Genomic DNA, 72,089 nt, shown 5'->3' with positions numbered 1-72,089 from the left:
AATGTCAGTGAGCGCTCCAATTTCAGTTCCAGAGCGATTCGCCCAATGAGTCCTTGATATTTATTCGTTTTCAGCTAATTTTCTGGATTTTTGAAAATTTCACTTTTTTGTGAAAATATCCACTAAATGAGGGAATAATATGTGTGAGGGTACCCCAGGAGAGTTCCAAATGTGTGTGGGTAGAATATATATCCGACGGTGGTAAAATTGAAAAAAGTACAAAAAAATTTTTTTTTTTTGACTTAGTCATTTTTCCGGCATTTATCAGACTTTCAGATAGGGCAAATGTCAGTGAGCGCTCCAATTTCAGTTCCAGAGCGATTCGCCCAATGAGTCCTTGATATTTATTCGTTTTCAGCCAATTTTCTGGATTTTTGAAAATTTCACTTTTTTGTGAAAATATCCACTAAATGAGGGAATAATATGTGTGAGGGTACCCCAGGAGAGTTCCAAATGTGTGTGGGTAGAATATATATCCCACGCGGGTAAAATTGAAAAAAGTTGACAAAATTTTTTTTTTTGACTTAGTCATTTTTCCGGCATTTATCAGACTTTCAGATAGGGCAAATGTCAGTGAGCGCTCCGATTTCAGTTCCAGAGCGATTCGCCCAATGAGTCCTTAATATTTATTCGTTTTCAGCCAATTTTCTGGATTTTTGAAAATGTCACTTTTTTGTGAAAATATCCACTAAATGAGGGAATAATATGTGTGAGGGTACCCCAGGAGAGTTCCAAATGTGTGTGGGTAGAATATATATCCCACGGGGGTAAAATTGAAAAAAGTTGAAAAAATTTTTTTTTTGGACTTAGTCATTTTTCCGGCGTTTATCAGACTTTCAGATAGGGCAAAGGTCAGTGAGCGTTCCGATTTCAGTTCCAGAGCGATTCGCCCATTGAGTCCTTGATATTTAGTCGTTTTCAGCCAATATTTTGGATTTTTGAAAATTTCACTTTTTTGTGAAAATATCCACTAAATGAGGGAATAATATGTGTGAGGGTACCCCAGGAGAGTTCCAAATGTGTGTGGGTAGAATATATATCCCACGGTGGTAAAATTGAAAAAAGTTGAAAAAAAAATTTTTTTTGACTTAGTCATTTTTCCGGCATTGATCAGACTTTCAGATAGGGCAAATGTCAGTGAGCGCTCCAATTTCAGTTCCAGAGCGATTCGCCCAATGAGTCCTTGATATTTATTCGTTTTCAGCCAATTTTCTGGATTTTTGAAAATTTCACTTTTTTGTGAAAATATCCACTAAATGAGGGAATAATATGTGTGAGGGTACCCCAGGAGAGTTCCAAATGTATGTGGGAAGAATATATATCCCACGGAGATAAAATTTAAAAAAGTTGAAAAAAATTTTTTTTGGGACTTAGTCATTTTTCCGGCGTTTATCAGACTTTCAGATAGGGCAAATGTCAGTGAGCGTTCCGATTTCAGTTCCAGAGCGATTCGCCCAATGAGTCCTTGATATTTAGTCATTTTCAGCCAATATTTTGGATTTTTGAAAATTTCACTTTTTTGTGAAAATATCCAATAAATGAGGGAATAATATGTGTGAGGGTACCCCAGGAGAGTTCCAAATGTGTGTGGGTAGAATATATATCCCACGGTGGTAAAATTGAAAAAAGTTGAAAAAAATTTTTTTTTTGACTTAGTCATTTTTCCGGCATTTATCAGACTTTCAGATAGGGCAAATGTCAGTGAGCGCTCCAATTTCAGTTCCAGAGCGATTCGCCCAATGAGTCCTTGATATTTATTCATTTTCAGCCAATTTTCTGGATTTTTGAAAATTTCACTTTTTTGTGAAAATATCCACTAAATGAGGGAATAATATGTGTGAGGGTACCCCAGGAGAGTTCCAAATGTATGTGGGAAGAATATATATCCCACGGAGATAAAATTGAAAAAAGTTGAAAAAAATTTTTTTGGGGACTTAGTCATTTTTCCGGCGTTTATCAGACTTTCAGATAGGGCAAATGTCAGTGAGCATTCCGATTTCAGTTCCAGAGCGATTCGCCCAATGAGTCCTTGATATTTATTCGTTTTCAGCCAATTTTCTGGATTTTTGAAAATTTCACTTTTTTGTGAAAATATCCACTAAATGAGGGAATAATATGTGTGAGGGTACCCCAGGAGAGTTCCAAATGTGTGTGGGTAGAATACATATCCCACGGGGGTAAAATTGAAAAAAGTTGAAAAAAATTTTTTTTTGGACTTAGTCATTTTTCCGGCGTTTATCAAACTTTCAGATAGGGCAAATGTCAGTGAGCGTTCCGATTTCAGTTCCAGAGCGATTCGCCCAATGAGTCCTTGATATTTAGTCATTTTCAGCCAATTTTCTGGATTTTTGAAAAATTCACTTTTTTGTGAAAATATCCACTAATTGAGGGAATAATATGTGTGAGGGTACCCCAAGAGAGTTCCAAATGTGTGTGGGTAGAATATATATCCCACGGGGGTAAAATTGAAAAAAGTTGAAAAAAATTTTTTGGGACTTAGTCATTTTTCCGGCGTTTATCAGACTTTCAGATAGGGCAAAGGTCAGTGAGCGTTCCGATTCCAGTTCCAGAGCGATTCGCCCAATGAGTCCTTGATATTTATTCGTTTTCAGCCAATTTTCTGGATTTTTGAAAATTTCACTTTTTTGTGAAAATATCCACTAAATGAGGGAATAATATGTGTGAGGGTACCCCAGGAGAGTTCCAAATGTGTGTGGGTAGAATACATATCCCACGGGGGTAAAATTGAAAAAAGTTGAAAAAAATTTTTTTTTGGACTTAGTCATTTTTCCGGCGTTTATCAAACTTTCAGATAGGGCAAATGTCAGTGAGCGTTCCGATTTCAGTTCCAGAGCGATTCGCCCAATGAGTCCTTGATATTTAGTCATTTTCAGCCAATTTTCTGGATTTTTGAAAAATTCACTTTTTTGTGAAAATATCCACTAATTGAGGGAATAATATGTGTGAGGGTACCCCAAGAGAGTTCCAAATGTGTGTGGGTAGAATATATATCCCACGGGGGTAAAATTGAAAAAAGTTGAAAAAAATTTTTTGGGACTTAGTCATTTTTCCGGCGTTTATCAGACTTTCAGATAGGGCAAAGGTCAGTGAGCGTTCCGATTTCAGTTCCAGAGCGATTCGCCCATTGAGTCCTTGATATTTAGTCGTTTTCAGCCAATATTTTGGATTTTTGAAAATTTCACTTTTTTGTGAAAATATCCACTAAATGAGGGAATAATATGTGTGAGGGTACCCCAGGAGAGTTCCAAATGTGTGTGGGTAGAATATATATCCCACGGTGGTAAAATTGAAAAAAGTTGAAAAAAAATTTTTTTTTGACTTAGTCATTTTTCCGGCATTGATCAGACTTTCAGATAGGGCAAATGTCAGTGAGCGCTCCAATTTCAGTTCCAGAGCGATTCGCCCAATGAGTCCTTGATATTTATTCGTTTTCAGCCAATTTTCTGGATTTTTGAAAATTTCACTTTTTTGTGAAAATATCCACTAAATGAGGGAATAATATGTGTGAGGGTACCCCAGGAGAGTTCCAAATGTATGTGGGAAGAATATATATCCCACGGAGATAAAATTTAAAAAAGTTGAAAAAAATTTTTTTTGGGACTTAGTCATTTTTCCGGCGTTTATCAGACTTTCAGATAGGGCAAATGTCAGTGAGCGTTCCGATTTCAGTTCCAGAGCGATTCGCCCAATGAGTCCTTGATATTTAGTCGTTTTCAGCCAATATTTTGGATTTTTGAAAATTTCACTTTTTTGTGAAAATATCCAATAAATGAGGGAATAATATGTGTGAGGGTACCCCAGGAGAGTTCCAAATGTGTGTGGGTAGAATATATATCCCACGGTGGTAAAATTGAAAAAAGTTGAAAAAAAATTTTTTTTTGACTTAGTCATTTTTCAGGCATTTATCAGACTTTCAGATAGGGCAAATGTTAGTGAGCGCTCCAATTTCAGTTCCAGAGCGATTCGCCCAATGAGTGCTTGATATTTATTCGTTTTCAGCCAATTTTCTGGATTTTTGAAAATTTCACTTTTTTGTGAAAATATCCACTAAATGAGGGAATAATATGTGTGAGGGTACCCCAGGAGAGTTCCAAATGTATGTGGGAAGAATATATATCCCACGGAGATAAAATTGAAAAAAGTTGAAAAAATTTTTTTGGGGGACTTAGTCATTTTTCCGGCGTTTATCAGACTTTCAGATAGGGCAAATGTCAGTGAGCATTCCGATTTCAGTTCCAGAGCGATTCGCCCAATGAGTACTTGATATTTAGTCGTTTTCAGCCAACTTTCTGGATTTTTGAAAATTTCACTTGTTTGTGAAAATATCCACTAAATGAGGAAATAATTTGTGTGAGGGTACCCCAGGAGAGTTCCAAATGTGTGTGGGTAGAATATATATCCCACGGGGGTAAAATTGAAAAAAGTTGAAAAAAATTTTTTTTTGGACTTAGTCATTTTTCTGGCGTTTATCAGACTTTCAGATAGGGCAAATGTCAGTGAGCATTCCGATTTCAGTTCCAGAGCGATTCGCCCAATGAGTCCTTGATATTTAGTCGTTTTCAGCCAATATTTTGGATTTTTGAAAATTTCACTTTTTTGTGAAAATATCCACTAAATGATGGAATAATATGTGTGAGGGTACCCCAGGAGAGTTCCAAATGTGTGTGGGTAGAATATATATCCCACGCGGGTAAAATTGAAAAAAGTTGAAAAAAAATTTTTGGGACTTAGTCATTTTTCCGGCATTTATCAGACTTTCAGATAGGGCAAATGTCAATGAGCGCTCCGATTTCAGTTCCAGAGCGATTCGCCCAATGAGTCCTTGATATTTATTCGTTTTCAGCCAATTTTCTGGATTTTTGAAAATTTCACTTTTTTGTGAAAATATCCACTAAATGAGGGAATAATATGTGTGAGGGTACCCCAGGAGAGTTCCAAATGTGTGTGGGTAGAATATATATCCCACGGGGGTAAAATTGAAAAAAGTTGAAAAAAATTTTTTTTTGGACTTAGTCATTTTTCCGGCGTTTATCAGACTTTCAGATAGGGCAAATTTCAGTGAGCGTTCCGTTTTCAGTTCCAGAGCGATTCGCCCAATGAGTCCTTGATATGTAGTCGTTTTCAGCCAATATTCTGGATTTTTGAAAAATCCACTTTTTTGTGAAAATATCCACTAAATGAGGGAATAATATGTGTGAGGGTACCCCAAGAGAGTTCAAAATGTGTGTGGGTAGAATATATATCCCACGCGGGTAAAATAGAAAAAAGTTGAAAAAAAATTTTTTGGACTTAGTCATTTTTCCGGCGTTTATCAGACTTTCAGATAGGGCAAAGGTCAGTGAGCGTTCCGATTTCAGTTCCAGAGCGATTCGCCTATTGAGTCCTTGATTTTTAGTCATTTTCAGCCAATATTTTGGATTTTTGCAAATTTCACTTTTTTGAGAAAATATCCACTAAATGAGGGAATAATATGTGTGAGGGTACCCCAGGAGAGTTCCAAATGTGCGTGGGTAGAATATATATCCCACGGTGGTAAAATTGAAAAAAGTTGAAAAAAATTTTTTTTTGGACTTAGTCATTTTTCCGGCATTTATCAGACTTTCAGATAGGGCAAATGTCAGTGAGCATTCCGATTTCAGTTCCAGAGCGATTCGCCCAATGAGTACTTGATATTTAGTCATTTTCAGCCAATTTTCTGGATTTTTGAAAAATTCACTTTTTTGTGAAAATATCCACTAAATGAGGGAATAATATGTGTGAGGGTACCCCAGGAGAGTTCCAAATGTGTGTGGGTAGAATATATATCCCACGGGGGTAAAATTGAAAAAAGTTGAAAAAATTTTTTTTTTCGACTTAGTCATTTTTCCGGCGTTTATCAGACTTTCAGATAGGGCAAATGTCAGTGAGCGTTCCGATTTCAGTTCCAGAGCAATTCGCCCAATGAGTCCTTGATATTTAGTCGCTTTCAGCCAATTTTCTGGATTTTTGAAAAATTCACTTTTTTGTGAAAATATCCACTAAATGATGGAATAATATGTGTGAGGGTACCCCAGGAGAGTTCCAAATGTGTGTGGGTAGAATATATATCCCACGGTGGTAAAATTGAAAAAAGTTGAAAAATTTTTTTTTTTTGACTTAGTCATTTTTCATGCATTTATCAGACTTTCAGATAGGGCAAATGTCAGTGAGCGCTCCAATTTCAGTTCCAGAGCGATTCGCCCAATGAGTCCTTGATATTTATTCGTTTTCAGCCAATTTTCTGGATTTTTGAAAATTTCACTTTTTTGTGAAAATATCCACTAAATGAGGGAATAATATGTGTGAGGGTACCCCAGGAGAGTTCCAAATGTATGTGGGAAGAATATATATCCCACGGAGATAAAATTGAAAAAAGTTGAAAAAAATTTTTTTGGGGACTTAGTCATTTTTCCGGCGTTTATCAGACTTTCAGATAGGGCAAATGTCAGTGAGCATTCCGATTTCAGTTCCAGAGCGATTCACCCAATGAGTCCTTGATATTTAGTCGTTTTCAGCCAATATTTTGGATTTTTGAAAATTTCACTTTTTTGTGAAAATATCCACTAAATGATGGAATAATATGTGTGAGGGTACCCCAGGAGAGTTCCAAATGTGTGTGGGTAGAATATATATCCCACGCGGGTAAAATTGAAAAAAGTTGAAAAAAATTTTTTGGGACTTAGTCATTTTTCCGGCATTTATCAGACTTTCAGATAGGGCAAATGTCAATGAGCGCTCCGATTTCAGTTCCAGAGCGATTCGCCCAATGAGTCCTTGATATTTATTCGTTTTCAGCCAATTTTCTGTATTTTTGAAAATTTCACTTTTTTGTGAAAATATCCACTAAATGAGGGAATAATATGTGTGAGGGTACCCCAGGACAGTTCCAAATGTGTGTGGGTAGAATATATATCCCACGGGGGTAAAATCGAAAAAAGTTGAAAAAATTTTTTTTTTGGACTTAGTCATTTTTCCGGCGTTTATCAGACTTTCAGATAGGGCAAATGTCAGTGAGCATTCCGATTTCAGTTCCAGAGTAATTCGCCCAATGAGTCCTTGATATTTAGTCGTTTTCAGCCAATTTTCTGAATTTTTGAAAATTTCACTTTTTTGTGAAAATATCCAATAAATGAGGGAATAATATGTGTGAGGGTACCCCAGGAGAGATCCAAATGTGTGTGGGTAGAATATATATCTCACGGGGGTAAAATTGAAAAAAGTTGAAAAAAATTTTTCTTTGGACTTAGTCATTTTTCCGGCGTTTATCAGACTTTAAGATAGGGCAAATGTCAGTGAGCGTTCCGATTTCAGTTCCAGAGCGATTCGCCCAATGAGTCCTTGATATTTATTCGTTTTCAGCCAATTATCTGTATTTTTGAAAATTTCACTTTTTTGTGAAAATATCCACTAAATGAGGGAATAATATGTGTGAGGGTACCCCAGGACAGTTCCAAATGTGTGTGGGTAGAATATATATCCCACGGGGGTAAAATCGAAAAAAGTTGAAAAAATTTTTTTTTTGGACTTAGTCATTTTTCCGGCGTTTATCAGACTTTCAGATAGGGCAAATTTCAGTGAGCGTTCCGTTTTCAGTTCCAGAGCGATTCGCCCAATGAGTCCTTGATATGTAGTCGTTTTCAGCCAATATTCTGGATTTTTGAAAAATCCACTTTTTTGTGAAAATATCCACTAAATGAGGGAATAATATGTGTGAGGGTACCCCAGGAGAGTTCCAAATGTGTGTGGGTAGAATATATATCCCACGCGGGTAAAATTGAAAAAAGTTTAAAAAAAATTTTTTGGACTTAGTCATTTTTCCGGCGTTTATCAGACTTTCAGATAGGGCAAATGTCAGTGAGCGTTCCGATTTCAGTTCCAGAGCGATTCGCCCATTGAGTCCTTGATATTTAGTCGTTTTCAGCCAATATTTTGGATTTTTGAAAATTTCACTTTTTTGTGAAAATATCCACTAAATGAGGGAATAATATGTGTGAGGGTACCCCAGGAGAGTTCCAAATGTGTGTGGGTAGAATATATATCCCACGGTGGTAAAATTGAAAAAAGTTGAAAAAAAATTTTTTTTTGACTTAGTCATTTTTCCGGCATTGATCAGACTTTCAGATAGGGCAAATGTCAGTGAGCGCTCCAATTTCAGTTCCAGAGCGATTCGCCCAATGAGTCCTTGATATTTATTCGTTTTCAGCCAATTTTCTGGATTTTTGAAAATTTCACTTTTTTGTGAAAATATCCACTAAATGAGGGAATAATATGTGTGAGGGTACCCCAGGAGAGTTCCAAATGTATGTGGGAAGAATATATATCCCACGGAGATAAAATTTAAAAAAGTTGAAAAAAATTTTTTTTGGGACTTAGTCATTTTTCCGGCGTTTATCAGACTTTCAGATAGGGCAAATGTCAGTGAGCGTTCCGATTTCAGTTCCAGAGCGATTCGCCCAATGAGTCCTTGATATTTAGTCGTTTTCAGCCAATATTTTGGATTTTTGAAAATGTCACTTTTTTGTGAAAATATCCAATAAATGAGGGAATAATATGTGTGAGGGTACCCCAGGAGAGTTCCAAATGTGTGTGGGTAGAATATATATCCCACGGTGGTAAAATTGAAAAAAGTTGAAAAAAAATTTTTTTTTGACTTAGTCATTTTTCAGGCATTTATCAGACTTTCAGATAGGGCAAATGTCAGTGAGCGCTCCAATTTCAGTTCCAGAGCGATTCGCCCAATGAGTGCTTGATATTTATTCGTTTTCAGCCAATTTTCTGGATTTTTGAAAATTTCACTTTTTTGTGAAAATATCCACTAAATGAGGGAATAATATGTGTGAGGGTACCCCAGGAGAGTTCCAAATGTATGTGGGAAGAATATATATCCCACGGAGATAAAATTGAAAAAAGTTGAAAAAATTTTTTTGGGGGACTTAGTCATTTTTCCGGCGTTTATCAGACTTTCAGATAGGGCAAATGTCAGTGAGCATTCCGATTTCAGTTCCAGAGCGATTCGCCCAATGAGTCCTTGATATTTAGTCGTTTTCAGCCAATATTTTGGATTTTTGAAAATTTCACTTTTTTGTGAAAATATCCACTAAATGATGGAATAATATGTGTGAGGGTACCCCAGGAGAGTTCCAAATGTGTGTGGGTAGAATATATATCCCACGCGGGTAAAATTGAAAAAAGTTGAAAAAAATTTTTTTTTGGACTTAGTCATTTTTCCGGCGTTTATCAGACTTTCAGATAGGGCAAATTTCAGTGAGCGTTCCGTTTTCAGTTCCAGAGCGATTCGCCCAATGAGTCCTTGATATGTAGTCGTTTTCAGCCAATATTCTGGATTTTTGAAAAATCCACTTTTTTGTGAAAATATCCACTAAATGAGGGAATAATATGTGTGAGGGTACCCCAGGAGAGTTCAAAATGTGTGTGGGTAGAATATATATCCCACGGTGGTAAAATTGAAAAAAGTTGAAAAAAATTTTTTTTTGGACTTAGTCATTTTTCCGGCATTTATCAGACTTTCAGATAGGGCAAATGTCAGTGAGCATTCCGATTTCAGTTCCAGAGCGATTCGCCCAATGAGTACTTGATATTTAGTCATTTTCAGCCAATTTTCTGGATTTTTGAAAAATTCACTTTTTTGTGAAAATATCCACTAAATGAGGGAATAATATGTGTGAGGGTACCCCAGGAGAGTTCCAAATGTGTGTGGGTAGAATATATATCCCACGGGGGTAAAATTGAAAAAAGTTGAAAAAATTTTTTTTTTCGACTTAGTCATTTTTCCGGCGTTTATCAGACTTTCAGATAGGGCAAATGTCAGTGAGCGTTCCGATTTCAGTTCCAGAGCAATTCGCCCAATGAGTCCTTGATATTTAGTCGTTTTCAGCCAATTTTCTGGATTTTTGAAAAATTCACTTTTTTGTGAAAATATCCACTAAATGATGGAATAATATGTGTGAGGGTACCCCAGGAGAGTTCCAAATGTGTGTGGGTAGAATATATATCCCACGGTGGTAAAATTGAAAAAAGTTGAAAAATTTTTTTTTTTTGACTTAGTCATTTTTCATGCATTTATCAGACTTTCAGATAGGGCAAATGTCAGTGAGCGCTCCAATTTCAGTTCCAGAGCGATTCGCCCAATGAGTCCTTGATATTTATTCGTTTTCAGCCAATTTTCTGGATTTTTGAAAATTTCACTTTTTTGTGAAAATATCCACTAAATGAGGGAATAATATGTGTGAGGGTACCCCAGGAGAGTTCCAAATGTATGTGGGAAGAATATATATCCCACAGAGATAAAATTGAAAAAAGTTGAAAAAAATTTTTTTGGGGACTTAGTCATTTTTCCGGCGTTTATCAGACTTTCAGATAGGGCAAATGTCAGTGAGCATTCCGATTTCAGTTCCAGAGCGATTCGCCCAATGAGTCCTTGATATTTAGTCGTTTTCAGCCAATATTTTGGATTTTTGAAAATTTCACTTTTTTGTGAAAATATCCACTAAATGATGGAATAATATGTGTGAGGGTACCCCAGGAGAGTTCCAAATGTGTGTGGGTAGAATATATATCCCACGCGGGTAAAATTGAAAAAAGTTGAAAAAAATTTTTTGGGACTTAGTCATTTTTCCGGCATTTATCAGACTTTCAGTTAGGGCAAATGTCAATGAGCGCTCCGATTTCAGTTAAAGAGCGATTCGCCCAATGAGTCCTTGATATTTATTCGTTTTCAGCCAATTTTCTGTATTTTTGAAAATTTCACTTTTTTGTGAAAATATCCACTAAATGAGGGAATAATATGTGTGAGGGTACCCCAGGACAGTTCCAAATGTGTGTGGGTAGAATATATATCCCACGGGGGTAAAATCGAAAAAAGTTGAAAAAATTTTTTTTTTGGACTTAGTCATTTTTCCGGCGTTTATCAGACTTTCAGATAGGGCAAATGTCAGTGAGCATTCCGATTTCAGTTCCAGAGTAATTCGCCCAATGAGTCCTTGATATTTAGTCGTTTTCAGCCAATTTTCTGAATTTTTGAAAATTTCACTTTTTTGTGAAAATATCCAATAAATGAGGGAATAATATGTGTGAGGGTACCCCAGGAGAGATCCAAATGTGTGTGGGTAGAATATATATCTCACGGGGGTAAAATTGAAAAAAGTTGAAAAAAATTTTTCTTTGGACTTAGTCATTTTTCCGGCGTTTATCAGACTTTAAGATAGGGCAAATGTCAGTGAGCGTTCCGATTTCAGTTCCAGAGCGATTCGCCCAATGAGTCCTTGATATTTATTCGTTTTCAGCCAATTTTCTGTATTTTTGAAAATTTCACTTTTTTGTGAAAATATCCACTAAATGAGGGAATAATATGTGTGAGGGTACCCCAGGACAGTTCCAAATGTGTGTGGGTAGAATATATATCCCACGGGGGTAAAATCGAAAAAAGTTGAAAAATTTTTTTTTTGGACTTAGTCATTTTTCCGGCGTTTATCAGACTTTCAGATAGGGCAAATTTCAGTGAGCGTTCCGTTTTCAGTTCCAGAGCGATTCGCCCAATGAGTCCTTGATATGTAGTCGTTTTCAGCCAATTTTCTGAATTTTTGAAAATTTCACTTTTTTGTGAAAATATCCAATAAATGAGGGAATAATATGTGTGAGGGTACCCCAGTAGAGTTCCAAATGTGTGTGGGTAGAATATATATCGCACACGGGTAAAATAGAAAAAAGTTGAAAACAATTTTTTTGGACTTAGTCATTTTTCCGGCGTTTATCAGACTTTCAGATAGGGCAAAGGTCAGTGAGCGTTCCGATTTCAGTTCCAGAGCGATTCGCCTATTGAGTCCTTGATTTTTAGTCATTTTCAGCCAATATTTTGGATTTTTGCAAATTTCACTTTTTTGTGAAAATATCCACTAAATGAGGGAATAATATGTGTGAGGGTACCCCAGGAGAGTTCCAAATGTGCGTGGGTAGAATATATATCCCACGGTGGTAAAATTGAAAAAAGTTGAAAAAAATTTTTTTTTGGACTTAGTCATTTTTCCGGCATTTATCAGACTTTCAGATAGGGCAAATGTCAGTGAGCGTTCCGATTTCAGTTACAGAGTGATTCGCCCATTGAGTCCTTGATATTTAGTCGTTTTCAGCCAATATTTTGGATTTTTGAAAATTTCACTTTTTTGTGAAAATATCCACTAAATGAGGGAATAATATGTGTGAGGGTACCCCAAGAGAGTTCCAAATGTGTGTGGGTAGAAATGTGTGTGGGTATGAGTCCTTGATATTTAGTCGTTTTCAGCCAATTTTCTGAATTTTTGAAAATTTCACTTTTTTGTGAAAATATCCAATAAATGAGGGAATAATATGTGTGAGGGTACCCCAGTAGAGTTCCAAATGTGTGTGGGTAGAATATATATCGCACACGGGTAAAATAGAAAAAAGTTGAAAACAATTTTTTTGGACTTAGTCATTTTTCCGGCGTTTATCAGACTTTCAGATAGGGCAAAGGTCAGTGAGCGTTCCGATTTCAGTTCCAGAGCGATTCGCCTATTGAGTCCTTGATTTTTAGTCATTTTCAGCCAATATTTTGGATTTTTGCAAATTTCACTTTTTTGTGAAAATATCCACTAAATGAGGGAATAATATGTGTGAGGGTACCCCAGGAGAGTTCCAAATGTGCGTGGGTAGAATATATATCCCACGGTGGTAAAATTGAAAAAAGTTGAAAAAAATTTTTTTTTGGACTTAGTCATTTTTCCGGCATTTATCAGACTTTCAGATAAGGCAAATGTCAGTGAGCATTCCGATTTCAGTTCCAGAGCGATTCGCCCAATGAGTCCTTGATATTTATTCGTTTTCAGCCAATTTTCTGAATTTTTGAAAATTTCACTTTTTTGTGAAAATATCCACTAAATGAGGAAATAATTTGTGTGAGGGTGCCCCAGGAGAGTTCCAAATGTGTGTGGGTAGAATATATATCCCACGGGGGTAAAATCGAAAAAAGTTGAAAAATTTTTTTTTTTGGACTTAGTCATTTTTCCGGCGTTTATCAGACTTTCAGATAGGGGAAATGTCAGTGAGCGTTCCAATTTCAGTTCCAGAGCGATTCGCCCAATGAGTCCTTAATATTTAGTCGTTTTCAGCCAATTTTCTGAATTTTTGAAAATTTCACTTTTTTGTGAAAATATCCAATAAATGAGGGAATAATATGTGTGAGGGTACCCCAGGAGAGTTCCAAATGTGTGTGGGTAGAATATATATCTCACGGGGGTAAAATTGAAAAAAGTTGAAAAAAATTTTTTTTTGGACTTAGTCATTTTTCCGGCGTTTATCAGACTTTCAGATAGGGCAAATGTCAGTGAGCGTTCCGATTTCAGTTCCAGAGCGATTTGCCCAATGAGTCCTTGATATTTATTCGTTTTCAGCCAATATTTTGTAATTTTGAAAATTTCACTTTTTTGAAAATATCCACTAAATGAGGGAATAATATGTGTGAGGGTACCCCAGGAGAGTTCCAAATGTGTGTGGGTAGAATATATATCGCACGCGGGTAAAATTGAAAAAAGTTGAAAAAAAAATTTGGGGGACTTAGTCATTTTTCCGGCGTTTATCAGACTTTCAGATAGGGCAAAGGTCAGTGAGCGTTCCGATTTCAGTTACAGAGCGATTCGCCCATTGAGTCCTTGATATTTAGTCGTTTTCAGCCAATATTTTGGATTTTTGAAAATTTCACTTTTTTGTGAAAATATCCACTAAATGAGGGAATAATATGTGTGAGGGTACCCCAGGAGAGTTCCAAATGTGTGTGGGAAGAATATATATCCCACGGAGATAAAATTGAAAAAAGTTTAAAACAATTTTTTTTGGGACTTAGTCATTTTTCCGGCGTTCATCAGACTTTCAGATAGGGCAAATGTCAGTCAGCATTCCGATTTCAGTTCCAGAGCGATTCGCCCAATGAGTACTTGATATTTAGTCATTTTCAGCCAATTTTCTGGATTTTTTAAAAATTCACTTTTTTGTGAAAATATCCACTAAATGAGGGAATAATATGTGTGAGGGTACCCCAGGAGAGTTCCAAATGTGTGTGGGTAGAATATATATCCCACGGGGGTAAAATTGAAAAAAGTTGAAAAAAATTTTTTTTTGGACATAGTCATTTTTCCGGCGTTTATCAGACTTTCAGATAGGGCAAATGTCAGTGAGCGTTCCGATTTCAGTTCCAGAGCGATTCACCCAATGAGTCCTTGATATTTAGTCGTTTTCAGCCAATTTTCTGGATTTTTGAAAAATTCACTTTTTTGTGAAAATATCCACTAAATGAGGGAATAATATGTGTGAGGGTACCCCAGGAGAGTTCCAAATGTGTGTGGGTAGAATATATATCTCACGGGGGTAAAATTGAAAAAAGTTGAAAAAAATTTTTTTTTGGACTTAGTCATTTTTCCGGCGTTTATCAGACTTTCAGATAGGGCAAATGTCAGTGAGCATTCCGATTTCAGTTCCAGAGCGATTTGCCCAATGAGTCCTTGATATTTATTCGTTTTCAGCCATTTTTCTGGATTTTTGAAAATTTCACTTTTTTGTGAAAATATCCACTAAATGAGGGAATAATATGTGTGAGGGTACCTCAGGAGAGTTCCAAATGTGTGTGGGTAGAATATATATCCCACGGTCGTAAAATTGAAAAAAGTTGAAAAAAAAATTTTTCTTGACTTAGTCATTTTTCCGGCATTTATCAGACTTTCAGATAGGGCAAATGTCAGTGAGCGTTCCGATTTCAGTTCCAGAGCGATTCACCGAATGAGTCCTTGATATTTAGTCGTTTTCAGCCAATTTTCTGGATTTTTGAAAAATTCACTTTTTTGTGAAAATATCCACTAAATGAGGGAATAATATGTGTGAGGGTACCCCAGGAGAGTTCCAAATGTGTGTGGGTAGAATATATATCCCACGGGGGTAAAATTGAAATAAGTTGAAAAAAAATTTTTTTGGACTTAGTCATTTTTCCGGCGTTTATCAGACTTTCAGATAGGGGAAATATCAGTGAGCGTTCCGATTTCAGTTCCAGAGCGATTCGCCCAATGAGTCCTTGATATTTATTCGTTTTCAGCCATTTTTCTGGATTTTTGAAAATTTCACTTTTTTGTGAAAATATCCACTAAATGAGGGAATAATATGTGTGAGGGTACCTCAGGAGAGTTCCAAATGTGTGTGGGTAGAATATATATCCCACGGGGGTAAAATTGAAAAAAGTTGAAAAAATTTTTTTGGGGACTTAGTCATTTTTCCGGCGTTTATCAGACTTTCAGATAGGGCAAATGTCAGTGAGCGTTCCGATTTCAGTTCCAGAGCGATTCACCCAATGAGTCCTTGATATTTAGTCGTTTTCAGCCAATTTTCTGGATTTTGGAAAAATTCACTTTTTTGTGAAAATATCCACTAAATGAGGGAATAATATGTGTGAGGGTACCCCAGGAGAGTTCCAAATGTGTGTGGGTAGAATATATATCCCACGGGGGTAAAATTGAAATAAGTTTAAAAAAAATTTTTTTGGACTTAGTCATTCTTCCGACGTTTATCAGACTTTCAGATAGGGGAAATATCAGTGAGCGTTCCGATTTCAGTTCCAGAGTGATTCGCCTATTGAGTCCTTGATATTTAGTCATTTTCAGCCAATATTTTGGATTTTTGCAAATTTCACTTTTTTGTGAAAATATCCACTAAATGAGGGAATAATATGTGTGAGGGTACCCCAGGAGAGTTCCAAATGTGTGTGGGTAGAATATATATCCCACGGTGGTAAAATTGAAAAAAGTTGAAAAAAATTTTTTTTTTGACTTAGTCATTTTTCCGGCATTTATCAGACTTTCAGATAGGGCAAATGTCAGTGAGCATTCCGATTTCAGTTCCAGAGCGATTCGCCCAATGAGTCCTTGATATTTAGTCGTTTTCAGCCAATTTTCTGAATTTTTGAAAATTTCACTTTTTTGTGAAAATATCCAATAAATGAGGGAATAATATGTGTGAGGGTACCCCAGGAGAGTTCCAAATGTGTGTGGGTAGAATATATATCTCACGGGGGTAAAATTGAAAAAAGTTTAAAAAAAATTTTTTTTGGACTTAGTCATTTTTCCAGCGTTTATCAGACTTTCAGATAGGGCAAATGTCAGTGAGCGTTCCGATTTCAGTTCCAGAGCGATTTGCCCAATGAGTCCTTGATATTTATTCGTTTTCAGCCAATATTTTGTATTTTTGAAAATTTCACTTTTTTGAAAATATCCACTAAATGAGGGAATAATATGTGTGAGGGTACCCCAGGAGAGTTCCAAATGTGTGTGGGTAGAATATATATCGCACGCGGGTAAAATTGAAAAAAGTTGAAAAAAATTTTTTGGGACTTAGTCATTTTTCCGGCGTTTATCAGACTTTCAGATAGGGCAAAGGTCAATGAGCGTTCCGATTTCAGTTCCAGAGCGATTCGCCCATTGAGTCCTTGATATTTAGTCGTTTTCAGCCAATATTTCGGATTTTTGAAAATTTCACTTTTTTGTGAAAATATCCACTAAATGAGGGAATAATATGTGTGAGGGTACCCCAGGAGAGTTCCAAATGTATGTGGGAAGAATACATATCCCACGGAGATAAAATTGAAAAAAGTTGAAAAAAATTTTTTTTGGGACTTAGTCATTTTTCCGGCGTTTATCAGACTTTCAGATAGGGGAAATATCAGTGAGCGTTCCGATTTCAGTTCCAGAGCGATTCGCCCAATGAGTCCTTGATATTTATTCGTTTTCAGCCATTTTTCTGGATTTTTGAAAATTTCACTTTTTTGTGAAAATATCCACTAAATGAGGGAATAATATGTGTGAGGGTACCTCAGGAGAGTTCCAAATGTGTGTGGGTAGAATATATATCCCACGGGGGTAAAATTGAAAAAAGTTGAAAAAAATTTTTTGGGGACATAGTCATTTTTCCGGCGTTTATCAGACTTTCAGATAGGGGAAATATCAGTGAGCGTTCCGATTTCAGTTCCAGAGCGATTCGCCCAATGAGTCCTTGATATTTATTCGCTTTCAGCCATTTTTCTGGATTTTTGAAAATTTCACTTTTTTGTGAAAATATCCACTAAATGAGGGAATAATATGTGTGAGGGTACCTCAGGAGAGTTCCAAATGTGTGTGGGTAGAATATATATCCCACGGTCGTAAAATTGAAAAAAGTTGAAAAAAAAATTTTTTTTGACTTAGTCATTTTTCCGGCATTTATCAGACTTTCAGATAGGGCAAATGTCAGTGAGCGTTCCGATTTCAGTTCCAGAGCGATTCACCGAATGAGTCCTTGATATTTAGTCGTTTTCAGCCAATTTTCTGGATTTTTGAAAAATTCACTTTTTTGTGAAAATATCCACTAAATGAGGGAATAATATGTGTGAGGGTACCCCAGGAGAGTTCCAAATGTGTGTGGGTAGAATATATATCCCACGGGGGTAAAATTGAAATAAGTTGAAAAAAAATTTTTTTGGACTTAGTCATTCTTCCGACGTTTATCAGACTTTCAGATAGGGGAAATATCAGTGAGCGTTCCGATTTCAGTTCCAGAGTGATTCGCCTATTGAGTCCTTGATATTTAGTCATTTTCAGCCAATATTTTGGATTTTTGCAAATTTCACTTTTTTGTGAAAATATCCACTAAATGAGGGAATAATATGTGTGAGGGTACCCCAGGAGAGTTCCAAATGTGTGTGGGTAGAATATATATCCCACGGTGGTAAAATTGAAAAAAGTTGAAAAAAATTTTTTTTTTGACTTAGTCATTTTTCCGGCATTTATCAGACTTTCAGATAGGGCAAATGTCAGTGAGCATTCCGATTTCAGTTCCAGAGCGATTCGCCCAATGAGTCCTTGATATTTAGTCGTTTTCAGCCAATTTTCTGAATGTTTGAAAATTTCACTTTTTTGTGAAAATATCCAATAAATGAGGGAATAATATGTGTGAGGGTACCCCAGGAGAGTTCCAAATGTGTGTGGGTAGAATATATATCTCACGGGGGTAAAATTGAAAAAAGTTTAAAAAAAATTTTTTTTGGACTTAGTCATTTTTCCAGCGTTTATCAGACTTTCAGATAGGGCAAATGTCAGTGAGCGTTCCGATTTCAGTTCCAGAGCGATTTGCCCAATGAGTCCTTGATATTTATTCGTTTTCAGCCAATATTTTGTATTTTTGAAAATTTCACTTTTTTGAAAATATCCACTAAATGAGGGAATAATATGTGTGAGGGTACCCCAGGAGAGTTCCAAATGTGTGTGGGTAGAATATATATCGCACGCGGGTAAAATTGAAAAAAGTTGAAAAAAAATTTTTGGGACTTAGTCATTTTTCCGGCGTTTATCAGACTTTCAGATAGGGCAAAGGTCAATGAGCGTTCCGATTTCAGTTCCAGAGCGATTCGCCCATTGAGTCCTTGATATTTAGTCGTTTTCAGCCAATATTTCGGATTTTTGAAAATTTCACTTTTTTGTGAAAATATCCACTAAATGAGGGAATAATATGTGTGAGGGTACCCCAGGAGAGTTCCAAATGTATGTGGGAAGAATACATATCCCACGGAGATAAAATTGAAAAAAGTTGAAAAAATTTTTTTTTGGGACTTAGTCATTTTTCCGGCGTTTATCAGACTTTCAGATAGGGGAAATATCAGTGAGCGTTCCGATTTCAGTTCCAGAGCGATTCGCCCAATGAGTCCTTGATATTTATTCGTTTTCAGCCATTTTTCTGGATTTTTGAAAATTTCACTTTTTTGTGAAAATATCCACTAAATGAGGGAATAATATGTGTGAGGGTACCTCAGGAGAGTTCCAAATGTGTGTGGGTAGAATATATATCCCACGGGGGTAAAATTGAAAAAAGTTGAAAAAAATTTTTTTTTGGACATAGTCATTTTTCCGGCGTTTATCAGACTTTCAGATAGGGCAAATGTCAGTGAGCATTCCGATTTCAGTTCCAGAGCGATTCACCCAATGAGTCCTTGATATTTAGTCGTTTTCAGCCAATTTTCTGGATTTTGGAAAAATTCACTTTTTTGTGAAAATATCCACTAAATGAGGGAATAATATGTGTGAGGGTACCCCAGGAGAGTTCCAAATGTGTGTGGGTAAAATATATATCCCACGGGGGTAAAATTGAAAAAAGTTGAAAAAAATTTTTTGGGGACATAGTCATTTTTCCGGCGTTTATCAGACTTTCAGATAGGGGAAATATCAGTGAGCGTTCCGATTTCAGTTCCAGAGCGATTCGCCCAATGAGTCCTTGATATTTATTCGCTTTCAGCCATTTTTCTGGATTTTTGAAAATTTCACTTTTTTGTGAAAATATCCACTAAATGAGGGAATAATATGTGTGAGGGTACCTCAGGAGAGTTCCAAATGTGTGTGGGTAGAATATATATCCCACGGTCGTAAAATTGAAAAAAGTTGAAAAAAAAATTTTTTTTGACTTAGTCATTTTTCCGGCATTTATCAGACTTTCAGATAGGGCAAATGTCAGTGAGCGTTCCGATTTCAGTTCCAGAGCGATTCACCGAATGAGTCCTTGATATTTAGTCGTTTTCAGCCAATTTTCTGGATTTTTGAAAAATTCACTTTTTTGTGAAAATATCCACTAAATGAGGGAATAATATGTGTGAGGGTACCCCAGGAGAGTTCCAAATGTGTGTGGGTAGAATATATATCCCACGGGGGTAAAATTGAAATAAGTTGAAAAAAAATCTTTTTGGACTTAGTCATTTTTCCGGCGTTTATCAGACTTTCAGATAGGGGAAATATCACTGAGCGTTCCGATTTCAGTTCCAGAGCGATTCGCCCAATGAGTCCTTGATATTTATTCGTTTTCAGCCATTTTTCTGGATTTTTGAAAATTTCACTTTTTTGTGAAAATATCCATTAAATGAGGGAATAATATGTGTGAGGGTACCTCAGGAGAGTTCCAAATGTGTGTGGGTAGAATATATATCCCACGGGGGTAAAATTGAAAAAAGTTGAAAAAATTTTTTTGGGGACTTAGTCATTTTTCCGGCGTTTATCAGACTTTCAGATAGGGCAAATGTCAGTGAGCGTTCCGATTTCAGTTCCAGAGCGATTCACCCAATGAGTCCTTGATATTTAGTCGTTTTCAGCCAATTTTCTGGATTTTGGAAAAATTCACTTTTTTGTGAAAATATCCACTAAATGAGGGAATAATATGTGTGAGGGTACCCCAGGAGAGTTCCAAATGTGTGTGGGTAGAATATATATCCCACGGGGGTAAAATTGAAATAAGTTTAAAAAAAATTTTTTTGGACTTAGTCATTCTTCCGACGTTTATCAGACTTTCAGATAGGGGAAATATCAGTGAGCGTTCCGATTTCAGTTCCAGAGTGATTCGCCTATTGAGTCCTTGATATTTAGTCATTTTCAGCCAATATTTTGGATTTTTGCAAATTTCACTTTTTTGTGAAAATATCCACTAAATGAGGGAATAATATGTGTGAGGGTACCCCAGGAGAGTTCCAAATGTGTGTGGGTAGAATATATATCCCACGGTGGTAAAATTGAAAAAAGTTGAAAAAAATTTTTTTTTTGACTTAGTCATTTTTCCGGCATTTATCAGACTTTCAGATAGGGCAAATGTCAGTGAGCATTCCGATTTCAGTTCCAGAGCGATTCGCCCAATGAGTCCTTGATATTTATTCGTTTTCAGCCAATATTTTGTATTTTTGAAAATTTCACTTTTTTGAAAATATCCACTAAATGAGGGAATAATATGTGTGAGGGTACCCCAGGAGAGTTCCAAATGTGTGTGGGTAGAATATATATCGCACGCGGGTAAAATTGAAAAAAGTTGAAAAAAAATTTTTGGGACTTAGTCATTTTTCCGGCGTTTATCAGACTTTCAGATAGGGCAAAGGTCAATGAGCGTTCCGATTTCAGTTCCAGAGCGATTCGCCCATTGAGTCCTTGATATTTAGTCGTTTTCAGCCAATATTTCGGATTTTTGAAAATTTCACTTTTTTGTGAAAATATCCACTAAATGAGGGAATAATATGTGTGAGGGTACCCCAGGAGAGTTCCAAATGTATGTGGGAAGAATATATATCCCACGGAGATAAAATTGAAAAAAGTTGAAAAAAATTTTTTTGGGGACTTAGTCATTTTTCCGGCGTTTATCAGACTTTCAGATAGGGCAAATGTCAGTCAGCATTCCGATTTCAGTTCCAGAACGATTCGCCCAATGAGTCCTTGATATTTAGTCATTTTCAGCCAATTTTCTGGATTTTTGAAAAATTCACTTTTTTGTGAAAATATTCACTAAATGAGGGAATAATATGTGTGAGGGTACCTCAGGAGAGTTCCAAATGTGTGTGGGTAGAATATATATCCCACGGGGGTAAAATTGAAAAAAGTTGAAAAAAATTTTTTTTTGGACATAGTCATTTTTCCGGCGTTTATCAGACTTTCAGATAGGGCAAATGTCAGTGAGCATTCCGATTTCAGTTCCAGAGCGATTCACCCAATGAGTCCTTGATATTTAGTCGTTTTCAGCCAATTTTCTGGATTTTGGAAAAATTCACTTTTTTGTGAAAATATCCACTAAATGAGGGAATAATATGTGTGAGGGTACCCCAGGAGAGTTCCAAATGTGTGTGGGTAAAATATATATCCCACGGGGGTAAAATTGAAAAAAGTTGAAAAAAATTTTTTGGGGACATAGTCATTTTTCCGGCGTTTATCAGACTTTCAGATAGGGGAAATATCAGTGAGCGTTCCGATTTCAGTTCCAGAGCGATTCGCCCAATGAGTCCTTGATATTTATTCGCTTTCAGCCATTTTTCTGGATTTTTGAAAATTTCACTTTTTTGTGAAAATATCCACTAAATGAGGGAATAATATGTGTGAGGGTACCTCAGGAGAGTTCCAAATGTGTGTGGGTAGAATATATATCCCACGGTCGTAAAATTGAAAAAAGTTGAAAAAAAAATTTTTTTTGACTTAGTCATTTTTCCGGCATTTATCAGACTTTCAGATAGGGCAAATGTCAGTGAGCGTTCCGATTTCAGTTCCAGAGCGATTCACCGAATGAGTCCTTGATATTTAGTCGTTTTCAGCCAATTTTCTGGATTTTTGAAAAATTCACTTTTTTGTGAAAATATCCACTAAATGAGGGAATAATATGTGTGAGGGTACCCCAGGAGAGTTCCAAATGTGTGTGGGTAGAATATATATCCCACGGGGGTAAAATTGAAATAAGTTGAAAAAAAATCTTTTTGGACTTAGTCATTTTTCCGGCGTTTATCAGACTTTCAGATAGGGGAAATATCACTGAGCGTTCCGATTTCAGTTCCAGAGCGATTCGCCCAATGAGTCCTTGATATTTATTCGTTTTCAGCCATTTTTCTGGATTTTTGAAAATTTCACTTTTTTGTGAAAATATCCATTAAATGAGGGAATAATATGTGTGAGGGTACCTCAGGAGAGTTCCAAATGTGTGTGGGTAGAATATATATCCCACGGGGGTAAAATTGAAAAAAGTTGAAAAAATTTTTTTGGGGACTTAGTCATTTTTCCGGCGTTTATCAGACTTTCAGATAGGGCAAATGTCAGTGAGCGTTCCGATTTCAGTTCCAGAGCGATTCACCCAATGAGTCCTTGATATTTAGTCGTTTTCAGCCAATTTTCTGGATTTTGGAAAAATTCACTTTTTTGTGAAAATATCCACTAAATGAGGGAATAATATGTGTGAGGGTACCCCAGGAGAGTTCCAAATGTGTGTGGGTAGAATATATATCCCACGGGGGTAAAATTGAAATAAGTTTAAAAAAAATTTTTTTGGACTTAGTCATTCTTCCGACGTTTATCAGACTTTCAGATAGGGGAAATATCAGTGAGCGTTCCGATTTCAGTTCCAGAGTGATTCGCCTATTGAGTCCTTGATATTTAGTCATTTTCAGCCAATATTTTGGATTTTTGCAAATTTCACTTTTTTGTGAAAATATCCACTAAATGAGGGAATAATATGTGTGAGGGTACCCCAGGAGAGTTCCAAATGTGTGTGGGTAGAATATATATCCCACGGTGGTAAAATTGAAAAAAGTTGAAAAAAATTTTTTTTTTGACTTAGTCATTTTTCCGGCATTTATCAGACTTTCAGATAGGGCAAATGTCAGTGAGCATTCCGATTTCAGTTCCAGAGCGATTCGCCCAATGAGTCCTTGATATTTATTCGTTTTCAGCCAATATTTTGTATTTTTGAAAATTTCACTTTTTTGAAAATATCCACTAAATGAGGGAATAATATGTGTGAGGGTACCCCAGGAGAGTTCCAAATGTGTGTGGGTAGAATATATATCGCACGCGGGTAAAATTGAAAAAAGTTGAAAAAAAATTTTTGGGACTTAGTCATTTTTCCGGCGTTTATCAGACTTTCAGATAGGGCAAAGGTCAATGAGCGTTCCGATTTCAGTTCCAGAGCGATTCGCCCATTGAGTCCTTGATATTTAGTCGTTTTCAGCCAATATTTCGGATTTTTGAAAATTTCACTTTTTTGTGAAAATATCCACTAAATGAGGGAATAATATGTGTGAGGGTACCCCAGGAGAGTTCCAAATGTATGTGGGAAGAATATATATCCCACGGAGATAAAATTGAAAAAAGTTGAAAAAAATTTTTTTGGGGACTTAGTCATTTTTCCGGCGTTTATCAGACTTTCAGATAGGGCAAATGTCAGTCAGCATTCCGATTTCAGTTCCAGAACGATTCGCCCAATGAGTCCTTGATATTTAGTCATTTTCAGCCAATTTTCTGGATTTTTGAAAAATTCACTTTTTTGTGAAAATATTCACTAAATGAGGGAATAATATGTGTGAGGGTACCCCAGGAGAGTTCCAAATGTGTGTGGGTAGAATATATATCCCACGGGGGTAAAATTGAAAAAAGTTGAAAAAAATTTTTTGGGGACTTAGTCATTTTTCCGGCGTTTATCAGACTTTCAGATAGGGGAAATATCAGTGAGCGTTCCGATTTCAGTTCCAGAGCGATTCGCCCAATGAGTCCTTGATATTTATTTGTTTTCAGCCATTTTTCTGGATTTTTGAAAATTTCACTTTTTGTGAAAATATCCACTAAATGAGGGAATAATATGTGTGAGGGTACCCCAGGAGAGTTCCAAATGTGTGTGGGTAAAATATATGTCCCACGGGGGTAAAATTGAAAAAAGTTGAAAAAAATTTTTTGGGGACTTAGTCATTTTTCCGGCGTTTATCAGACTTTCAGATAGGGGAAATATCAGTGAGCGTTCCGATTTCAGTTCCAGAGCGATTCGCCCAATGAGTCCTTGATATTTATTTGTTTTCAGCCATTTTTCTGGATTTTTGAAAATTTCACTTTTTGTGAAAATATCCACTAAATGAGGGAATAATATGTGTGAGGGTACCCCAGGAGAGTTCCAAATGTGTGTGGGTAAAATATATATCCCACGGGGGTAAAATTGAAAAAAGTTGAAAAAAATTTTTTGGGGACTTAGTCATTTTTCCGGCGTTTATCAGACTTTCAGATAGGGCAAATATCAGTGAGCGTTCCGATTTCAGTTCCAGAGCGATTTGCCCAATGAGTCTTGATATTTAGTCGTTTTCAGCCAATATTTCGGATTTTTGAAAATTTCACTTTTTTGTGAAAATATCCACTAAATGAGGGAATAATATGTGTGAGGGTACCCCAGGAGAGTTCCAAATGTATGTGGGAAGAATACATATCCCACGGAGATAAAATTGAAAAAAGTTGAAAAAAATTTTTTTTGGGACTTAGTCATTTTTCCGGCGTTTATCAGACTTTCAGATAGGGGAAATATCAGTGAGCGTTCCGATTTCAGTTCCAGAGCGATTCGCCCAATGAGTCCTTGATATTTATTCGTTTTCAGCCATTTTTCTGGATTTTTGAAAATTTCACTTTTTTGTGAAAATATCCACTAAATGAGGGAATAATATGTGTGAGGGTACCTCAGGAGAGTTCCAAATGTGTGTGGGTAGAATATATATCCCACGGGGGTAAAATTGAAAAAAGTTGAAAAAAATTTTTTGGGGACATAGTCATTTTTCCGGCGTTTATCAGACTTTCAGATAGGGGAAATATCAGTGAGCGTTCCGATTTCAGTTCCAGAGCGATTCGCCCAATGAGTCCTTGATATTTATTCGCTTTCAGCCATTTTTCTGGATTTTTGAAAATTTCACTTTTTTGTGAAAATATCCACTAAATGAGGGAATAATATGTGTGAGGGTACCTCAGGAGAGTTCCAAATGTGTGTGGGTAGAATATATATCCCACGGTCGTAAAATTGAAAAAAGTTGAAAAAAAAATTTTTTTTGACTTAGTCATTTTTCCGGCATTTATCAGACTTTCAGATAGGGCAAATGTCAGTGAGCGTTCCGATTTCAGTTCCAGAGCGATTCACCGAATGAGTCCTTGATATTTAGTCGTTTTCAGCCAATTTTCTGGATTTTTGAAAAATTCACTTTTTTGTGAAAATATCCACTAAATGAGGGAATAATATGTGTGAGGGTACCCCAGGAGAGTTCCAAATGTGTGTGGGTAGAATATATATCCCACGGGGGTAAAATTGAAATAAGTTGAAAAAAAATTTTTTTGGACTTAGTCATTCTTCCGACGTTTATCAGACTTTCAGATAGGGGAAATATCAGTGAGCGTTCCGATTTCAGTTCCAGAGTGATTCGCCTATTGAGTCCTTGATATTTAGTCATTTTCAGCCAATATTTTGGATTTTTGCAAATTTCACTTTTTTGTGAAAATATCCACTAAATGAGGGAATAATATGTGTGAGGGTACCCCAGGAGAGTTCCAAATGTGTGTGGGTAGAATATATATCCCACGGTGGTAAAATTGAAAAAAGTTGAAAAAAATTTTTTTTTTGACTTAGTCATTTTTCCGGCATTTATCAGACTTTCAGATAGGGCAAATGTCAGTGAGCATTCCGATTTCAGTTCCAGAGCGATTCGCCCAATGAGTCCTTGATATTTAGTCGTTTTCAGCCAATTTTCTGAATTTTTGAAAATTTCACTTTTTTGTGAAAATATCCAATAAATGAGGGAATAATATGTGTGAGGGTACCCCAGGAGAGTTCCAAATGTGTGTGGGTAGAATATATATCTCACGGGGGTAAAATTGAAAAAAGTTTAAAAAAAATTTTTTTTGGACTTAGTCATTTTTCCAGCGTTTATCAGACTTTCAGATAGGGCAAATGTCAGTGAGCGTTCCGATTTCAGTTCCAGAGCGATTTGCCCAATGAGTCCTTGATATTTATTCGTTTTCAGCCAATATTTTGTATTTTTGAAAATTTCACTTTTTTGAAAATATCCACTAAATGAGGGAATAATATGTGTGAGGGTACCCCAGGAGAGTTCCAAATGTGTGTGGGTAGAATATATATCGCACGCGGGTAAAATTGAAAAAAGTTGAAAAAAAATTTTTGGGACTTAGTCATTTTTCCGGCGTTTATCAGACTTTCAGATAGGGCAAAGGTCAATGAGCGTTCCGATTTCAGTTCCAGAGCGATTCGCCCATTGAGTCCTTGATATTTAGTCGTTTTCAGCCAATATTTCGGATTTTTGAAAATTTCACTTTTTTGTGAAAATATCCACTAAATGAGGGAATAATATGTGTGAGGGTACCCCAGGAGAGTTCCAAATGTATGTGGGAAGAATACATATCCCACGGAGATAAAATTGAAAAAAGTTGAAAAAAATTTTTTTTGGGACTTAGTCATTTTTCCGGCGTTTATCAGACTTTCAGATAGGGGAAATATCAGTGAGCGTTCCGATTTCAGTTCCAGAGCGATTCGCCCAATGAGTCCTTGATATTTATTCGTTTTCAGCCATTTTTCTGGATTTTTGAAAATTTCACTTTTTTGTGAAAATATCCACTAAATGAGGGAATAATATGTGTGAGGGTACCTCAGGAGAGTTCCAAATGTGTGTGGGTAGAATATATATCCCACGGGGGTAAAATTGAAAAAAGTTGAAAAAAATTTTTTTTTGGACATAGTCATTTTTCCGGCGTTTATCAGACTTTCAGATAGGGCAAATGTCAGTGAGCATTCCGATTTCAGTTCCAGAGCGATTCACCCAATGAGTCCTTGATATTTAGTCGTTTTCAGCCAATTTTCTGGATTTTGGAAAAATTCACTTTTTTGTGAAAATATCCACTAAATGAGGGAATAATATGTGTGAGGGTACCCCAGGAGAGTTCCAAATGTGTGTGGGTAAAATATATATCCCACGGGGGTAAAATTGAAAAAAGTTGAAAAAAATTTTTTGGGGACATAGTCATTTTTCCGGCGTTTATCAGACTTTCAGATAGGGGAAATATCAGTGAGCGTTCCGATTTCAGTTCCAGAGCGATTCGCCCAATGAGTCCTTGATATTTATTCGCTTTCAGCCATTTTTCTGGATTTTTGAAAATTTCACTTTTTTGTGAAAATATCCACTAAATGAGGGAATAATATGTGTGAGGGTACCTCAGGAGAGTTCCAAATGTGTGTGGGTAGAATATATATCCCACGGTCGTAAAATTGAAAAAAGTTGAAAAAAAAATTTTTTTTGACTTAGTCATTTTTCCGGCATTTATCAGACTTTCAGATAGGGCAAATGTCAGTGAGCGTTCCGATTTCAGTTCCAGAGCGATTCACCGAATGAGTCCTTGATATTTAGTCGTTTTCAGCCAATTTTCTGGATTTTTGAAAAATTCACTTTTTTGTGAAAATATCCACTAAATGAGGGAATAATATGTGTGAGGGTACCCCAGGAGAGTTCCAAATGTGTGTGGGTAGAATATATATCCCACGGGGGTAAAATTGAAATAAGTTGAAAAAAAATCTTTTTGGACTTAGTCATTTTTCCGGCGTTTATCAGACTTTCAGATAGGGGAAATATCACTGAGCGTTCCGATTTCAGTTCCAGAGCGATTCGCCCAATGAGTCCTTGATATTTATTCGTTTTCAGCCATTTTTCTGGATTTTTGAAAATTTCACTTTTTTGTGAAAATATCCATTAAATGAGGGAATAATATGTGTGAGGGTACCTCAGGAGAGTTCCAAATGTGTGTGGGTAGAATATATATCCCACGGGGGTAAAATTGAAAAAAGTTGAAAAAATTTTTTTGGGGACTTAGTCATTTTTCCGGCGTTTATCAGACTTTCAGATAGGGCAAATGTCAGTGAGCGTTCCGATTTCAGTTCCAGAGCGATTCACCCAATGAGTCCTTGATATTTAGTCGTTTTCAGCCAATTTTCTGGATTTTGGAAAAATTCACTTTTTTGTGAAAATATCCACTAAATGAGGGAATAATATGTGTGAGGGTACCCCAGGAGAGTTCCAAATGTGTGTGGGTAGAATATATATCCCACGGGGGTAAAATTGAAATAAGTTTAAAAAAAATTTTTTTGGACTTAGTCATTCTTCCGACGTTTATCAGACTTTCAGATAGGGGAAATATCAGTGAGCGTTCCGATTTCAGTTCCAGAGTGATTCGCCTATTGAGTCCTTGATATTTAGTCATTTTCAGCCAATATTTTGGATTTTTGCAAATTTCACTTTTTTGTGAAAATATCCACTAAATGAGGGAATAATATGTGTGAGGGTACCCCAGGAGAGTTCCAAATGTGTGTGGGTAGAATATATATCCCACGGTGGTAAAATTGAAAAAAGTTGAAAAAAATTTTTTTTTTGACTTAGTCATTTTTCCGGCATTTATCAGACTTTCAGATAGGGCAAATGTCAGTGAGCATTCCGATTTCAGTTCCAGAGCGATTCGCCCAATGAGTCCTTGATATTTATTCGTTTTCAGCCAATATTTTGTATTTTTGAAAATTTCACTTTTTTGAAAATATCCACTAAATGAGGGAATAATATGTGTGAGGGTACCCCAGGAGAGTTCCAAATGTGTGTGGGTAGAATATATATCGCACGCGGGTAAAATTGAAAAAAGTTGAAAAAAAATTTTTGGGACTTAGTCATTTTTCCGGCGTTTATCAGACTTTCAGATAGGGCAAAGGTCAATGAGCGTTCCGATTTCAGTTCCAGAGCGATTCGCCCATTGAGTCCTTGATATTTAGTCGTTTTCAGCCAATATTTCGGATTTTTGAAAATTTCACTTTTTTGTGAAAATATCCACTAAATGAGGGAATAATATGTGTGAGGGTACCCCAGGAGAGTTCCAAATGTATGTGGGAAGAATATATATCCCACGGAGATAAAATTGAAAAAAGTTGAAAAAAATTTTTTTGGGGACTTAGTCATTTTTCCGGCGTTTATCAGACTTTCAGATAGGGCAAATGTCAGTCAGCATTCCGATTTCAGTTCCAGAACGATTCGCCCAATGAGTCCTTGATATTTAGTCATTTTCAGCCAATTTTCTGGATTTTTGAAAAATTCACTTTTTTGTGAAAATATTCACTAAATGAGGGAATAATATGTGTGAGGGTACCCCAGGAGAGTTCCAAATGTGTGTGGGTAGAATATATATCCCACGGGGGTAAAATTGAAAAAAGTTGAAAAAAATTTTTTGGGGACTTAGTCATTTTTCCGGCGTTTATCAGACTTTCAGATAGGGGAAATATCAGTGAGCGTTCCGATTTCAGTTCCAGAGCGATTCGCCCAATGAGTCCTTGATATTTATTTGTTTTCAGCCATTTTTCTGGATTTTTGAAAATTTCACTTTTTGTGAAAATATCCACTAAATGAGGGAATAATATGTGTGAGGGTACCCCAGGAGAGTTCCAAATGTGTGTGGGTAAAATATATGTCCCACGGGGGTAAAATTGAAAAAAGTTGAAAAAAATTTTTTGGGGACTTAGTCATTTTTCCGGCGTTTATCAGACTTTCAGATAGGGGAAATATCAGTGAGCGTTCCGATTTCAGTTCCAGAGCGATTCGCCCAATGAGTCCTTGATATTTATTTGTTTTCAGCCATTTTTCTGGATTTTTGAAAATTTCACTTTTTGTGAAAATATCCACTAAATGAGGGAATAATATGTGTGAGGGTACCCCAGGAGAGTTCCAAATGTGTGTGGGTAAAATATATATCCCACGGGGGTAAAATTGAAAAAAGTTGAAAAAAATTTTTTGGGGACTTAGTCATTTTTCCGGCGTTTATCAGACTTTCAGATAGGGCAAATGTCAGTGAGCGTTCCGATTTCAGTTCCAGAGCGATTTGCCCAATGAGTCCTTGATATTTATTCGTTTTCAGCCAATATTTTGTATTTTTGAAAATTTCACTTTTTTGTGAAAATATCCAATAAATGAGGGAATAATATGTGTGAGGGTACCCCAGGAGAGTTCCAAATGTGTGTGGGTAGAATATATATCTCACGGGGGTAAAATTGAAAAAAGTTTAAAAAAATTTTTTTTTGGACTTAGTCATTTTTCCGGCGTTTATCAGACTTTCAGATAGGGCAAATGTCAGTGAGCGTTCCGATTTCAGTTCCAGAGCGATTTGCCCAATGAGTCCTTGATATTTATTCGTTTTCAGCCAATATTTTGTATTTTTGAAAATTTCACTTTTTTGAAAATATCCACTAAATGAGGGAATAATATGTGTGAGGGTACCCCAGGAGAGTTCCAAATGTGTGTGGGTAGAATATATATCGCACGCGGGTAAAATTGAAAAAAGTTGAAAAAAAATTTTTGGGACTTAGTCATTTTTCCGGCGTTTATCAGACTTTCAGATAGGGCAAAGGTCAGTGAGCGTTCCGATTTCAGTTCCAGAGCGATTCGCCCATTGAGTCCTTGATATTTAGTCGTTTTCAGCCAATATTTCGGATTTTTGAAAATTTCACTTTATTGTGAAAATATCCACTAAATGAGGGAATAATATGTGTGAGGGTATCCCAGGAGAGTTCCAAATGTATGTGGGAAGAATATATATCCCACGGAGATAAAATTGAAAAAAGTTGAAAAAATTTTTTTTTGAGACTTAGTCATTTTTCCGGCGTTTATCAGACTTTCAGATAGGGCAAATGTCAGTCAGCATTCCGATTTCAGTTCCAGAGCGATTCGCCCAATGAGTCCTTGATATTTAGTCATTTTCAGCCAATTTTCTGGATTTTTGAAAAATTCACTTTTTTGTGAAAATATCCACTAAATGAGGGAATAATATGTGTGAGGGTACCCCAGGAGAGTTCCAAATGTGTGTGGGTAGAATATATATCCCACGGGGGTAAAATTGAAAAAAGTTGAAAAAAATTTTTTGGGGACTTAGTCATTTTTCCGGCGTTTATCAGACTTTCAGATAGGGGAAATATCAGTGAGCGTTCCGATTTCAGTTCCAGAGCGATTCGCCCAATGAGTCCTTGATATTTATTTGTTTTCAGCCATTTTTCTGGATTTTTGAAAATTTCACTTTTTGTGAAAATATCCACTAAATGAGGGAATAATATGTGTGAGGGTACCTCAGGAGAGTTCCAAATGTGTGTGGGTAGAATATATATCCCACGGGGGTAAAATTGAAAAAAGTTGAAAAAAATTTTTTTTTGGACATAGTCATTTTTCCGGCGTTTATCACACTTTCAGATAGGGCAAATGTCAGTGAGCGTTCCGATTTCAGTTCCAGAGCGATTCACCCAATGAGTCCTTGATATTTAGTCATTTTCAGCCAATATTTTGGATTTTTGCAAATTTCACTTTTTTGTGAAAATATCCACTAAATGAGGGAATAATATGTGTGAGGGTACCCCAGGAGAGTTCCAAATGTGTGTGGGTAGAATATATATCCCACGGTGGTAAAATTGAAAAAAGTTGAAAAAAAATTTTTTTTTGACTTAGTCATTTTTCCGGCATTTATCAGACTTTCAGATAGGGCAAATGTCAGTGAGCGCTCCGATTTCAGTTCCAGAGCGATTCACCCAATGAGTCCTTGATATTTATTCGTTTTCAACCAATTTTCTGGATTTTTGAAAATTTCACTTTTTTGTGAAAATATCCAATAAATGAGGGAATAATATGTGTGAGGGTACCCCAGGAGAGTTCCAAATGTGTGTGGGTAGAATATATATCCCACGGGGGTAAAATTGAAGTAAGTTGAAAAAAAAATTTTTGGACTTAGTAATTCTTCCGGCGTTTATCAGACTTTCAGATAGGGGAAATATCAGTGAGCGTTCCGATTTCAGTTCCAGAGCGATTCGCCCAATGAGTCCTTGATATTTATTCGTTTTCAGCCAATTTTCTGGATTTTTGAAAATTTCACTTTTTTGTGAAAATATCCACTAAATGAGGGAATAATATGTGTGAGGGTACCCCAGGAGAGTTCCAAATGTATGTGGGAAGAATATATATCCCACGGAGATAAAATTGTAAAAAGTTGAAAAAAAATTTTTTTGGGACTTAGTAATTTTTCCGGCGTTTATCAGACTTTCAGATAAGGCAAATGTCAGTGAGCATTCCGATTTCAGTTCCAGAGCGATTCGCCCAATGAGTCCTTGATATTTAGTCGTTTTCAGCCAATTTTCTGGATTTTTGAAAATTTCACTTTTTTGTGAAAATATCCACTAAATGAGGAAATAATTTGTGTGAGGGTGCCCCAGGAGAGTTCCAAATGTGTGTGGGTAGAATATATATCCCACGGGGGTAAAATTGAAAAAAGTTGAAAAAAATTTTTTTTTGGACTTAGTCATTTTTCCGGCGTTTATCAGACTTTCAGATAGGGCAAATGTCAGTGAGCATTCCGATTTCAGTTCCAGAGCGATTCGCCCAATGAGTCCTTGATATTTATTCGTTTTCAGCCAATTTTCTGTATTTTTGAAAATTTCACTTTTTTGTGAAAATATCCACTAAATGAGGGAATAATATGTGTGAGGGTACCCCAGGAGAGTTCCAAATGTATGTGGGAAGAATATATATCCCACGGAGATAAAATTGTAATATTGTAATAAGTTGAAAAAAATTTTTTTTGGGACTTAGTCATTTTTCCGGCGTTTATCAGACTTTCAGATAGGGCAAATGTCAGTGAGCATTCCGATTTCAGTTCCAGAGCGATTCGCCCAATGAGTCCTTGATATTTATTCGTTTTCAGCCAATATTTTGTATTTTTGAAAATTTCACTTTTTTGAAAATATCCACTAAATGAGGGAATAATATGTGTGAGGGTACCCCAGGAGAGTTCCAAATGTGTGTGGGTAGAATGTATGTCTCACGGGGGTAAAATTGAAAAAAGTTGAAAAAAATTTTTTTTTGGACTTAGTCATTTTTCCGGCGTTTATCAGACTTTTAGATAGGGCAAATGTCAGTGAGCATTTCGATTTCAGTTCCAGAGCGATTCGCCCAATGAGTCCTTGATATTTAGTCGTTTTCAGCCAATATTTTGAATTTTTGAAAATTTCACTTTTTTGAAAATATCCACTAAATGAGGGAATAATATGTGTGAGGGTACCCCAGGTTAGTTCCAAATGTGTGTGGGTAGAATATATATCGCACGCGGGTAAAATTGAAAAAAGTTGAAAAAAACTTTTTGGGACTTAGTCATTTTTTCGGCGTTTATCAGACTTTCAGATAGGGGAAATGTCAGTGAGCGTTCCGATTTCAGTTCCAGAGCGATTCGCCCAATGAGTCATTGATATTTATTCGTTTTCAGCCAATATTTTGTATTTTGGAAATTTCACTTTTTTGTGAAAATATCCACTAAATGAGGGAATAATATGTGTGAGGGTACCCCAGGAGAGTTCCAAATGTGTGTGGGTAGAATATATATCCCACGCGGGTAAAATTGAAAAAAGTTGAAAAAATTTTTTTTGGGACTTAGTCATTTTTCCCGCGTTTATCAGACTTTCAGATAGGGCAAAGGTCAGTGAGCATTCCGATTTCAGTTCCAGAGCGATTCGCCCAATGAGTCCTTGATATTTAGTCGTTTTCAGCCAATTTTCTGGATTTTTGAAAAATTCACTTTTTTGTGAAAATATCCACTAAATGAGGGAATAATATGTGTGAGGGTACCCCAGGAGAGTTCCAAATGTGTGTGGGTAGAATATATATCCCACGGGGGTAAAATTGAAATAAGTTGAAAAAAACATTTTTTGGACTTAGTCATTCTTCCGGCGTTTATCAGACTTTCAGATAGGGGAAATATCAGTGAGCGTTCCGATTTCAGTTCCAGAGTGATTCGCCTATTGAGTCCTTGATATTTAGTCATTTTCAGCCAATATTTTGTATTTTTGAAAATTTCACTTTTTTGAAAATATCCACTAAATGAGGGAATAATATGTGTGAGGGTACCCCAGGAGAGTTCCAAATGTGTGTGGGTAGAATATATATCGCACGCGGGTAAAATTGAAAAAAGTTGAAAAAAAATTTTTGGGACTTAGTCATTTTTCCGGCGTTTATCAGACTTTCAGATAGGGCAAAGGTCAGTGAGCGTTCCGATTTCAGTTCCAGAGCGATTCGCCCATTGAGTCCTTGATATTTAGTCGTTTTCAGCCAATATTTCGGATTTTTGAAAATTTCACTTTTTTGTGAAAATATCCACTAAATGAGGGAATAATATGTGTGAGCGTACCCCAGGAGAGTTCCAAATGTATGTGGGAAGAATATATATCCCACGGAGATAAAATTGAAAAAAGTTGAAAAAAATTTTTTTTGGGACTTAGTCATTTTTCCGGCGTTTATCAGACTTTCAGATAGGGGAAATATCAGTGAGCGTTCCGATTTCAGTTCCAGAGCGATTCGCCCAATGAGTCCTTGATATTTATTTGTTTTCAGCCATTTTTCTGGATTTTTGAAAATTTCACTTTTTGTGAAAATATCCACTAAATGAGGGAATAATATGTGTGAGGGTACCTCAGGAGAGTTCCAAATGTGTGTGGGTAGAATATATATCCCACGGGGTAAAATTGAAAAAAGTTGAAAAAAATTTTTTTTTTGACTTAGTCATTTTTCCGGCGTTTATCAGACTTTCAGATAGGGCAAATGTCAGTGAGCGTTCTGATTTCAGTTCCAGAGCGATTCACCCAATGAGTCCTTGATATTTAGTCGTTTTCAGCCAATTTTCTGGAATTTGGAAAAATTCACTTTTTTGTGAAAATATCCACTAAATGAGGGAATAATATGTGTGAGGGTACCCCAGGAGAGTTCCAAATGTGTGTGGGTAAAATATATATCCCACGGGGGTAAAATTGAAAAAAGTTGAAAAAAAATTTTTTGGGGACTTAGTCATTTTTCCGGCATTTATCAGACTTTCAGATAGGGGAAATATCAGTGAGCGTTCCGATTTCAGTTCCAGAGCGATTCGCCCAATGAGTCCTTGATATTTATTCGTTTTCAGCCTTTTTTCTGGATTTTTGAAAATTTCACTTTTTTGTGAAAATATCCACTAAATGAGGGAATAATATGTGTGAGGGTACCTCAGGAGAGTACCAAATGTGTGTGGGTAGAATATATATCCCACGGGGGTAAAATTGAAATAAGTTGAAAAAAAAATTTTTTGGACTTAGTCATTCTTCCGGCGTTTATCAGGCTTTCAGATAGGGGAAATATCAGTGAGCGTTCCGATTTCAGTTCCAGAGTGATTCGCCTATTGAGTCCTTGATATTTAGTCATTTTCAGCCAATATTTTGGATTTTTGCAAATTTCACTTTTTTGTGAAAATATCCACTAAATGAGGGAATAATATGTGTGAGGGTACCCCAGGAGAGTTCCAAATGTGTGTGGGTAGAATATATATCCCACGGTGGTAAAATTTAAAAAAAGTTGAAAAAAATTTTTTTTTTAACTTAGTCATTTTTCCGGCATTTATCAGACTTTCAGATAGGGCAAATGTCAGTGAGCATTCCGATTTCAGTTCCAGAGCGATTCGCCCAATGAGTCCTTGATATTTAGTCGTTTTCAGCCAATTTTCTGAATTTTTGAAAATTTCACTTTTTTGTGAAAATATCCAATAAATGAGGGAATAATATGTGTGAGGGTACCCCAGGAGAGTTCCAAATGTGTGTGGGTAGAATATATATCTCACGGGGGTAAAATTGAAAAAAGTTGAAAAAAATTTTTTTGGGACTTAGTCATTTTTCCGGCGTTTATCAGACTTTCAGATAGGGCAAATGTCAGTGAGCGTTCCGATTTCAGTTCCAGAGCGATTTGCCCAATGGGTCCTTGATATTTATTCGTTTTCAGACAATATTTTGTATTTTTTAAATTTCACTTTTTTTAAAATATCCACTAAATGAGGGAATAATATGTGTGAGGGTACCCCAGGAGATTTCCAAATGTGTGTGGGTAAAATATATATCCCACGGGGGTAAAATTGAAAAAAGTTGAAAAAAATTTTTGGGAGAATTAGTCATTTTTCCAGCGTTTATCAGACTTTCAGATAGGGGAAATATCAGTGAGCGTTCCGATTTCAGTTCCAGAGCGATTCGCCCAATGAGTCCTTGATATTTATTCGTTTTCAGCCATTTTTCTGGATTTTTGAAAATTTCACTTTTTTGTGGAAATATCTACTAAATGAGGGAATAATATGTGTGAGGGTACCTCAGGAGAGTTCCAAATGTGTGTGGGTAGAATATATATCCCACGGGGGTAAAATTGAAAAAAGTTGAAAAAAATTTTTTTTTGGACATAGTCATTTTTCCGGCGTTTATCAGACTTTCAGATAGGGCAAATGTCAGTGAGCATTCCGATTTCAGTTCCAGAGCGATTCACCCAATGAGTCCTTGATATTTAGTCGTTTTCAGCCAATTTTCTGGATTTTTGAAAAATTCACTTTTTTGTGAAAATATCCACTAAATGAGGGAATAATATGTGTGAGGGTACCCCAGGAGAGTTCCAAATGTGTGTGGGTAGAATATATATCCCACGGGGGTAAAATTGAAATAAGTTGAAAAAAAAATTTTTTGGACCTAGTCATTCTTCCGGCGTTTATCAGACTTTCAGATAGGGGAAATATCAGTGAGCGTTCCGATTTCAGTTCCAGAGTGATTCGCCTATTGAGTCCTTGATATTTAGTCATTTTCAGCCAATATTTTGTATTTTTGAAAATTTCACTTTTTTGAAAATATCCACTAAATGAGGGAATAATATGTGTGAGGGTACCCCAGGAGAGTTCCAAATGTGTGTGGGTAGAATATATATCGCACGCGGGTAAAATTGAAAAAAGTTGAAAAAAAATTTTTGGGACTTAGTCATTTTTCCGGCGTTTATCAGACTTTCAGATAGGGCAAAGGTCAGTGAGCGTTCCGATTTCAGTTCCAGAGCGATTCGCCCATTGAGTCCTTGATATTTAGTCGTTTTCAGCCAATATTTCGGATTTTTGAAAATTTCACTTTTTTGTGAAAATATCCACTAAATGAGGGAATAATATGTGTGAGGGTACCCCAGGAGAGTTCCAAATGTATGTGGGAAGAATATATATCCCACGGAGATAAAATTGAAAAAAGTTGAAAAAAATTTTTTTTGGGACTTAGTCATTTTTCCGGCGTTTATCAGACTTTCAGATAGGGGAAATATCAGTGAGCGTTCCGATTTCAGTTCCAGAGCGATTCGCCCAATGAGTCCTTGATATTTATTTGTTTTCAGCCATTTTTCTGGATTTTTGAAAATTTCACTTTTTGTGAAAATATCCACTAAATGAGGGAATAATATGAGTGAGGGTACCTCAGGAGAGTTCCAAATGTGTGTGGGTAGAATATATATCCCACGGGGTAAAATTGAAAAAAGTTGAAAAAAATTTTTTTTTTGACTTAGTCATTTTTCCGGCGTTTATCAGACTTTCAGATAGGGCAAATGTCAGTGAGCGTTCTGATTTCAGTTCCAGAGCGATTCACCCAATGAGTCCTTGATATTTAGTCGTTTTCAGCCAATTTTCTGGATTTTGGAAAAATTCACTTTTTTGTGAAAATATCCACTAAATGAGGGAATAATATGTGTGAGGGTACCCCAGGAGAGTTCCAAATGTGTGTGGGTAAAATATATATCCCACGGGGGTAAAATTGAAGTAAGTTGAAAAAAAAATTTTTGGACTTAGTAATTCTTCCGGCGTTTATCAGACTTTCAGATAGGGCAAATGTCAGTGAGCGTTCCGATTTCAGTTCCAGAGCGATTCGCCCAATGAGTCCTTGATATTTAGTCGTTTTCAGCCAATATTTTGGATTTTTGAAAATTTCACTTTTTTGTGAAAATATCCACTAAATGAGGGAATAATATGTGTGAGGGTACCCCAGGAGAGTTCCAAATGTGTGTGGGTAGAATATATATCCCACGGTGGTAAAAATGAAAAAAGTTGATAAATTTTTTTTTTGACTTAGTCATTTTTCCGGCATTTATCAGACTTTCAGATAGGGCAAATGTCAGTGAGCATTCCGATTTCAGTTCCAGAGCGATTCGCCCAATGAGTCCTTAATATTTAGTCGTTTTCAGTCAATTTTCTGAATTTTTAAAAATTTCACTTTTTGTGAAAATATCCAATAAATGAGGGAATAATATGTGTGAGGGTACCCCAGGAGAGTTCCAAATGTGTGTGGGTAGAATATATATCTCACGGGGGTAAAATTGAAAAAAGTTGAAAAAAATTTTTTTTTGGACTTAGTCATCTTTCCGGCGTTTATCAGACTTTTAGATAGGGCAAATGTCAGTGAGCATTCCGATTTCAGTTCCAGAGCGATTCGCCCAATGAGTCCTTGATATTTATTTGTTTTCAGCCATTTTTCTGGATTTTTGAAAATTTCACTTTTTGTGAAAATATCCACTAAATGAGGGAATAATATGTGTGAGGGTACCTCAGGAGAGTTCCAAATGTGTGAGGGTAGAATATATATCCCACGGGGTAAAATTGAAAAAAGTTGAAAAAAATTTTTTTTTTTGACTTAGTCATTTTTCCGGCGTTTATCAGACTTTCAGATAGGGCAAATGTCAGTGAGCGTTCTGATTTCAGTTCCAGAGCGATTCACCCAATGAGTCCTTGATATTTAGTCGTTTTCAGCCAATTTTCTGGATTTTGGAAAAATTCACTTTTTTGTGAAAATATCCACTAAATGAGGGAATAATATGTGTGAGGGTACCCCAGGAGAGTTCCAAATGTGTGTGGGTAAAATATATATCCCACGGGGGTAAAATTGAAAAAAGTTGAAAAAAAATTTTTTGGGGACTTAGTCATTTTTCCGGCATTTATCAGACTTTCAGATAGGGGAAATATCAGTGAGCGTTCCGATTTCAGTTCCAGAGCGATTCGCCCAATGAGTCCTTGATATTTATTCGTTTTCAGCCTTTTTTCTGGATTTTTGAAAATTTCACTTTTTTGTGAAAATATCCACTAAATGAGGGAATAATATGTGTGAGGGTACCTCAGGAGAGTACCAAATGTGTGTGGGTAGAATATATATCCCACGGGGGTAAAATTGAAATAAGTTGAAAAAAAAATTTTTTGGACTTAGTCATTCTTCCGGCGTTTATCAGACTTTCAGATAGGGGAAATATCAGTGAGCGTTCCGATTTCAGTTCCAGAGTGATTCGCCTATTGAGTCCTTGATATTTAGTCATTTTCAGCCAATATTTTGGATTTTTGCAAATTTCACTTTTTTGTGAAAATATCCACTAAATGAGGGAATAATATGTGTGAGGGTACCCCAGGAGAGTTCCAAATGTGTGTGGGTAGAATATATATCCCACGGTGGTAAAATTTAAAAAAAGTTGAAAAAAATTTTTTTTTTAACTTAGTCATTTTTCCGGCATTTATCAGACTTTCAGATAGGGCAAATGTCAGTGAGCATTCCGATTTCAGTTCCAGAGCGATTCGCCCAATGAGTCCTTGATATTTAGTCGTTTTCAGCCAATTTTCTGAATTTTTGAAAATTTCACTTTTTTGTGAAAATATCCAATAAATGAGGGAATAATATGTGTGAGGGTACCCCAGGAGAGTTCCAAATGTGTGTGGGTAGAATATATATCTCACGGGGGTAAAATTGAAAAAAGTTGAAAAAAATTTTTTTGGGACTTAGTCATTTTTCCGGCGTTTATCAGACTTTCAGATAGGGCAAATGTCAGTGAGCGTTCCGATTTCAGTTCCAGAGCGATTTGCCCAATGGGTCCTTGATATTTATTCGTTTTCAGACAATATTTTGTATTTTTTAAATTTCACTTTTTTTAAAATATCCACTAAATGAGGGAATAATATGTGTGAGGGTACCCCAGGAGATTTCCAAATGTGTGTGGGTAAAATATATATCCCACGGGGGTAAAATTGAAAAAAGTTGAAAAAAATTTTTGGGAGACTTAGTCATTTTTCCAGCGTTTATCAGACTTTCAGATAGGGGAAATATCAGTGAGCGTTCCGATTTCAGTTCCAGAGCGATTCGCCCAATGAGTCCTTGATATTTATTCGTTTTCAGCCATTTTTCTGGATTTTTGAAAATTTCACTTTTTTGTGGAAATATCCACTAAATGAGGGAATAATATGTGTGAGGGTACCTCAGGAGAGTTCCAAATGTGTGTGGGTAGAATATATATCCCACGGGGGTAAAATTGAAAAAAGTTGAAAAAAATTTTTTTTTGGACATAGTCATTTTTCCGGCGTTTATCAGACTTTCAGATAGGGCAAATGTCAGTGAGCATTCCGATTTCAGTTCCAGAGCGATTCACCCAATGAGTCCTTGATATTTAGTCGTTTTCAGCCAATTTTCTGGATTTTTGAAAAATTCACTTTTTTGTGAAAATATCCACTAAATGAGGGAATAATATGTGTGAGGGTACCCCAGGAGAGTTCCAAATGTGTGTGGGTAGAATATATATCCCACGGGGGTAAAATTGAAATAAGTTGAAAAAAAAATTTTTTGGACTTAGTCATTCTTCCGGCGTTTATCAGACTTTCAGATAGGGGAAATATCAGTGAGCGTTCCGATTTCAGTTCCAGAGTGATTCGCCTATTGAGTCCTTGATATTTAGTCATTTTCAGCCAATATTTTGTATTTTTGAAAATTTCACTTTTTTGAAAATATCCACTAAATGAGGGAATAATATGTGTGAGGGTACCCCAGGAGAGTTCCAAATGTGTGTGGGTAGAATATATATCGCACGCGGGTAAAATTGAAAAAAGTTGAAAAAAAATTTTTGGGACTTAGTCATTTTTCCGGCGTTTATCAGACTTTCAGATAGGGCAAAGGTCAGTGAGCGTTCCGATTTCAGTTCCAGAGCGATTCGCCCATTGAGTCCTTGATATTTAGTCGTTTTCAGCCAATATTTCGGATTTTTGAAAATTTCACTTTTTTGTGAAAATATCCACTAAATGAGGGAATAATATGTGTGAGGGTACCCCAGGAGAGTTCCAAATGTATGTGGGAAGAATATATATCCCACGGAGATAAAATTGAAAAAAGTTGAAAAAAATTTTTTTTGGGACTTAGTCATTTTTCCGGCGTTTATCAGACTTTCAGATAGGGGAAATATCAGTGAGCGTTCCGATTTCAGTTCCAGAGCGATTCGCCCAATGAGTCCTTGATATTTATTTGTTTTCAGCCATTTTTCTGGATTTTTGAAAATTTCACTTTTTGTGAAAATATCCACTAAATGAGGGAATAATATGTGTGAGGGTACCTCAGGAGAGTTCCAAATGTGTGTGGGTAGAATATATATCCCACGGGGTAAAATTGAAAAAAGTTGAAAAAAAATTTTTTTTTGACTTAGTCATTTTTCCGGCGTTTATCAGACTTTCAGATAGGGCAAATGTCAGTGAGCGTTCTGATTTCAGTTCCAGAGTGATTCACCCAATGAGTCCTTGATATTTAGTCGTTTTCAGCCAATTTTCTGGATTTTGGAAAAATTCACTTTTTTGTGAAAATATCCACTAAATGAGGGAATAATATGTGTGAGGGTACCCCAGGAGAGTTCCAAATGTGTGTGGGTAAAATATATATCCCACGGGGGTAAAATTGAAGTAAGTTGAAAAAAAAATTTTTGGACTTAGTAATTCTTCCGGCGTTTATCAGACTTTCAGATAGGGCAAATGTCAGTGAGCGTTCCGATTTCAGTTCCAGAGCGATTCGCCCAATGAGTCCTTGATATTTAGTCGTTTTCAGCCAATATTTTGGATTTTTGAAAATTTCACTTTTTTGTGAAAATATCCACTAAATGAGGGACTAATATGTGTGAGGGTACCCCAGGAGAGTTCCAAATGTGTGTGGGTAGAATATATATCCCACGGTGGTAAAAATGAAAAAAGTTGATAAATTTTTTTTTTGACTTAGTCATTTTTCCGGCATTTATCAGACTTTCAGATAGGGCAAATGTCAGTGAGCATTCCGATTTCAGTTCCAGAGCGATTCGCCCAATGAGTCCTTAATATTTAGTCGTTTTCAGTCAATTTTCTGAATTTTTGAAAATTTCACTTTTTGTGAAAATATCCAATAAATGAGGGAATAATATGTGTGAGGGTACCCCAGGTTAGTTCCAAATGTGTGTGGGTAGAATATATATCGCACGCGGGTAAAATTGAAAAAAGTTGAAAAAAACTTTTTGGGACTTAGTCATTTTTCCGGCGTTTATCAGACTTTCAGATAGGGCAAAGGTCAGTGAGCGTTCCGATTTCAGTTCCAGAGCGATTCGCCCAATGAGTCCTTGATATTTAGTTATTTTCAACCAATTTTCTGGATTTTTGAAAAATTCACTTTTTTGTGAAAATATCCACTAAATGAGGGAATAATATGTGTGAGGGTACCCCAAGAGAGTTCCAAATGTGTGTGGGTAGAATATATATCCCACGGGGGTAAAATTGAAAAAAGTTTAAAAAAAAATTTTTTGGACTTAGTCATTTTTCCCGCGTTTATCAGACTTTCAGATAGGGCAAAGGTCAGTGAGCATTCCGATTTCAGTTCCAGAGCGATTCGCCCATTGAGTCCTTGATATTTAGTCGTTTTCAGCCAATATTTTGGATTTTTGAAAATTTTACTTTTTTGTGAAAATATCCACTAAATGAGGGAATAATATGTGTGAGGGTACCCCAGGAGAGTTCCAAATGTGTGTGGGTAGAATATATATCCCACGGTGGTAAAATTGAAAAAAGTTGATAAATTTTTTTTTTGACTTAGTCATTTTTTCGGCGTTTATCAGACTTTCAGATAGGGGAAATGTCAGTGAGCGTTCTGATTTCAGTTCCAGAGCGATTCGCCCAATGAGTCCTTGATATTTATTCGTTTTCAGCCAATATTTTGTATTTTGGAAATTTCACTTTTTTGTGAAAATATCCACTAAATGAGGGAATAATATGTGTGAGGGTACCCCAGGAGAGTTTCAAATGTATGTGGGAAGAATATATATCCCACGGAGATAAAATTGTAAAAAGTTGAAAAAAATTTTTTTTGGGACTTAGTCATTTTTCCGGCGTTTATCAGACTTTCAGATAGGGGAAATGTCAGTGAGCGTTCTGATTTCAGTTCCAGAGCGATTCGCCCAATGAGTCCTTGATATTTAGTCGTTTTCAGCCAATTTTCTGGATTTTTGAAAATTTCACTTGTTTGTGAAAATATCCACTAAATGAGGAAATAATTTGTGTGAGGGTACCCCAGGAGAGTTCCAAGTGTGTGTGGGTAGAATATATATCCCACGGGGGAAAAAATGAAAAAAGTTGAAAAAAAATTTTTTTTGGACTTAGTCATTTTTCCGGCGTTTATCAGACTTTCAGATAGGGCAAATGTCAGTGAGTGTTTCGATTTCAGTTCCAGAGCGATTCGCCCAATGAGTCCTTGATATTTAGTCGTTTTCAGCCAATTTTCTGGATTTTTGAAAAATTCACTTTTTTGTGAAAATATCCACTAAATGAGGGAATAATATGTGTGAGGGTACCCCAGGAGAGTTCCAAATGTGTGTGGGTAGAATATATATCCCACGGGGGTAAAATCGAAAAAAGTTGAAAAAAATTTTTTTTTGGACTTAGTAATTTTTCCGGCGTTTATCAGACTTTCAGATAGGGCAAAGGTCAGTGAGCGTTCAGATTTCAGTTCCGGAGTGATTCGCCCATTGAGTCCTTGATATTTAGTCGTTTTCAGCCAATATTTTGAATTTTTGAAAATTTCACTTTTTTGTGAAAATATCCACTAAATGAGGGAATAATATGTGTGAGGGTACCCCAGGAGATTTCCAAATGTGTGTGGGTAAAATATATATCCCACGGGGGTAAAATTGAAAAAAGTTGAAAAAAAATTTTTTGGGGACTTAGTCATTTTTCCGGCGTTTATCAGACTTTCAGATAGGGCAAATATCAGTGAGCGTTCCGATTTCAGTTCCAGAGCGATTCGCCCAATGAGTTCTTGATATTTATTCGTTTTCAGCCTTTTTTCTGGATTTTTGAAAATTTCACTTTTTTGTGAAAATATCCACTAAATGAGGGAATAATATGTGTGAGGGTACCTCAGGAGAGTACCAAATGTGTGTGGGTAGAATATATATCCCACGGGGGTAAAATTGAAAAAAGTTGAAAAAAATTTTTTTTTGGACATAGTCATTTTTCCGGCGTTTATCAGACTATCAGATAGGGCAAATGTCAGTGAGCGTTCCGATTTCAGTTCCAGAGCGATTCACCCAATGAGTCCTTGATATTTAGTCGTTTTCAGCCAATTTTCTGGATTTTTGAAAAATTCACTTTTTTGTGAAAATATCCACTAAATGAGGGAATAATATGTGTGAGGGTACCCCAGGAGAGTTCCAAATGTGTGTGGGTAGAATATATATCCCACGGGGGTAAAATTGAAATAAGTTGAAAAAAAAATTTTTTGGACTTAGTCATTCTTCCGGCGTTTATCAGACTTTCAGATAGGGGAAATATCAGTGAGCGTTCCGATTTCAGTTCCAGAGTGATTCGCCTATTGAGTCCTTGATATTTAGTCATTTTCAGCCAATATTTTGGATTTTTGCAAATTTCACTTTTTTGTGAAAAAATCCACTAAATGAGGGAATAATATGTGTGAGGGTACCCCAGGAGAGTTCCAAATGTGTGTGGGTAGAATATATATCCCACGGTGGTAAAATTGAAAAAAGTTGAAAAAAAATTTTTTTTTGACTTAGTCATTTTTCCGGCGTTTATCAGACTTTCATATAGGGCAAATGTCAGTGAGCATTCCGATTTCAGTTCCAGAGCGATTTGCCCAATGGGTCCTTGATATTTATTCGTTTTCAGACAATATTTTGTATTTTTGAAAATTTCACTTTTTTGAAAATATCCACTAAATGAGGGAATAATATGTGTGAGGGTACCCCAGGAGAGTTCCAAATGTGTGTGGGTAGAAAATATATCGCACGCGGGTAAAATTGAAAAAAGTTGAAAAAAAATTTTTGGGACTTAGTCATTTTTCCGGCGTTTATCAGACTTTCAGATAGGGCAAAGGTCAGTGAGCGTTCCGATTTCAGTTCCAGAGCGATTCGCCCATTGAGTCCTTGATATTTAGTCGTTTTCAGCCAATATTTCGGATTTTTGAAAATTTCACTTTTTTGTGAAAATATCCACTAAATGAGGGAATAATATGTGTGAGGGTACCCCAGGAGAGTTCCAAATGTGTGTGGGTAGAATATATATCTCACGGGGGTAAAATTGAAAAAAGTTTAAAAAAATTTTTTTTTGGACTTAGTCATTTTTCCGGCGTTTATCAGACTTTCAGATAGGGCAAATGTCAGTGAGCGTTCCTATTTCAGTTCCAGAGCGATTTGCCCAATGAGTCCTTGATATTTATTCGTTTTCAGCCAATATTTTGTATTTTTGAAAATTTCACTTTTTTGAAAATATCCACTAAATGAGGGAATAATATGTGTGAGGGTACCCCAGGAGAGTTCCAAATGTGTGTGGGTAGAATATATATCGCACGCGGGTAAAATTGAAAAAAGTTGAAAAAAACTTTTTGGGACTTAGTCATTTTTCCGGCGTTTATCAGACTTTCAGATAGGGCAAAGGTCAGTGAGCGTTCCGATTTCAGTTCCGGAGCGATTCGCCCATTGAGTCCTTGATATTTAGTTATTTTCAACCAATTTTCTGGATTTTTGAAAATTTCACTTTTTTGTGAAAATATCCACTAAATGAGGGAATAATATGTGTGAGGGTACCCCAGGAGAGTTCCAAATGTGTGTGGGTAGAATATATATCCCACGGTGGTAAAATTGAAAAAAGTTGATAAATTTTTATTTTGACTTAGTCATTTTTTCGGCGTTTATCAGACTTTCAGATAGGGGAAATGTCAGTGAGCGTTCCGATTTCAGTTCCAGAGCGATTCGCCCAATGAGTCCTTGATATTTATTCGTTTTCAGCCAATATTTTGTATTTTGGAAATTTCACTTTTTTGTGAAAATATCCACTAAATGAGGGAATAATATGTGTGAGGGTACCCCAGGAGAGTTTCAAATGTATGTGGGAAGAATATATATCCCACGGAGATAAAATTGTAAAAAGTTGAAAAAAAATTTTTTTGGGACTTAGTCATTTTTCCGGCGTTTATCAGACTTTCAGATAGGGCAAATGTCAGTGAGCATTCCGATTTCAGTTCCAGAGCGATTAGCCCAATGAGTCCTTGATATTTAGTCGTTTTCAGCCAATTTTCTGGATTTTTGAAAATTTCACTTGTTTGTGAAAATATCCACTAAATGAGGAAATAATTTGTGTGAGGGTACCCCAGGAGAGTTCCAAGTGTGTGTGGGTAGAATATATATCCCACGGGGGTAAAAATGAAAAAAGTTGAAAAAAATTTTTTTTTGGACTTAGTCATTTTTCCGGCGTTTATCAGACTTTCAGATAGGGCAAATGTCAGTGAGTGTTTCGATTTCAGTTCCAGAGCGATTCGCCCAATGAGTCCTTGATATTTAGTCGTTTTCAGCCAATTTTCTGGATTTTTGAAAAATTCACTTTTTTGTGAAAATATCCACTAAATGAGGGAATAATATGTGTGAGGGTACCCCAGGAGAGTTCCAAATGTGTGTGGGTAGAATATATATCCCACGGGGGTAAAATCGAAAAAAGTTGAAAAAATTTTTTTTTTGGACTTAGTAATTTTTCCGGCGTTTATCAGACTTTCAGATAGGGGAAATGTCAGTGAGCGTTCCGATTTCAGTTCCACAGCGATTCGCCCAATGAGTCCTTAATATTTAGTCGTTTTCAGCCAATTTTCTGAATTTTTGAAAATTTCACTTTTTTGTGAAAATATCCACTAAATGAGGGAATAATATGTGTGAGGGTACCCCAGGAGAGTTCCAAATGTGTGTGGGTAGAATATATATCGCACGCGGGTAAAATTGAAAAAAGTTGAAAAAAACTTTTTGGGACTTAGTCATTTTTCCGGCGTTTATCAGACTTTCAGATAGGGCAAAGGTCAGTGAGCGTTCCGATTTCAGTTCCGGAGCGATTCGCCCATTGAGTCCTTGATATTTAGTTATTTTCAACCAATTTTCTGGATTTTTGAAAATTTCACTTTTTTGTGAAAATATCCACTAAATGAGGGAATAATATGTGTGAGGGTACCCCAGGAGAGTTCCAAATGTGTGTGGGTAGAATATATATCCCACGGTGGTATAATTGAAAAAAGTAGAAAAAAATTTTTTTTTTGACTTAGTCATTTTTCCGCCATTTATCAGACTTTCAGATAGGGCAAATGTCAGTGAGCATTCCGATTTCAGTTCCAGAGTGATTCGCCCAATGAGTCCTTGATATTTAGTCGTTTTCAGCCAATATTTTGGATTTTTGAAAATTTCACTTTTTTGTGAAAATATCCACTAAATGAGGGAATAATATGTGTGAGGGTACCCCAGGAGAGTTCCAAATGTGTGTGGGTAGAATATATATCCCACGGTGGTAAAATTGAAAAAAGTTGATAAATTTTTTTTTTGACTTAGTCATTTTTTCGGCGTTTATCAGACTTTCAGATAGGGGAAATGTCAGTGAGCGTTCCGATTTCAGTTCCAGAGTGATTCGCCCAATGAGTCCTTGATATTTAGTCGTTTTCAGCCAATTTTCTGGATTTTTGAAAATTTCACTTGTTTTTGAAAATATCCACTAAATGAGGAAATAATTTGTGTGAGGGTACCCCAGGAGAGTTCCAAATGTATGTGGGAAGAATATATATCCCACGGAGTTAAAATTGAAAAAAGTTGAAAAAATTTTTTTTTTGGACTTAGTCATTTTTCCCGCGTTTATCAGACTTTCAGATAGGGCAAAGGTCAGTGAGCATTCCGATTTCAGTTCCAGAGCGATTCGCCCATTGAGTCCTTGATATTTAGTCTTTTTCAGCCAATATTTTGGATTTTTGAAAATTTCACTTTTTTGTGAAAAAATCCACTAAATGAGGGAATAATATGTGTGAGGGTACCCCAGGAGAGTTCCAAATGTGTGTGGGAAGAATATATATCCCACGGAGATAAAATTGAAAAAAGTTGAAAAAAAATTTTTTTGGGACTTAGTCATTTTTCCGGTGTTTATCAAACTTTCAGATAGGGCAAATGTCAGTGAGCATTCCGATTTCAGTTCCAGAGCGATTCGCCCAATGAGTCCTTGATATTTAGTCATTTTCAGCCAATTTTCTGGATTTTTGAAAAATTCACTTTTTTGTGAAAATATCCACTAAATGAGGAAATAATTTGTGTGAGGGTACCCCAGGAGAGTTCCAAATGTGTGTGGGTAGAATATATATCCCACGGTGGTATAATTGAAAAAAGTTGAAAAAAAATTTTTTTTTGGACTTAGCCATTTTTCCGGCGTTTTTCAGACTTTCAGATAGGGCAAATGTCAGTGAGCGTTCCGATTTCAGTTCCAGAGCGATTCGCCCAATGAGTCCTTGATATTTAGTCGTTTTCAGCCAATATTCTGGATTTTTGAAAAATTCACTTTTTTGTGAAAATATCCACTAAATGAGGGAATAATATGTGTGAGGGTACCCCAAGAGAGTTCCAAATGTGTGTGGGTAGAATATATATCCCACGGTGGTATAATTGAAAAAAGTAGAAAAAAAAATTTTTTTTGACTTAGTGATTTTTCCGGCATTTATCAGACTTTCAGATAGGGCAAATGTCAGTGAGCATTCCGATTTCAGTTCCAGAGTGATTCGCCCAATGAGTCCTTGATATTTAGTCGTTTTCAGCCAATTTTCTGGATTTTTGAAAAATTCACTTTTTTGTGAAAATATCCACTAAATGAGGGAATAATATGTGTGAGGGTACCCCAGGAGAGTTCCAAATGTGTGTGGGTAAAATATATATCCCACGGGGGTAAAATTGAAAAAAGTTGAAAAAAAATTTTTTTGGACTTAGCCATTTTTCCGGTGTTTATCAGACTTTCAGATAGGGCAAATGTCAGTGAGCATTTTGATTTCAGTTCCAGAGCGATTCGCCCAATGAGTCCTGGATATTTAGTCGTTTTCAGCCAATATTTTGGATTTTTGAAAATTTCACTTTTTTGTGAAAATATCAACTAAATGAGTGAATAATATGTGTGAGGGTACCCCAGGAGAGTTCCAAATGTGTGTGGGTAGAATATATATCCCACGCGGGTAAAATTGAAAAAAGTTGAAAAAATTTTTTTTGGACTTAGTCATTTTTCCGGCATTTATCAGACTTTCAGATAGGGCAAATGTCAGTGAGCATTCCGATTTCAGTTCCAGAGTGATTCGCCCAATGAGTCCTTGATATTTAGTCGTTTTCAGCCAATTTTCTGGATTTTTGAAAATTTCACTTGGTTGTGAAAATATCCACTAAATGAGGAAATAATTTGTGTGAGGGTACCCCAGGAGAGTTCCAAATGTGTGTGGGTAGAATATATATCCCACGGGGGTAAAATTGAAAAAAGTTGAAAAAAATTTTTTTTTGGACTTAGTCATTTTTCCCGCGTTTATCAGACTTTCAGATAGGGCAAAGGTCAGTGAGCGTTCCGATTTCAGTTCCAGAGCGATTCGCCCATTGAGTCCTTGATATTTAGTCGTTTTGAGCCAATATTTTGGATTTTTGAAAATTTCACTTTTTTGTGAAAAAATCCACTAAATGAGGGAATAATATGTGTGAGGGTACCCCAGGAGAGTTCCAAATGTGTGTGGGAAGAATATATATCCCACGGAGATAAAATTGAAAAAAGTTGAAAAAAATTTTTTTTGGGACTTAGTCATTTTTCCGGCGTTTATCAAACTTTCAGATAGGGGAAATGTCAGTGAGCATTCCGATTTCAGTTCCAGAGCGATTCGCCCAATGAGTCTTTGATATTTATTCGTTTTCAGCCAATATTTTGCATTTTTGAAAATTTTACTTTTTTGTGAAAATATCCACTAAATGAGGAAATAATTTGTGTGAGGGTACCCCAGGAGAGTTCCAAATGTGTGTGGGTAGAATATATATCCCACGGTGGTATAATTGAAAAAAGTTGAAAAAAAATTTTTTTTTGGACTTAGCCATTTTTCCGGCGTTTTTCAGACTTTCAGATAGGGCAAATGTCAGTGAGCGTTCCGATTTCAGTTCCAGAGCGATTCGCCCAATGAGTCCTTGATATTTAGTCGTTTTCAGCCAATATTCTGGATTTTTGAAAAATTCACTTTTTTGTGAAAATATCCACTAAATGAGGGAATAATATGTGTGAGGGTACCCCAGGAGAGTTCCAAATGTGTGTGGGTAAAATATATATCCCACGGGGGTAAAATTGAAAAAAGTTGAAAAAAAATTTTTTTGGACTTAGCCATTTTTTCGGTGTTTATCAGACTTTCAGATAGGGCAAATGTCAGTGAGCATTTTGATTTCAGTTCCAGAGCGATTCGCCCAATGAGTCCTGGATATTTAGTCGTTTTCAGCCAATATTTTGGATTTTTGAAAATTTCACTTTTTTGTGAAAATATCCACTAAATGAGTGAATAATATGTGTGAGGGTACCCCAGGAGAGTTCCAAATGTGTGTGGGTAGAATATATATCCCACGCGGGTAAAATTGAAAAAAGTTGAAAAAATTTTTTTTGGACTTAGTCATTTTTCCGGCATTTATCAGACTTTCAGATAGGGCAAATGTCAGTGAGCATTCCGATTTCAGTTCCAGAGTGATTCGCCCAATGAGTCCTTGATATTTAGTCGTTTTCAGCCAATTTTCTGGATTTTTGAAAATTTCACTTGTTTGTGAAAATATCCACTAAATGAGGAAATAATTTGTGTGAGGGTACCCCAGGAGAGTTCCAAATGTGTGTGGGTAGAATATATATCCCACGGGGGTAAAATTGAAAAAAGTTGAAAAAAATTTTTTTTTGGACTTAGTCATTTTTCCGGCATTTATCAGACTTTCAGATAGGGCAAATGTCAGTGAGCGCTCCGATTTCAGTTCCAGAGCAATTCGCCCAATGAGTCCTTGATATTTATTCGTTTTCAGCCAATTTTCTGGATTTTTGAAAATTTCACTTTTTTGTGAAAAAATCCACTAAATGAGGGAATAATATGTGTGAGGGTACCCCAGGAGAGTTCCAAATGTGTGTGGGAAGAATATATATCCCACGGAGATAAAATTGAAAAAAGTTGAAAAAAATTTTTTTTGGGACTTAGTCATTTTTCCGGCGTTTATCAAACTTTCAGATAGGGGAAATGTCAGTGAGCATTCCGATTTCAGTTCCAGAGCGATTCGCCCAATGAGTCTTTGATATTTATTCGTTTTCAGCCAATATTTTGTATTTTTGAAAATTTTACTTTTTTGTGAAAATATCCACTAAATGAGGGAATAGTATGTGTGAGGGTACCCCAGGAGAGTTCCAAATGTGTGTGGGTAGAATATATATCGCACGCGGGTAAAATTGAAAAAAGTTGAAAAAAAATTTTGGGACTTAGTCATTTTTCCGGCGTTTTTCAGACTTTCAGATAGGGCAAATGTCAGTGAGCGTTCCGATTTCAGTTCCAGAGCGATTCGCCCAATGAGTCCTTGATATTTAGTCGTTTTCAGCCAATATTTTGGATTTTGGAAAATTTCACTTGTTTGTGAAAATATCCACTAAATGAGGAAATAATTTGTGTGAGGGTACCCTAGGAGAGTTCCAAATGTGTGTGGGTAGAATATATATCCCACGGGGGTAAAATTGAAAAAAGTTGAAAAAAATTTTTTTTTGGACTTAGTCATTTTTCCCGCGTTTATCAGACTTTCAGATAGGGCAAAGGTCAGTGAGCGTTCCGATTTCAGTTCCAGAGCGATTCGCCCATTGAGTCCTTAATATTTAGTCGTTTTCAGCCAATATTTTGGATTTTTGAAAATTTCACTTTTTTATGAAAATATCCACTAAATGAGGGAATAATATGTGTGAGGGTACCCCAGGAGAGTTCCAAATGTGTGTGGGTAAAATATATATCCCACGGGGGTAAAATTGAAAAAAATTTTTTTTTGGACTTAGCCATTTTTCCGGCGTTTATCAGACTTTCAGATAGGGCAAATGTCAGTGAGCGTTTCGATTTCAGTTCCAGAGCGATTCGCCCAATGAGTCCTTGATATTTAGTCGTTTTCAGCCAATATTTTGGATTTCTGAAAATTTCACTTTTTTGTGAAAATATCCACTAAATGAGGGAATAATATGTGTGAGGGTGCCCCAGGAGAGTTCCAAATGTGTGTGGGTAAAATATATATCCCACGGGGGTAAAATTGAAAAAAGTTGAAAAAATTTTTTTGGGGGACTTAGTCATTTTTCCGGCGTTTATCAAACTTTCAGATAGGGCAAATGTCAGTGAGCATTCCGATTTCAGTTCCAGAGGGATTCGCCCAATGATTCCTTGATATTTATTCTTTTTCAGCCAATTTTCTGGATTTTTGAAAATTCACTTTTTTGTGAAAATATCCACTAAATGAGGGAATAATATGTGTGAGGGTACCCCAGGAGAGTTCCAAATGTGTGTGGGTAGAATATATATCCCACGGGGGTAAAATTGAAATAAGTTGAAAAAAAAATTTTTTGGACTTAGTCATTCTTCCGGCGTTTATCAGGCTTTTAGATAGGGGAAATATCAGTGAGCATTCCGATTTCAGTTCCAGAGCGATTCGCCCAATGAGTCCTTGATATTTATTCGTTTTCAGCCATTTTTCTGGATTTTTGAAAATTTAACTTTTTTGTGAAAATATCCACTAAATGAGGGAATAATATGTGTGAGGGTACCTCAGGAGAGTTCCAAATGTGTGTGGGTAGAATATATATCCCACGGGGGTAAAATTGAAAAAAGTTCAAAAAAAAATTTTTTTTTGGACTTAGCCATTTTTCCGGCGTTTATCAGACTTTCAGATAGGGCAAATGTCAGTGAGCGTTTCGATTTCAGTTCCAGAGCGATTCGCCCAATGAGTCCTTGATATTTAGTCGTTTTCAGCCAATATTTTGGATTTTTGAAAATTTCACTTTTTTGTGAAAATATCCACTAAATGAGGGAATAATATGTGTGAGGGTACCCCAGGAGAGTTCCAAATGTGTGTGGGTAAAATATATATCCCACGGGGGTAAAATTGAAAAAAGTTGAAAAAAATTTTTTTTTGGACTTAGCCATTTTTCCGGCGTTTATCAGACTTTCAGATAGGGCAAATGTCAGTGAGCGTTTCGATTTCAGTTCCAGAGCGATTCGCCCAATGAGTCCTTGATATTTAGTCGTTTTCAGCCAATATTTTGGATTTTTGAAAATTTCACTTTTTTGTGAAAATATCCACTAAATGAGGGAATAATATGTGTGAGGGTACCCCAGGAGAGTTCCAAATGTGTGTGGGTAAAATATATATCCCACGGAGATAAAATTGAGAAAAGTTGAAAAAATTTTTTTGGGGGACTTAGTCATTTTTCCGGTGTTTATCAAACTTTCAGATAGGGCAAATGTCAGTGAGCATTCCGATTTCAGTTCCAGAGTGATTCGCCCAATGAGTCCTTGATATTTAGTCGTTTTCAGCCAATTTTCTGGATTTTTGAAAATTTCACTTGTTTGTGAAAATATCCACTAAATGAGGAAATAATTTGTGTGAGGGTACCCCAGGAGAGTTCCAAATGTGTGTGGGTAGAATATATATCCCACGGGGGTAAAATTGAAAAAAGTTGAAAAAAATTTTTTTTTGGACTTAGTCATTTCTCCGGCATTTATCAGACTTTCAGATAGGGCAAATGTCAGTGAGCGCTCCGATTTCAGTTCCAGAGCAATTCGCCCAATGAGTCCTTGATATTTATTCGTTTTCAGCCAATTTTCTGGATTTTTGAAAATTTCACTTTTTTGTGAAAATGTCCACTAAATGAGGGAATAATATGTGTGAGGGTACCCCAGGAGAGTTCCAAATGTGTGTGGGTAGAATATATATCCCACGGTGGTAAAATTGAAAAAAGTTGAAAAAAAATTTTTTTTTGACTCAGTCATTTTTCCGGCATTTATCAGACTTTCAGATAGGGCAAATGTCAGTGAGCGCTCCGATTTCAGTTCCAGAGCGATTCGCCCAATGAGTCATTGATATTTATTCGTTCTCAGACAATTTTCTGAATTTTTAAAAATTTCACTTTTTTGTGAAAATATCCACTAAATGAGGGAATAATATGTGTGAGGGTACCCCAGGAGAGTTCCAAATGTGTGTGGGTAGAATATATATCCCACTGGGGTAAAATCGAAAGAAGTTGAAAAAAATTTTTTTTTTCACTTAGTCATTTTTCTGGCGTTTATCAGACTTTCAGATAGGGGAAATGTCAGTGAGCGTTCCGATTTCAGTTCCAGAGCGATTCGCCCAATGAGTCCTTAATATTTAGTCGTTTTCAGCCAATTTTCTGAATTTTTGAAAATTTCACTTTTTTGTGAAAATATCCAATAAATGAGGGAATAATATGTGTGAGGGTACCCCAGGAGAGTTCCAAATGTGTGTGGGTAGAATATATATCCCACGGGGGTAAAATTGAAATAACTTGAAAAAAAAATTTTTTCAACTTAGTCATTCTTCCGGCGTTTATCAGGCTTTTAGATAGGGGAAATATCAGTGAGCGTTTCGATTTCAGTTCCAGAGCGATTCGCCCAATGAGTCCTTGATATTTAGTCGTTTTCAGCCAATTTTCTGGATTTTTGAAAATTTCACTTGTTTGTGAAAATATCCACTAAATGAGGAAATAATTTGTGTGAGGGTACCCCAGGAGAGTTCCAAATGTGTGTGGGTAGAATATATATCCCACGGGGGTAAAATTGAAAAAAGTTGAAAAAAATTTTTTTTTGGACTTAGTCATTTTTCCGGCATTTATCAGACTTTCAGATAGGGCAAATGTCAGTGAGCGCTCCGATTTCAGTTCCAGAGCAATTCGCCCAATGAGTCCTTGATATTTAGTCGTTTTCAGCCAATATTTTGGATTTTTGAAAATTTCACTTTTTTGTGAAAAAATCCACTAAATGAGGGAATAATATGTGTGAGGGTACCCCAGGAGAGTTCCAAATGTGTGTGGGTAGAATATATATCCCACGGTGGTATAATTGAAAAAAGTTGAAAAAAAATTTTTTTTTGACTTAGTCATTTTTCCGGCATTTATCAGACTTTCAGATAGGGGAAATGTCAGTGAGCGTTCCGTTTTCAGTTCCAGAGCGATTCGCCCAATGAGTCCTTAATATTTAGTCGTTTTCAGCCAATTTTCTGAATTTTTGAAAATTTCACTTTTTTGTGAAAATATCCACTAAATGAGGGAATAATATGTGTGAGGGTACCCCAGGAGAGTTCCAAATGTGTGTGGGTAAAATATATATCCCACGGAGATAAAATTGAGAAAAGTTGAAAAAAATTTTTTGGGGGACTTAGTCATTTTTCCGGTGTTTATCAAACTTTCAGATAGGGCAAATGTCAGTGAGCATTCCGATTTCAGTTCCAGAGCGATTCGCCCAATGAGTCCTTGATATTTATTCGTTTTCAGCCAATTTTCTGGATTTTTGAAAAATTCACTTTTTTGTGAAAATATCCACTAAATGAGGGAATAATATGTGTGAGGGTACCCCAGGAGAGTTCCAAATGTGTGTGGGTAGAATATATATCCCACGGTGGTATAATTGAAAAAAAGTTGAAAAAAAAATTTTTTTTGACTTAGTCATTTTTCCGGCATTTATCGGACTTTCAGATAGGGCAAATGTCAGTGAGCATTCCGATTTCAGTTCCAGAGTGATTCGCCCAATGAGTCCTTGATATTTAGTCGTTTTCAGCCAATTTTCTGGATTTTTGAAAATTTCACTTGTTTGTGAAAATATCCACTAAATGAGGAAATAATTTGTGTGAGGGTACCCCAGGAGAGTACCAAATGTGTGTGGGTAGAATATATATCCCACGGGGGTAAAATTGAAAAAAGTTGAAAAAAATTTTTTTTTGGACTTAGTCATTTCTCCGGCATTTATCAGACTTTCAGATAGGGCAAATGTCAGTGAGCGCTCCGATTTCAGTTCCAGAGCAATTCGCCCAATGAGTCCTTGATATTTATTCGTTTTCAGCCAATTTTCTGGATTTTTGAAAATTTCACTTTTTTGTGAAAATGTCCACTAAATGAGGGAATAATATGTGTGAGGGTACCCCAGGAGAGTTCCAAATGTGTGTGGGTAGAATATATATCCCACGGTGGTAAAATTGAAAAAAGTTGAAAAAAAATTTTTTTTTGACTCAGTCATTTTTCCGGCATTTATCAGACTTTCAGATAGGGCAAATGTCAGTGAGCGCTCCGATTTCAGTTCCAGAGCGATTCGCCCAATGAGTCATTGATATTTATTCGTTCTCAGACAATTTTCTGAATTTTTAAAAATTTCACTTTTTTGTGAAAATATCCACTAAATGAGGGAATAATATGTGTGAGGGTACCCCAGGAGAGTTCCAAATGTGTGTGGGTAGAATATATATCCCACGGGGGTAAAATTGAAATAACTTGAAAAAAAAATTTTTTGGACTTAGTCATTCTTCCGGCGTTTATCAGGCTTTTAGATAGGGGAAATATCAGTGAGCGTTTCGATTTCAGTTCCAGAGCGATTCGCCCAATGAGTCCTTGATATTTAGTCGTTTTCAGCCAATTTTCTGGATTTTTGAAAATTTCACTTTTTTGTGAAAATATCCACTAAATGAGGGAATAATATGTGTGAGGGTACCCCAGGAGAGTTCCAAATGTGTGTGGGTAGAATATATATCCCACGGGGGTAAAATCGAAAGAAGTTGAAAAAAATTTTTTTTTTCACTTAGTCATTTTTCTGGCGTTTATCAGACTTTCAGATAGGGGAAATGTCAGTGAGCGTTCCGATTTCAGTTCCAGAGCGATTCGCCCAATGAGTCCTTAATATTTAGTCGTTTTCAGCCAATTTTCTGAATTTTTGAAAATTTCACTTTTTTGTGAAAATATCCAATAAATGAGGGAATAATATGTGTGAGGGTACCCCAGGAGAGTTCCAAATGTGTGTGGGTAGAATATATATCCCACGGGGGTAAAATTGAAATAACTTGAAAAAAAAATTTTTTGGACTTAGTCATTCTTCCGGCGTTTATCAGGCTTTTAGATAGGGGAAATATCAGTGAGCATTCCGATTTCAGTTCCAGAGCGATTCGCCCAATGAGTCCTTGATATTTATTCGTTTTCAGCCATTTTTCTGGATTTTTGAAAATTTCACTTTTTTGTGAAAATATCCACTAAATGAGGGAATAATATGTGTGAGGGTACCTCAGGAGAGTTCCAAATGTGTGTGGGTAGAATATATATCCCACGGGGGTAAAATTGAAAAAAGTTGAAAAAAATTTTTTTTTGGACTTAGCCATTTTTCTGGCGTTTATCAGACTTTCAGATAGGGCAAATGTCAGTGAGCATTTCGATTTCAGTTCCAGAGCGATTCGCCCAATGAGTCCTTGATATTTATTCGTTTTCAGCCAATTTTCTGTATTTTTGAAAATTTCACTTTTTTGTGAAAATATCCACTAAATGAGGGAATAATATGTGTGAGGTTACCCCAGGAGAGTTCCAAATGTGTGTGGGTAAAATATATATCCCACGGGAGTAAAATTGAAAAAAGTTGAAAAAAATTTTTTTTTGGACTTAGCCATTTTTCCGGCGTTTATCAGACTTTCAGATAGGGCAAATGTCAGTGAGCGTTTTGATTTCAGTTCCAGAGCGATTCGCCCAATGAGTCCTTGATATTTAGTCGTTTTCAGCCAATTTTCTGGATTTTTGAAAATTTCACATGTTTGTGAAAATATCCACTAAATGAGGAAATAATTTGTGTGAGGGTACCCCAGGAGAGTTCCAAATGTGTGTGGGTAGAATATATATCCCACGGGGGTAAAATTGAAAAAAGTTGAAAAAAATTTTTTTTTGGACTTAGTCATTTCTCCGGCATTTATCAGACTTTCAGATAGGGCAAATGTCAGTGAGCGCTCCGATTTCAGTTCCAGAGCAATTCGCCCAATGAGTCCTTGATATTTATTCGTTTTCAGCCAATTTTCTGGATTTTTGAAAATTTCACTTTTTTGTGAAAATGTCCACTAAATGAGGGAATAATATGTGTGAGGGTACCCCAGGAGAGTTCCAAATGTGTGTGGGTAGAATATATATCCCACGGTGGTAAAATTGAAAAAAGTTGAAAAAAAATTTTTTTTTGACTCAGTCATTTTTCCGGCATTTATCAGACTTTCAGATAGGGCAAATGTCAGTGAGCGCTCCGATTTCAGTTCCAGAGCGATTCGCCCAATGAGTCATTGATATTTATTCGTTCTCAGACAATTTTCTGAATTTTTAAAAATTTCACTTTTTTGTGAAAATATCCACTAAATGAGGGAATAATATGTGTGAGGGTACCCCAGGAGAGTTCCAAATGTGTGTGGGTAGAATATATATCCCACGGGGGTAAAATTGAAATAACTTGAAAAAAAAATTTTTTGGACTTAGTCATTCTTCCGGCGTTTATCAGGCTTTTAGATAGGGGAAATATCAGTGAGCGTTTCGATTTCAGTTCCAGAGCGATTCGCCCAATGAGTCCTTGATATTTAGTCGTTTTCAGCCAATTTTCTGGATTTTTGAAAATTTCACTTGTTTGTGAAAATATCCACTAAATGAGGAAATAATTTGTGTGAGGGTACCCCAGGAGAGTTCCAAATGTGTGTGGGTAGAATATATATCCCACGGGGGTAAAATTGAAAAAAGTTGAAAAAAATTTTTTTTTGACTCAGTCATTTTTCCGGCATTTATCAGACTTTCAGATAGGGCAAATGTCAGTGAGCGCTCCGATTTCAGTTCCAGAGCGATTCGCCCAATGAGTCATTGATATTTATTCGTTCTCAGACAATTTTCTGAATTTTTAAAAATTTCACTTTTTTGTGAAAATATCCACTAAATGAGGGAATAATATGTGTGAGGGTACCCCAGGAGAGTTCCAAATGTGTGTGGGTAGAATATATATCCCACGGGGGTAAAATCGAAAGAAGTTGAAAAAAATTTTTTTTTTCACTTAGTCATTTTTCTGGCGTTTATCAGACTTTCAGATAGGGGAAATGTCAGTGAGCGTTCCGATTTCAGTTCCAGAGCGATTCGCCCAATGAGTCCTTAATATTTAGTCGTTTTCAGCCAATTTTCTGAATTTTTGAAAATTTCACTTTTTTGTGAAAATATCCAATAAATGAGGGAATAATATGTGTGAGGGTACCCCAGGAGAGTTCCAAATGTGTGTGGGTAGAATATATATCCCACGGGGGTAAAATTGAAATAACTTGAAAAAAAAATTTTTTGGACTTAGTCATTCTTCCGGCGTTTATCAGGCTTTTAGATAGGGGAAATATCAGTGAGCATTCCGATTTCAGTTCCAGAGCGATTCGCCCAATGAGTCCTTGATATTTATTCGTTTTCAGCCATTTTTCTGGATTTTTGAAAATTTCACTTTTTTGTGAAAATATCCACTAAATGAGGGAATAATATGTGTGAGGGTACCTCAGGAGAGTTCCAAATGTGTGTGGGTAGAATATATATCCCACGGGGGTAAAATTGAAAAAAGTTGAAAAAAATTTTTTTTTGGACTTAGCCTTTTTTCTGGCGTTTATCAGACTTTCAGATAGGGCAAATGTCAGTGAGCGTTTTGATTTCAGTTCCAGAGCGATTCGCCCAATGAGTCCTTGATATTTAGTCGTTTTCAGCCAATTTTCTGGATTTTTGAAAATTTCACATGTTTGTGAAAATATCCACTAAATGAGGAAATAATTTGTGTGAGGGTACCCCAGGAGAGTTCCAAATGTGTGTGGGTAGAATATATATCCCACGGGGGTAAAATTGAAAAAAGTTGAAAAAAATTTTTTTTTGGACTTAGTCATTTTTCCAGCATTTATCAGACTTTCAGATAGGGCAAATGTCAGTGAGCGCTCCGATTTCAGTTCCAGAGCGATTCGCCCAATGAGTCATTGATATTTATTCGTTTTCAGACAATTTTCTGTATTTTTGAAAATTTTACTTTTTTGTGAAAATATCCACTAAATGAGGGAATAATATGTGTGAGGGTACCCCAGGAGAGTTCCAAATGTGTGTGGGTAGAATATATATCCCACGGGGGTAAAATCGAAAAAAGTTAAAAAAAAATTTTTTTTGGACTTAGTCATTTTTCTGGCGTTTATCAGACTTTCAGATAGGGGAAATGTCAGTGAGCGTTCCGATTTCAGTTCCAGAGCGATTCGCCCAATGAGTCCTTAATATTTAGTCGTTTTCAGCCAATTTTCTGAATTTTTGAAAATTTCACTTTTTTGTGAAAATATCCAATAAATGAGGGAATAATATGTGTGAGGGTACCTCAGGAGAGTTCCAAATGTGTGAGGGTAGAATATATATCCCACGGGGGTAAAATTGAAAAAAGTTGAAAAAAATTTTTTTTTGGACTTAGCCATTTTTCTGGCGTTTATCAGGCTTTCAGATAGGGCAAATGTCAGTGAGCATTTCGATTTCAGTTCCAGAGCGATTCGCCCAATGAGTCCTTGATATTTATTCGTTTTCAGCCAATTTTCTGTATTTTTCAAAATTTCACTTTTTTGTGAAAATATCCACTAAATGAGGGAATAAAATGTGTGAGGGTACCCCAGGAGAGTTCCAAATGTGTGTGAGTAAAATATATATCCCACGGGGGTAAAATTGAAAAAAGTTGAAAAAAATTTTTTTTTGGACTTAGCCATTTTTCCGGCGTTTATCAGACTTTCAGATAGGGCAAATGTCAGTGAGCGTTTCGATTTCAGTTCCAGAGCGATTCGCCCAATGAGTCCTTGATATTTAGTCGTTTTCAGCCAATATTTTGGATTTTTGAAAATTTCACTTTTTTGTGAAAATATCCACTAAATGAGGGAATAATATGTGTGAGGGTACCCCAGGAGAGTTCCAAATGTATGTGGGTAAAATATATATCCCACGGGGGTAAAATTGAAAAAAGTTGAAAAAAATTTTTTTTTGGACTTAGCCATTTTTCCGGCGTTTATCAGACTTTCAGATAGGGCAAATGTCAGTGAGCGTTTCGATGTCAGTTCCAGAGCGATTCGCCCAATGAGTCCTTGATATTTATTCGTTTTCAGCCAATTTTCTGGATTTTTGAAAAATTCATTTTTTGTGAAAATATCCACTAAATGAGGGAATAATATGTGTGAGGGTACCCCAGGAGAGTTCCAAATGTGTGTGGGTAAAATATATATCCCACGGAGATAAAATTGAAAAAAGTTGAAAAATTTTTTTGGGGGACTTAGTCATTTTTCCGGCGTTTATCAAACTTTCAGATAGGGCAAATGTCAGTGAGCATTCCGATTTCAGTTCCAGAGCGATTCGCCCAATGAGTCCTTGATATTTATTCGTTTTCAGCCAATTTTCTGGATTTTTGAAAAATTCACTTTTTTGTGAAATTATCCACTAAATGAGGGAATAATATGTGTGAGGGTACCCCAGGAGAGTTCCAAATGTGTGTGGGTAGAATATATATCCCACGGTGGTATAATTGAAAAAAAGTTGAAAAAAAAATTTTTTTTGACTTAGTCATTTTTCCGGCATTTATCAGACTTTCAGATAGGGCAAATGTCAGTGAGCATTCCGATTTCAGTTCCAGAGTGATTCACCCAATGAGTCCTTGATATTTAGTCGTTTTCAGACAATTTTCTGGATTTTTGAAAATTTCACTTGTTTGTGAAAATATCCACTAAATGAGGAAATAATTTGTGTGAGGGTACCCCAGGAGAGTTCCAAATGTGTGTGGGTAGAATATATATCCCACGGGGGTAAAATTGAAAAAAGTTGAAAAAAATTTTTTTTTGGACTTAGTCATTTTTCCGGCATTTATCAGACTTTCAGATAGGGCAAATGTCAGTGAGCGCTCCGATTTCAGTTCCAGAGCAATTCGCCCAATGAGTCCTTGATATTTATTCGTTTTCAGCCAATTTTCTGGATTTTTGAAAATTTCACTATTTTGTGAAAATGTCCACTAAATGAGGGAATAATATGTGTGAGGGTACCCCAGGAGAGTTCCAAATGTATGTGGGAAGAATATATATCCCACGGAGATAAAATCGAAAAAAGTTAAAAAAAAATTTTTTTTTGACTTAGTCATTTTTCCGGCGTTTATCAGACTTTCAGATAGGGCAAATGTCAGTGAGCGTTCCGATTTCAGCTCCAGAGCGATTCGCCCAATGAGTCCTTGATATTTATTCGTTTTCAGCCAATTTTCTGAATTTTTGAAAATTTCACTTTTTTGTGAAAATATCCAATAAATGAGGGAATAATATGTGTGAGGGTACCCCAGGAGAGTTCCAAATGTGTGTGGGTAGAATATATATCCCACGGGGGTAAAATTGAAATAAGTTTAAAAAAAATTTTTTTGGACTTAGTCATTCTTCCGGCGTTTATCAGGCTTTTAGATAGGGGAAATATCAGTGAGCATTCCGATTTCAGTTCCAGAGCGATTCGCCCAATGAGTCCTTAATATTTAGTCGTTTTCAGCCAATTTTCTGAATTTTTGAAAATTTCACTTTTTTGTGAAAATATCCAATAAATGAGGGAATAATATGTGTGAGGGTACCCCAGGAGAGTTCCAAATGTGTGTGGGTAAAATATACATCCCACGGGGGTAAAATTGAAAAAAGTTGAAAAAAATTTTTTTTTGGACTTAGTCATTTTTCCCGCGTTTATCAGACTTTCAGATAGGGCAAAGGTCAGTGAGCGTTCCGATTTCAGTTCCAGAGCGATTCGCCCATTGAGTCCTTGATATTTATTCGTTTTCAGCCAACTTTCTGTATTTTTGAAAATTTTACTTTTTTTGTGAAAATATCCACTAAATGAGGGAATAATATGTGTGAGGGTACCCCAGGAGCGTTCCAAATGTGTGTGGGCAGAATATATATCCCACGTGGGTAAAATCGAAAAAAGTTGAAAATTTTTTTTATTTGGACTTAGTCATTTTTCCGCCGTTTATCAGACTTTCAGATAGGGCAAAGGTCAGTGAGCATTCCGATTTCAGTTCCAGAGCGATTCGCCCAATGAGTCCTTGATATTTAATCGTTTTCAGCCAATATTTTGGATTTTTGAAAATTTCACTTTTTTGTGAAAATATCCACTAAATGAGGGAATAATATGTGTGAGGGTACCCCAGGAGAGTTCCAAATGTGTGTGGGTAGAATATATATCCCACGCGGGTAAAATTGAAAAAAGTTTAAAAAAAATGTTTTTTGGACTTAGTCATTTTTCCGGCATTTATCAGACTTTCAGATAGGGCAAATGTCAGTGAGCTCTCCGATTTCAGTTCCAGAGCGATTCGCCCAATGAGTCCTTAATATTTAGTCGTTTTCAGCCAATTTTCTGGATTTTTGAAAATTTCACTTGTTTGTGAAAATATCCACTAAATGAGGAAATAATTTGTGTGAGGGTACCCCAGGAGAGTTCCAAATGTGTGTGGGTAGAATATATATCTCACGGTGGTATAATTGAAAAAAGTTGAAAAAAAATTTTTTTTTGGACTTAGTCATTTTTCCCGCGTTTATCAGACTTTCAGATAGGGCAAAGGTCAGTGAGCGTTCAGATTTCAGTTCCAGAGCGATTCGCCCATTGAGTCCTTGATATTTAATCGTTTTCAGCCAATATTTTGGATTTTTGAAAATTTCACTTTTTTGTGAAAAAATCCACTAAATGAGGGAATAATATGTGTGAGGGTACCCCAGGAGAGTTCCAAATGTGTGTGGGTAGAATATATATCCCACGGTGGTATAATTGAAAAAAGTTGAAAAAAAAAATTTTTTTGACTTAGTCATTTTTCCGGCATTTATCAGACTTTCAGATAGGGCAAATGTCAGTGAGCATTCCGATTTCAGTTCCAGAGTGATTCGCCCAGTGAGTCCTTGATATTTAGTCGTTTTCAGCCAATTTTCTGGATTTTTGAAAATTTCACTTTTTTGTGAAATTGTCCACTAAATGAGGGAAAAATATGTGTGAGCGTACCCCAGGAGAGTTCCAAATGTATGTGGGAAGAATATATATCCCACGGAGATAAAATTGAAAAAAGTTGAAAAAAAATTTTTTTGGGACTTAGTCATTTTTCCGGCGTTTATCAAACTTTCAGATAGGGCAAATGTCAGTGAGCATTCCGATTTCAGTTCCAGAGCGATTCGCCCAATGAGTCCTTAATATTTAGTCGTTTTCAGCCAATTTTCTGAATTTTTGAAAATTTCACTTTTTTGTGAAAATATCCACTAAATGAGGAAATAATTTGTGTGAGGGTACCCCAGGAGAGTTCCAAATGTGTGTGGGTAGAATATATATCCCACGGTGGTATACTTGAAAAAAGTTGAAAAAAAATTTTTTTTTGGACTTAGCCATTTTTCTGGCGTTTATCAGACTTTCAGATAGGGCAAATGTCAGTGAGCGTTCCGATTTCAGTTCCAGAGCGATTCGCCCAATGAGTCTTTGATATTTATTCGTTTTCAGCCAATATTTTGTATTTTTGAAAATTTTACTTTTTTGTGAAAATATCCACTAAATGAGCTAATAATATGTGTGAGGGTACCCCAGGAGAGTTCCAAATGTGTGTGGGTAGAATATATATCCCACGGTGGTAAAATTGAAAAAAGTTGAAAAAAAATTTTTTTTTGACTCAGTCATTTTTCCGGCATTTATCAGACTTTCAGATAGGGCAAATGTCAGTGAGCGCTCCGATTTCAGTTCCAGAGCGATTCGCCCAATGAGTCATTGATATTTATTCGTTTTCAGACAATTTTCTGAATTTTTAAAAATTTCACTTTTTTGTGAAAATATCCACTAAATGAGGGAATAATATGTGTGAGGGTACCCCAGGAGAGTTCCAAATGTATGTGGGAAGAATATATATCCCACGGAGATAAAATTGAAAAAAGTTGAAAAAAATTTTTTTTTTCGACTTAGTCATTTTTCCGGCGTTTATCAGACTTTCAGGTAGGGCAAATGTCAGTGAGCGTTCCGATTTCAGCTCCAGAGCGATTCGCCCAATGAGTCCTTGATATTTATTCGTTTTCAGCCAACTTTCTGTATTTTTGAAAATTTTACTTTTTTTGTGAAAATATCCACTAAATGAGGGAATAATATGTGTGAGGGTACCCCAGGAGCGTTCCAAATGTGTGTGGGCAGAATATATATCCCACGTGGGTAAAATCGAAAAAAGTTGAAAAAATTTTTTATTTGGACTTAGTCATTTTTCCGCCGTTTATCAGACTTTCAGATAGGGCAAAGGTCAGTGAGCATTCCGATTTCAGTTCCAGAGCGATTCGCCCAATGAGTCCTTGATATTTAATCGTTTTCAGCCAATATTTTGGATTTTTGAAAATTTCACTTTTTTGTGAAAATATCCACTAAATGAGGGAATAATATGTGTGAGGGTACCCCAGGAGAGTTCCAAATGTGTGTGGGTAGAATATATATCCCACGCGGGTAAAATTGAAAAAAGTTTAAAAAAAATGTTTTTTGGACTTAGTCATTTTTCCGGCATTTATCAGACTTTCAGATAGGGCAAATGTCAGTGAGCTCTCCGATTTCAGTTCCAGAGCGATTCGCCCAATGAGTCCTTGATATTTATTCGTTTTCAGCCAATTTTCTGGATTTTTGAAAATTTCACTTGTTTGTGAAAATATCCACTAAATGAGGAAATAATTTGTGTGAGGGTACCCCAGGAGAGTTCCAAATGTGTGTGGGTAGAATATATATCTCACGGTGGTATAATTGAAAAAAGTTGAAAAAAAATTTTTTTTTGGACTTAGTCATTTTTCCCGCGTTTATCAGACTTTCAGATAGGGCAAAGGTCAGTGAGCGTTCAGATTTCAGTTCCAGAGCGATTCGCCAATTGAGTCCTTGATATTTAGTCGTTTTCAGCCAATATTTTGGATTTTTGAAAATTTCACTTTTTTGTGAAAATATCCACTAAATGAGGGAATAATATGTGTGAGGGTACCCCAGGAGAGTTCCAAATGTGTGTGGGTAGAATATATATCCCACGTGGTATAATTGAAAAAAGCAGAAAAAAAATTTTTTTTTGACTTAGTCATTTTTCCGGCATTTATCAGACTTTCAGATAGGGCAAATGTCAGTGAGCATTCCGATTTCAGTTCCAGAGTGATTCGCCCAATGAGTCCTTGATATTTAGTCGTTTTCAGCCAATTTTCTGGATTTTTGAAAATTTCACTTGTTTGTGAAAATATCCACTAAATGAGGAAATAATTTGTGTGAGGGTACCCCAGGAGAGTTCCAAATGTGTGTGGGTAAAATATATATCCCACGGAGATAAAATTGAAAAAAGTTGAAAAAATTTTTTTGGGGGACTTAGTCATTTTTCCGTCGTTTATCAAACTTTCAGATAGGGCAAATGTCAGTGAGCATTCCGATTTCAGTTCCAGAGCGATTCGCCCAATGAGTCCTTGATATTTAGTCGTTTTCAGCCAATATTTTGGATTTTTGAAAATTTCACTTTTTTGTGAAAATATTCACTAAATGAGGAAATAATTTGTGTGAGGGTACCCCAGGAGAGTTCCAAATGTGTGTGGGTAGAATATATATCCCACGGTGATATAATTGAAAAAAGTTGAAAAAAAATTTTTTTTTGGACTTAGTCATTTTTCCGCCGTTTATCAGACTTTCAGATAGGGGAAATGTCAGTGAGCGTTCCGATTTCAGTTCCAGAGCGATTCGCCCAATGAGTCCTTAATATTTAGTCGTTTTCAGCCAATTTTCTGAATTTTTGAAAATTTCACTTTTTTGTGAAAATATCCACTAAATGAGGGAATAATATGTGTGAGGGTACCCCAGGAGAGTTCCAAATGTGTGTGGGTAGAATATATATCCCACGGTGGTAAAATTGAAAAAAGTTGAAAAAAATTTGCTTTTGGACTTAGTCATTTTTCCGGCGTTTATCAGACTTTCAGATAGGGCAAATGTCAGTGAGCGTTCCGATTTCAGTTCCAGAGCGATTCGCCCAATGAGTCCTTGATATTTAGTCGTTTTCAGCCAATATTTTGGATTTTTGAAAATTTCACTTTTTTGTGAAAATATCCACTAAATGAGGGAATAATATGTGTGAGGGTACCCCAGGAGAGTTCCAAATGTGTGTGGGTAGAATATATATCCCACGCGGGTAAAATTGAAAAAAGTTGAAAAAATTTTTTTGGGACTTAGTCATTTTTCCGTCGTTTATCAGACTTTCAGATAGGGCAAAGGTCAGTGAGCATTCCGATTTCAGTTCCAGAGCGATTCGCCCAATGAGTCCTTGATATTTAGTCGTTTTCAGCCAATATTTTGGATTTTTGAAAATTTCACTTTTTTGTGAAAATATCCACTAAATGAGGGAATAATATGTGTGAGGGTACCCCAGGAGAGTTCCAAATGTGTGTGGGTAGAATATATATCCCACGCGGGTAAAATTGAAAAAAGTTGAAAAAATTTTTTTTGGACTTAGTCATTTTTCCGTCGTTTATCAGACTTTCAGATAGGGCAAAGGTCAGTGAGCGTTCCGATTTCAGTTCCAGAGCGATTCGCCCAATGAGTCCTAGATATTTAGTCGTTTTCAGCCAATATTTTGGATTTTTGAAAATTTCACTTTTTTTGTGAAAATATCCACTAAATGAGAGAATAATATGTGTGAGGGTACCCCAGGAGAGTTCCAAATGTGTGTGGGTAGAATATATATCCCACGGTGGTAAAATTGAAAAAAGTTTAAAAAAAATGTTTTTTGGACTTAGTCATTTTTCCGGCATTTATCAGACTTTCAGATGGGGCAAATGTCAGTGAGCATTCCGATTTCAGTTCCAGAGTGATTCGCCCAATGAGTCCTTGATATTTAGTCGTTTTCAGCCAATTTTCTGGATTTTTGAAAAATTCACTTTTTTGTGAAAATATCCACTAAATGAGGGAATAATATGTGTGAGGGTACCCCAAGAGAGTTCCAAATGTGTGTGGGTAGAATATATATCCCACGGGGGTAAAATTGAAAAAAGTTGAAAAAAATTTTTTTTGGACTTAGTCATTTTTCCCGCATTTATCAGAATTTCAGATAGGGCAAAGGTCAGTGAGCGTTCAGATTTCAGTTCCAGAGCGATTCGCCAATTGAGTCCTTGATATTTAGTCGTTTTCAGCCAATATTTTGGATTTTTGAAAATTTCACTTTTTTGTGAAAATATCCACTAAATGAGGGAATAATATGTGTGAGGGTACCCCAGGAGAGTTCCAAATGTGTGTGGGTAGAATATATATCCCACGTGGTATAATTGAAAAAAGTAGATAAAAAATTTTTTTTTGACTTAGTCATTTTTCCGGCATTTATCAGACTTTCAGATAGGGCAAATGTCAGTGAGCATTCCGATTTCAGTTCCAGAGTGATTCGCCCAATGAGTCCTTGATATTTAGTCGTTTTCAGCCAATTTTCTGGATTTTTGAAAATTTCACTTGTTTGTGAAAATATCCACTAAATGAGGAAATAATTTGTGTGAGGGTACCCCAGGAGAGTTCCAAATGTGTGTGCGTAAAATATATATCCCACGGAGATAAAATTGAAAAAAGTTGAAAAAATTTTTTGGGGGGACTTAGTCATTTTTCCGGCGTTTATCAAACTTTCAGATAGGGCAAATGTCAGTGAGCATTCCGATTTCAGTTCCAGAGCGATTCGCCCAATGAGTCCTTGATATTTAGTCGTTTTCAGCCAATTTTCTGGATTTTTGAAAAATTCACTTTTTTGTGAAAATATCCACTAAATGAGGGAATAATATGTGTGAGGGTACCCCAGGAGAGTTCCAAATGTGTGTGGGTAAAATATATATCCCACGGGGGTAAAATTGAAAAAAGTTGAAAAAAATTTTTTTTTGGACTTACCCATTTTTCTGGCGTTTATCAGACTTTCAGATAGGGCAAATGTCAGTGAGCGTTTCGATTTCAGTTCCAGAGCGATTCGCCCAATGAGTCCTTGATATTTAGTCGTTTTCAGCCAATATTTTGGATTTTTGAAAATTTCACTTTTTTGTGAAAATATCCACTAAATGAGGGAATAATATGTGTGAGGGTACCCCAGGAGAGTTCCAAATGTGTGTGGGTAGAATATATATCCCACGCGGGTAAAATTGAAAAAAGTTGAAAAAATTTTTTTGGGACTTAGTCATTTTTCCGTCGTTTATCAGACTTTCAGATAGGGCAAAGGTCAGTGAGCGTTCCGATTTCAGTTCCAGAGCGATTCGCCCATTAAGTCCTTGATATTTAGTCGTTTTCAGCCAATATTTTGGATTTTTGGAAATTTCACTTTTTTGTGAAAATATCCACTAAATGAGGGAATAATATGTGTGAGAGTACCCTAGGAGAGTTCCAAATGTGTGTGGGTAGAATATATATCCCACGCGGGTAAAATTGAAAAAAGTTGAAAAAATGTTTTTTGGACTTAGTCATTTTTCCGGCATTTATCAGACTTTCAGATAGGGCAAATGTCAGTGAGCACTCCGATTTCAGTTCCAGAGCGATTCGCCCAATGAGTCCTTGATATTTAGTCGTTTTCAGCCAATATTTTGGATTTTTGAAAATTTCACTTTTTTGTGAAAATATCCACTAAATGAGGGAATAATATGTGTGAGGGTACCCCAGGAGAGTTCCAAATGTGTGTGGGTAGAATATATATCCCACGGTGGTATAATTGAAAAAAGTTGAAAAAAAATTTTTTTTTGACTTAGTCATTTTTCCGGCATTTATCAGACTTTCAGATAGGGCAAATGTCAGTGAGCATTCCGATTTCAGTTCCAGAGTGATTCGCCCAATGAGTCCTTGATATTTAGTCGTTTTCAGCCAATTTTCTGGATTTTTGAAAATTTCACTTGTTTGTGAAAATATCCACTAAATGAGGAAATAATTTGTGTGAGGGTACCCCAGGAGAGTTCCAAATGTGTGTGGGTAGAATATATATCCCATGGGGGTAAAATTGAAAAAAGTTGAAAAAATTTTTTTTTTTGACTTAGTCATTTTTCCGGCATTTATCAGACTTTCAGATAGGGCAAATGTCAGTGAGCGCTCCGATTTCAGTTCCAGAGCGATTTGCCCAATGAGTCATTGATATATATTCGTTTTCAGACAATTTTCTGAATTTTTAAAAATTTCACTTTTTTGTGAAAATATCCACTAAATGAGGGAATAATATGTGTGAGGGTACCCCAGGAGAGTTCCAAATGTATGTGGGAAGAATATATATCCCACGGAGATAAAATTGAAAAAAGTTGAAAAAAATTTTTTTTTTCGACTTAGTCATTTTTCCGGCGTTTATCAGACTTTCAGATAGGGGAAATGTCAGTGAGCGTTCCGATTTCAGTTCCAGAGCGATTCGCCCAATGAGTCCTTAATATTTAGTCGTTTTCAGCCAATTTTCTGAATTTTTGAAAATTTCACTTTTTTGTGAAAATATCCACTAAATGAGGAAATAATTTGTGTGAGGGTACCCCAGGAGAGTTCCAAATGTGTGTGGGTAGAATATATATCCCACGGTGGTATAATTGAAAAAAGTTGAAAAAAAATTTTTTTTTAGACTTTGCCATTTTTCTGGCGTTTATCAGACTTTCAGATAGGGCAAATGTCAGTGAGCGTTTCGATTTCAGTTCCAGTGCGATTCGCCCAATGAGTCCTTGATATTTAGTCGTTTTCAGCCAATTTTCTGGATTTTTGAAAAATTCACTTTTTTGTGAAAATATCCACTAAATGAGGGAATAATATGTGTGAGGGTACCCCAGGAGAGTTCCAAATGTGTGTGGGTAGAATATATATCCCACGGGGGTAAAATTGAAAAAAGTTGAAAAAAATTTTTTTTTGGACTTAGTCATTTTTCCGGCGTTTATCAGACTTTCAGATAGGGCAAATGTCAGTGAGCGTTCCGATTTCAGTTCCAGAGCGATTCGCCCAATGAGTCTTTGATATTTATTCGTTTTCAGCCAATATTTTGTATTTTTGAAAATTTTACTTTTTTGTGAAAATATCCACTAAATGAGGGAATAGTATGTGTGAGGGTACCCCAGGAGAGTTCCAAATGTGTGTGGGTAGAATATATATCGCACGCGGGTAAAATTGAAAAAAGTTGAAAAAATTTATTGGGCCTTAGTCATTTTTCCGGCGTTTTTCAGACTTTCAGATAGGGCAAAGGTCAGTGAGCGTTCCGATTTCAGTTCCAGAGCGATTCGCCCATTGAGTCCTTGATATTTAGTCGTTTTCAGCCAATATTTTGGATTTTTGAAAATTTCACTTTTTTGTGAAAATATCCACTAAATGAGGGAATAATATGTGTGAGGGTACCCCAGGAGAGTTCCAAATGTATGTGGGAAGAATATATATCCCACGGAGATAAAATTGAAAAAAGTTGAAAAAAATTTTTTTTGGGACTTAGTCATTTTTCCGGCGTTTATCAGACTTTCAGATAGGGCAAATGTCAGTGAGCATTCCGATTTCAGTTCCAGAGCGATTCGCCCAATGAGTCCTTGATATTTAGTCATTTTCAGCCAATTTTCTGAATTTTTGAAAATTTCACTTTTTTGTGAAAATGTCCACTAAATGAGGTAATAATATGTGTGAGGGTACCCCAGGAGAGTTCCAAATGTGTGTGGGAAGAATATATATCCCAAGGGG

Source organism: Phyllobates terribilis, unplaced genomic scaffold (assembly GCF_046119375.1).
Source record: "Phyllobates terribilis strain yellow unplaced genomic scaffold, ASM4611937v1 Scaffold_9__5_contigs__length_417890890, whole genome shotgun sequence".
NCBI classification, from domain to species: Eukaryota; Metazoa; Chordata; class Amphibia; order Anura; family Dendrobatidae; genus Phyllobates; species Phyllobates terribilis.
Note: the sequence above shows the minus strand (reverse complement) of the source record.